Below are 72,089 nucleotides of genomic sequence, written 5' to 3' on the forward strand. Positions count from 1 at the left end.
AACCGAGATGGATTTATTTCCCTTCCTACTTCGGACGTCTTTGGTTAAAATGTAAGTAGGGGTCCAGGAGAAAGCACAACTGAACTACTCAGATTTACCGTTAAATAAGAACACAATCAATGTTGGTGGCACCATGTTGTGTACTTCCTACTAATCCATAGGATCTGTGCATTGTTTGGACAATATAAACTAGGGGCTTGGTACCATAACTGATTCTGGACAACCCCGCAGGATACGTTGGCCTATAGGCCAGCTAGTTCACAGTGCCACCGAAAGCGCACCTAACCTACCATAGAGTGAATGGTTTCAGGCAACCACTGAACATGACAACTCTGACCCCTCATGGATCTTGGAAACAGTGCACAACCTTTTGCTCAGTCACTCGTACTCACTTATTCTCAGACAGTATACAGAGATTACACAGTGGGACGTTTTCAATATTTTTATTGAACCAACGTTATTCTTATAAAGAATACATGTGCTGAAATGATTAACAGAGAGAGCAGATAAAAGTGATTACAGCACCAAAAGCGTGAATAGTAGATATAGTTCTACTATGGTGCTAAAACAATGTATATAAGCTGGCATATAAAACAAGGCAGTAATTGAAAGGTACTTCTACTATGCAAGCCTAACTATAAGTGTACCTAGAGTGTAGGTGTGGAGTCAAGATTCCCCCCAAGGGACGATCTAACCCCAATACCTGGTGGAAGAGAATGAAAGACCCCATCTTGCTCATGAATTGGACACCCCTCACAAGATTTCCAAATTGCTGTGTGGTGAATTCTCAGCATGCAAGAACCTCTGGTGTCAGCTGGAGTGCCTCTTCTGCCAAACTATTGGGATGCTATTCTTTTATAATGTAACGCAGCCTTGAGATGTGCAAATAGATTAGTGATGTTATGGATATGTAGATAGCCCTGTTGCCCCCGTGGATGAAAATAGAGATGACATTGGACATAGTGCGAAAACAGACTTTGTACATGATATTCAGGGCATTGTGATAATGTTGTGCAAAGCTAGATGTGTAATCAAGTTGAGTTTCAAGGAATCTAATTCAACATTGTGGTACACGCCAATATGTGCAAAAGGTTTTGATAATAAAAGAAATAATCTGCTTTGCTTTGCTACATGGGCCTAACTTGGGAATATAACAATACGACTCATCAAGGTGCTGTAAGCGCCATTAGGTATTGGTGCCCGGGCACTTACCGCTGGCCAGTGGCAAGCGCTCAAACTCAAAAATGTACAGTTAAGGAGTCAGCCACCCTGCATGTAAGCTTTGCCTGGTGCCAGTTAATTATTCCGTGTCCTTAATAGGCATTGTGCAAGCACCTTTGTGAACGACATCAGGAGCACTGGTGAAAGGCAGCGCACTGCACATTTTCATGGCACCAGGGTGGAAAGGACTTGCATGAGGAGAGCTATGCTAGAGCTGTGGGATAACCGTGTGCAGTTATGCCAGTTGTGATCGGCACACCAATTACCAAGTGTTTTTTTCTGGTAGTTGGGTGCAAGACACATGATCTGATACAGCGATGTGTGTGTGTTATCAACGTGCAGTCTACATGATAGGTGATCTTCTGCACACCCTATACTGGAGTGCTTTTCTGTTGTATATTGATACAACACCTGCTCTGAGATAGCACTACCACCATCTGCAGTAGGTTATAGTTTCAACCCTTTTTCTAATTTCCAGATACAGTATGGTTGTTTTTAGTTTGTGCTCCTGGGCATATACAGAGATTTGCACACCTGAGTTTGAGTTATAATCTTGCATTTCTACTTCTATGCTATTTTCATTGTTATAGATTTGCACTTAAGTGAAGAGTACATACAGCGAACTACTCACCGTTGGTGGCAGCTTGAACATTACAGTGACTGGTTAGGTTACAGAACATTACAGTGAATAGGAAATGGCATTGCAAAGTAATAATATAACTCCAACTTTCTTTTTATTGCAGTCAGGGGTGCCTGCAATAACTTGGAAAGATTGGGTAGAAATGTTAGAAAATGACATCATAGCCTCAAATGGGCAGAATTGTTCACCACCAATAAAAAAGCATTATTATTAAGTGTGTTGGGAAGTGAGGATCAGCACATTTGTAAGTATTTGCAGTTGGCGCTGATACCTAATGGTCAGTCCATGGATGATATTTATAAAAAGGCACTTAAAAGTTTAGAAAAAAGATTTTCTAAATAAGCAAATTTAGTAATGGTAAATTATACATTTTACACGCAACCTTAAGCTGAACATAAATCTAAAGATTAATTTCTAGCTGGACTTAGGGAGCTATAGGTTAAGTGTCACTTTGGAGCAATGACAGAAGAGTTGTTTCACGATCGACTTATAGTTCAGTGTAAGGAGAAGAAGATACAGGAGAGAATATGAGGTACTGAAGATCCATTGCTTAAGGATGCAGTTGAGGTGGCAAAAGTTATAAAGTAGTCTCAATGATGTATGAAGGAGTTAAGCAAAAGAGAGAAAGGTGGCGAAGTAGTCATCTTAATCACTGATAGACAGAGCTCTGACAGGGATGTCAATGTTGTGTCTAAAAGTGGTGGCACGAGGAGCATCAACCACATTGAGAAAAAAGGTCAAAGAATGTACACGATGTGGAAGTACTTACCATACTTTTGATTTAAAAAATTGTGTTGCAATTAACAAGGATTGCAGGAAATGTGGATGTAAAGGTTATTATGCGCAAATATGTAGAGAAGCCAACAAACCTAATAAAGAGTATAATAAGTCTAGGGTAGGTGTACTAGAGGTGGCAGAAGGTGCTGAATTTGGTGACAGATCGTGGTGGTAGCTCAGTGTAAAAAAGAGAAGGGAGACAAAAGAAGAATGTCAAGACCCACATGTAAATTTGAGGTATGTGGGTCTGAAATAGAATTGATTATAGACTTTGGGTCAATGTATGCAATCATTCCAGAAACAATATCTAGAATGCACTGAACGAATGTAAAGGTGTTACCTAAAGGCATAAACTCGAGATGCTATCAGGGTGAAACCATTGATATCTTTGGATACTTGATAGATACCATACACTTTGGAGCACATCAAATAGATGGCAAGGTGTATGTATCGGTTGATGGTCCTCCCATTTTAGGATGGATGCATGAATATGATCCTAATTTAGTGATTAATCCCAGAGCACCCAATTAAATGAGGGTGGTGAAAGATTTCCAACTAAAAGATATTTTGAAGGGTTGCACAAACAGTATTTGATAAAAACCTTGGATGTTTAAAAGGGCATTTGCATAAAATATTTTTAAGGAGGGTGCTACGCCATAAACAGCACAAACTGAGAAGGTTATCACTGTCGGTGAGAGATGAAGTTAAGAAATTGTTAAATGACATGTCAAAAAATGGAGGTATAATAGAACCTGTGGATACCTCTCCTTGGATTTCTCCAGTGGTAATTCCTCAAAAATCAGACTGTCTTGTAAGGTTTTGTGTGGATCTGAGATCATTAAATCAAGACATTTTAGCTGATACATTTCCACTACCTAACATTAACGAACTGTTAAGGGTGGTAAGTATTTCTCAAAGTATGCTTTGAGAAGTGCTTACCATCAAATTAGGTTACATAAAGACTCTGAAGGCCTTGGTTATGAGGTTTTGGCACACAGCAGTGCCACAAGGAATCTTGCTGTGCTGCCCTGCATCAAAAGAAAAGGTCAGTAATGTACCGTATCTATGAGATACAGCACATTACTGTCCTTTTCCCCTACCCTGGCTCACAATGGGCAGCCATGCACCAAAGCAGCCTACCTTGCCCCATAGTGCAAAGGCTTCTGCATTGTAAAGGCAACTGTTTTTGTGCAGGAAGAGAAACCTTCCTGCACAAAAACAATCACAAGAGGTGTTTTCCTCTTTCTATGTGTGATGCAGAATGCAGCACATGTAGAAAAAGTAAAATACAAGAAGAAACAAGGATATTTCTCCACGTTGTGCCTCCCTAAAGCCACCCCTAGGGTTGCATTAGAATCTGATGCAATCCCAGGTTTACAATTTCTCATGAATCTGGAAATGCTTTAGATGCCATTGGTGTTGCTCAGGAACACCCACAGCAACATGGATGGAACCCCCTTTTCACACAGTATTCTGCATGAAGGAGGGCACATATTTACAAGGCCATGAAAAGCCTCGTAAAGTGACATTGTGTGGCCTTGTAAATTTGCTGAGGTACATTGCACCACTCAAGTGTCATAAAAGTTAATCTACGGTGGTGCAAAAGTGCTGCTACAGGCCTCGTAAATTAGGCTCTAAGTCTTTCAGAGCAGTGATAATAACAGAAGGCACATTACAATTCACTCGTCTGTCATTCTGCTTAGCGTCGACTATGTGTGTGTTTCAGCGTATGATGGCAAAAAAGTTTGAGGGGATGAAAACTTTCCACTATTTTCAGGATGACATATTGGTAGTCGGGGAAACTGTACAACATAATTTCATTTTGAGAGTGGTATTTAAAAAATGGAGTAAGCTGGTTTGACTCTGAGTCAAGAAAAAGGTAAATTTTTTAACAAACCAAATTGAAAATGTAGGGTACACCATATATAATGGAGGAATTAAACACACATCTTGTCTGGTAGAAGCAATTAGATTAGCTCCCTTCCCCAAAAACAAATACCAATTGAGATCAATTTTAGGTCTTATAGAATATTATGCTAAATTTGTAGAGAAATTCTCTAACAAAAGTGAGATTTTAAGAAAATAGATTTGGGTGGGAAGAGGAACAGCAAATATGTTTTAAAAACATTAAGGAGCAGATGTGTGATGCAGGCATTTTGACAGCGTTTGACATTTTAACAACTTTGATACTAAATTAAAGTCAGTGTTCACAGTGGATGTTAGCTCAACTGGGCTAGGAGTTGCTTTATCTCAAGTTCATAGGAAAAAAAGAAAATAACTGTTGCGTTGGTATCATGCACCCTTACTCATTCAGGAATAAATTATTCTGCAATAGAATGTGAGGCTTTAGCTGCTGCTGGGGTGTCAAGTATTTTCATTTATACTTGTGGGTCTTGTGGTTTGTTGTGTGAACCGATCATAAGCCCTTAATCAAAATCCTATCATCTGGTAGAGCAGGTAAAGGATCAGCGAGACTGGCCAGGTTGGCAGCGAGACTACAGGAATTTCAGTACACAGAATTTCTTCAGTGCTGGAGAAATGTGCAGATGAACTGCTCGTCGAGGGAGTCATTGGATGTCACGCGGTAGTAATTTTGAAACAGAAGTAGCGGTAGCATCTGTGCAAGATGTCTGCGTAGTGTGTTAGGAGCCTTCACAATGTTGGAATGTGAAGAGGAAATGGAATCCAATATGGATGTTAAGGAAGTTGTGAAGATGATTCATGTTGGTGCTGCGAGTGAAAGTTCAATATCTATATCGGCCAGACCATTCTTTAAGAGTCTTGATGAGCTATCCATGTGTGATCAAAACGTCAATATGAAGGGCAATCGTTTTGTACCTCCTGAGATTTGAGGTTTATGTTGTTAAACTTAGCACATGAGAGCCATTTAGGTCAATGTTTGACAATAAAAAGACTTAAGAGTGAATTCTGGTGCCCTCATCTAGATACTATGGTCAAAAGGTGGGTAGAAAAGTATTTTCAAAATCCATCTCCGCATCATTACCAGGTGCGCTGGGAGAGATTTGGGTTTATGATATGTATCCCACATGACGATACTCCACCATAATGGTGGGCTGATGGGAATTTTTTCCAACCCAGCATTATCATAGTGGTGACATGTTGGTCTAACGGTTTTTTTGCGTGACACAACACACAAGCAATCATGTGGACCAGGTAACTCTTGTTTGTTTATTCAATAGGCATAGGGGTTTGAGCTACTGTGGTCGTTAAAAATTCCCCTTCGACCCCCCCTCCACCTGCTTTTTTCGTTGGGTAGAAAAGAGCACCATTTGTAAAGAAAGTGAACAAAGATTGAGAGTAGGGAAGCAAATTTGATGGGTGGGGGGGACATTGATGACCCTAGTTAGCCTTGGCACACAGTGTGTTTGGATTTTACAGGTCCCATGACATAATTGCCATTTGAGTTGAGATTTGCAGTTGTGATAGTGGATACATGTTCTAAATGGTTTATATTAGACCTGGCATCCTTTGTGTGGTTTCCCCTGTATTTTTGATGTTGTGCTGGACTTCATTTTTGCTGGTTTATGTACTCTGAGCACTTTACCACTGCTAATAAGTGCTAAAGTGAAAGCGTTTCCTGTGTAATATATGATTCTGATTGGTTATCCATGATTGACATATTTGATTTACTGGTTAGTCCCTAGTAAAGTGTGCTATGTGTGCCCAGGGCATGTAAATTAAATACTACTAAAAGGCCTGCAGCACTGGTTGTGCCACCCACATGAGTAGCCCTGTAAACGTGTCCCAGGCCTGCCATTAGAGTGTCTGTGAGTGCAGTTGTACACTGCCATGGCGACCTGGCAAGTGCACCCCCTTGACAGGCCCAACCTTCCCTTTTACTACATGTAAGGCACCCCTAAAATAGGCCCAATGCACCCCATGGGCAGGGTACAGTGTATGAAAAAGGTAGGACATGTAATGGTGTGTTTTACATGTCCTGATAGTAAAATACTGCCAATTTCATTTTTTCACTATTGCAAGGCCTAGGTCTCCCACAGGATATCATTGGAGTCTGATAATCGATTGGGGACAGCTAGAGATTTGGAGTTTGTGTTCTCTGGGCTCAGAATTTAAAAACGCATCTTTTAGTAAAAATGTGTTTTAAATTGTGTGTTTAAAAATGCCAGTTTTAGAAAGTGAGAAGAGGATGTGATGGAATGCAATTAAACTCGATGTATACAGTTTCGAAAAATCTTCAATGATGCATTTCTGCGTGCAAGCCAGAAGTGTGCTATGTCCGAATAGCACATGAATATGTCATAACTATCTGGTGCGTCGTTACGCACCAGCTTCATGTTGCACTGTCATTCGACTCAAGTGTCAAAAGGTCAAGAAACTAAAATCCAGTGTTCGTCCAGGTAATCCATGTTTATTCAGCATTTTTCAATCAATTTTGAAACAGAGGTAATGTAATTCTGAGGTTCAAATGCCAGAGAAATACCCATCCAGGCCTTTATCCCAAAGCACAACATAATTCGCTTTACATCCTGAGTAACCATGCTGCTATAAAACCCAATGCATTTTGGACAAGGTCCCTTCCTAAGGGGTAACTGTAACATAAAGAAGGCCCATCAGAGTTGTGGAGCATCTAATGCATCATAAATGAACCAGCCTACAACATCAATCATGCACTCTACCCAATAACACCAGTAAGAGACGTGCTTAATAAATAAATAACCATGCTTGGGGAAAAGTTGTGGGCAATATATTAAAAGGGAAGTGAATGTGTGAGAAAAGAGGATGATGGATGCTCAAGTGTTATGTGGATGTGGAATGAATAAATGAATAGTAGGGGTTTGGTGACAATTCCACTACTAATGAAGTTGGTTTTTCAAGAGTTACCAGCAGCTGCAGCCTCTGCAGGTAAGAGCGGTGGGGCAGTGGGGCTGACTAGGGGGGGGGGGGGGGGGGAATTCAAGAGATGACCACAAGGGAAAATTAAACAAATTATTAATTTCCCCTTGTGGTCATCACTCGAAATCCCCCCAGCCGGACTCACCGCTCTTACATCGAAATTAAGAGGCACTCATAATGCGGCCCTTAATGATTTGTCTCCAGGAGTGAAGCCATCCATTTAATCAGCTTTGGGATTCAGCAACCACAACCCTTAGACTCGAAGGCTGCAAATGGCTGACATTTTCAAACTTTAACCATATGAAGAAGTCAATTGAGGGATGAGAATCAATGCCTCATGCTCTTGATAGAAAATGGAAGATGTCCGTGGCTTGCTGCCCAATAACATAAGAAATAAAAACAAGGTTCTGTTTGTCGTAGGCATAATGGGAGATGGATGTTGTGACAGAATGTACACTGCGCTGTCTGTCAAGTTTGCCATTTTAATTTATTAATTCAATTCAAATTCTTTATTTCGGCATAGATGCCATAAAAGGACAATGCATACTTTACATTACATTTCATTAATAAATAAAACATATCACTGCATCAGAAAACATAAGTTAAAAAGTACAATTCAAGTTGGAAGATAGTTGGAGCGGAAACAATACATTCATAAATCATAGAATGGACCATCATGTCAATTCCAAGCGAATCAGTTCTGTTACAATTGATGCCCCATTTTTTTCCTTTGATAAAAGATAGAAAGTAAAAATCTACTGACACTAAATATTATCTGTTGAGATGTATTTGTTGTTAGGATTCTCAGAGCCTGTGAACATGACCTCAAGCCTAAAAGTAGGCATATTGGTTTAATCCATATCTTTCTTGCCTGAGCATAAAGAGGGCAGAAAAGGAGGATGTGTTGCTCGTTTTCGATCTGGTTATGATCACACATAGGACAAATTTCGTCCATTACTGGGGACGATGAATCACGGTTCCTAGCCCAACGAGCCAAAGTAGTTTTAATTAATAAATTTCCATATCTGAACTTTAAAAATAAAGTTTTGGCAAGTGGGGGCTCTATTTCATCCAAAAACATCTCATAAGAGGGTTTATCCTTAAAATTTAGGAATTTTGCAACTAAGGTCCCACTGGTTGTATTACTTACAGTCCTATTTAATATGAAACTCCAAAAGGCCCTTTTTAGAATTAGTTTGGGATTGACGGGTAATTGTTCAGGATTCTCCCAAAAATGTTTCAATCCTATATTACTCAACCAAGTCTTAATGTGCCTTAGCCATGGGGTGGCAGTCTGACTGTCAAGTATCATGATTTCTTTCAGCCCGTCTCTATAATCTCGGAGTTCAGGGACATGCCATAATCTAACCCACAGCATTAAAGGTCGAATCAGGACTTGGTGTTCAGTTCTTTTAAAGTTTAAGTCCAGTTCCAAGGGTACTAGTGGGGTGCCTCTCGGGACCCTTACCAAACTACGCATAAAGTTATTGTCTAGGACACTAAAAGTCTCCCTGACCCAGGACCCCATATTTCTGCACCATAGAGGACTGATGATTGGACCTTGAATTTAAATAATTCCATCACTGGGGACACCGCTTTTCTGGTGCTCAGGCTTTGTTCCCTAAGAATTGGTTTAGCATTCTGGGCAAAGATTAATTTACTTTTATCCATTTGGGCTTTCCAAGTAAAGTTTGAATCCAGAGTCACCCCTAAATATGAAAAATGAGGCACTGATTCCAACTTTACTCCTTTTAATGTTAGACAGCCCTTGTCCGGTTTAATCGGATTTAGGGCCATGCATTTGGTCTTCTTCCCATTGATCTCCAACCCCTTTTGGCTACAATATTCACTAAAGGTGTCTAATAATGTCTGTAAGCCATTTTTCGTTTGGGAAATCAAAATGGTATCATCAGCAAATAGTAAGGATGTCACCTTTTCGCCGTTTATTTTAGGAGAGTCATTTATACATCTCTCTAAGAAGGAGGGAATATCGTTTACGAAAAGGGAGAAGAGCGTAGGAGCCAGGACACAGCCCTGACGGACTCCACGTTCGATGGGTATTTTTTGAGTTAATTCACCATTTGGGCCCCATCTAATTCTCGCAAAATTCCCTACGTGTAACTCTTTAATCTGAACGACAAGATTGTTTGGCATGCCAACTGCACTCAAGGTTTTCCATAGGAGATTGCGAGGCACCAGATCAAATGCTGCCCTTAAATCAACAAAGGCAACATATAAATGGCACCTTTTAATCACCACGTACTTCCAATAGAGGCAGCAGAATCTAAAGATCTGATCTATTGTGCTGACTTTTGATCTGAATCCAGCTTGGAATTTAGTTAGGATTGTATTTTCATCTAGCCAGTTACTCACGCGTAGTAAAATGTGTCGTGAGTAGATTTTCTGTAGAATGTCCATTAGACTTATTGGCTTATAATTACATGGATCCATCCTATCTCCTTTTTTAAAAATTAAAACAATTTCCGCACCCTTCCAGCTTTCAGGGAATTCTAAAGTGCAAGACAATGTATTGCACAAGTAATTAATATAAGCTGCCCATACTCCTAGATCATGCTTGTATAGGTCCCCCGGGATCTTGTCCAAACCTGGGGCTTTCCCAGATTTGATTTGGGTTATTGCCAGCTCTGTTTCCCCTAAAGTAAAAACCAGGTGGTCTGCTGGGGGTTCGTAGTTTGCTACACTCATGTCCATTTGTGGGTCATCATATTTTTTGTATAAATTCGTAAAGTGGGTGACCCAAGTTTGCTCATCCAAGAAAACGTCTTTGACCACCCTACCTACATGGTTCCCATTTTCTACCAGCCTCCAGAAAGCCACATTATCACGCGATCTGGCGGCTAGCAACAAATCGGCCCATTTGTCTTCCTCCCATGCTATCTTTGAGGCCCTTTGGACAGATTTATAATTATTCCTTGCTCTTTTTACATCTATTGGAGATTTGGTCTTTATTGCAATTAATAATTCCCTCTTTGACTCTCTGCAGGTTCTGTCATACCATGGCTTACTGTGGGACAGATTCTGGGTCTTCTGCTGGGTTTTTTTGGGCATTTTGGTGACTAGTAATCTTAGGTCAGCAAAAAAATTCTGGTGTATTGGCAAGAATGACATTTTGGTTTCATCCTCAAACATTGCGGCTAAGTGAGGTCCAAAAGTCCCAGCAAGAAGTGAATATATTTCACTAAGGATGTCACTGTGGTCCAGTATAAATGGCCATTTCAGAGATCTTCTGTTGTTGCTAATATGGATCTCAGAATTATCAACACCACTTTCCTCAGATGTAAGTTGCTGAACCGTGTCGTTAAACAGTGAGCCATCTAACGTCAAGTTTAAGGGGAAGTGATCGCTTTTAAACCGTTCCATTACTTCAAGGTCCAAGAGATGTGGCCAGAGGGGAATAGAATCAATCACAAAATCTAGGTTGTTTTTATAATTGTTCCTGGTAAATGTTGGTTTCTTAGAGCTATCGGATGGTAACCGTCCGTTGCAAGCCCTAAGAGAGTGTTCAGTACATAAATTAATCAGTTGTAGACCCAGTGTTAAACATTTAACTGATTTTACATTCTCCAGGATAGGGATTCTGTTTGCCTGATCTTCCTCATCAAAGATTTCGGTAAGACCCAAAACTGGCTCGAAGTTGCAATTTAAATCGCCAGCCAGGATAACAAAGTCCTCCCTGGGGTCTAATCTCCTCAAGAAACAATCTAATTTTGCAATGGTTGGTGATTCTCCTGAAGAGGGTAGGGGCCTATTATAGACATTTACAAGAAATAAGTTCTTCCCATTGCAAACTGTGGCTTTTAAAGCTAATATATCTACAGAATTTGTGGGTGTCTCCTCAATTTTTACCCTTAAGTTTATTTTCACCCAAATCAAAAGACCCCCTGACGGCCTTCCACTTCTAGAAGGTGTCGCACCAATTCCGTAGGTCTTATAGCCCACCCTATGGGGCGTCTCCACTGCCCAGGTTTCCTGAAAGAAACAGAGGTCAAAGGACTCTATATAGTTTGCCCACTCCGGGTCCCTCAAGTTTTTTACAACTCCAGCTATATTCCAACAGACCATTTTAATCGGCATCTCAAGAGCAAGTGGCCTCTCAGAAAAAGCCCTGGGCGTCTCTTCATAGTTAATGGGAAGCACAGGTTGTATTACCAAGGGCATTACCTCTAGGGATGAGTTATTACACAAAATGGTTGTGGGTAATACCTGCTCTTCTAGAATATTTACATCATGGGATACATTTACATCATGAGGTACAGTTTTACCCAAACAAGAAGACACAGTATTAACCAATACGTCAGGCATATTAACAATGCCCACATCACCAAAACTCGTATCTGGCCCCTCACCCCCCCCCCCCCCGAGTCAAATAACATCAGTCGCAATCATCTAGACCGCTAAAGATGTCAAACCTGTTAAAGGTTTCTAGAGGTGTGAAGGGTTTTAGGTGATCCGTCCTTCCTTTCTGGGAATTGTATGTTTTAGCCGATAGGTAATTCCAACCCATAGAGTCTGGGGCTACCACAGGGCAGGGAACATAATGCATATTGTTTGCATTCTGTAGAAAAGGGGGATACAGAGCATATTGATTGCTCCCAGCATTCTGTGCAGTGAGATGGTTATTTGGCTGGGTTTGGGGTATATGCTGTAATGGTTGATACTGGGGCGGATGGTGTTGAGATGGAAACACCACTGACCTTGGGTAAAAATATGTTAGTGGTTTAGGGATTATTATGTTATTAGAGCTAATTGTCTGCCAGTTCAGTATGAATTGAACAGCATTAGGGTCCCTAAAATTCACCACCACCACGTCACCATCGATGTCTTTAGGTCTACCCCCCAACCATTGAAGACGACGAACATGGGCAATTTCACCATTTATATGATTTGCAATTGGCCTATATATACTCAGCCAATGCATAATCTTGTTTTTTAATTGGGCGAAACCCTCCCTCTTATTATGTCCAAGCACAGGTACCCCTGTTAGGACTACCACATAGGGTACTGCCTCTGGTGGAAGTTCAGGCAGAGGAGTCCTTCTAGGTTTCCCCCAGGTATGTCTGGTTTCCCCCACTTCCCTTATTGGTTTCCCCAAAGGTGGATTGGATATGTTACCAGTGGTTTTATTTGTAACATTTGATGATGGTTGGTCAGAAGTTTTTTGTTGGGGAGGTTTAGGGGGTGGGTCGTGGGTGGTGTTGGACAGTCGCTATCACCGTGTTCCCCATAGATTTGGAGGTAGATGCAGTTGAGGGAGGGATAGAAATAGGAGTAGGAATAGGTTTGGGTGGTTGAGCTGAAGTTGGTATATTTATTGATGCATTGTTTGGAAGCGTATTAGTTACATTGTTTGGACCGGTGTTAATTACAACGTCCTTGCTTTCCAGTGCATGCTCAATTTTACACAGCCTACATTCCACTTCCATCAACCTCTCCAAAATACTTGCTGAGTAAGATTTAATCAAACTCTCTATATCAAGTAATGTCACAGGACCCTTGTTCTCAATTGGTACATTAACAACCACACTAGTGTCCATACTGTCCTCCTTGTCTGTCGGCAGATTTGACAAGGCTGAAGATGACGATGATGAATGGATCCCCTCGGTATCTATTTGTGGAGTACAGGGTTCCTTAACAACATTGTTCGTCTTTTTTCCAAAATCGCAACAGCTCAACTTGGGTTGTAACGGGTCCCCTCTTTTCCGCTGTTTTTTATTCGGTGGTGGACCATAGATTTTTTGGAGGGGTGTCAGTTTTTTGGCCCTATTACGGGGTATTTTCACTGAAGGCAGAACATCTCCCTTGAATGTACTTGGACTATTTGCATGTGAAGTTGAGGATAGCCCATTCGCGTCTGTCTTGGGTAAGATATTTGGTGAGAGCACAACCACATTCGCTTCCAAGGACTGGCTATCCAGTAAGTTAATCGGCTCATTTACTATTAAGTCAGTGTCAGTGTCGATAAAACCAGTGGCGGGAAGTGAGGACAATAAAACTGACCCATTTTTTATGCTTTCCACGGAGCGGCGTCGGTCCGCCCGCCGCTCCGCCAAGACGATCTCCCTTGCAATATCAGAGGATGATTTGGAGAAATAATTGTCCAAGGTTCCATTTAGCAGCACTCCCTGTTTGTCATGCGTGGGCTGGTCTATATTTAAAGATGACATTTATAAAGCTAGTTTGATAAGGCAAATAGGTCAGAGCAGGTAATGGGCAATGACAGAAGCAATCAGTACCTGTAGGACTAAGAGATGTGCCCAGTCCGGTCTCCTCGGTTCTCGGAGGGTCTCAGAGGGTCCGCCCTTAGTCCGGGCTTTGTCCCGGGATATGTCCCGCTCACGCGCAGCAGCACCACTTGTTATGCAGGAAGTTATCCAAAGGGGAGGGGTCACGGGAAGAGGCGGCAGGTGTGCCTGGTGATGCTCGCACAGCCTGGTGGGCCTCGCAGTCCCGTTTTCACCAAACTCCTTGGCGCAGCGTCTCCTCTGAGAGGGCGGCTTTCCCCAAAACACAGTCCGTAGGCAGGACTCACAAGAGCAAAAGGGAGCTTCCAAGCGGCAAAATCCGTTTACACCAAACTCCTCGGCGAGCGGCTCCCGCGTAGCGGGGGCCGCGAGGCGTTTTGAAGGATGGACCCAGAGGGGAGGGGTCACGGGAAGAGGCGGCAGGTGTGCCTGGTGATGCTTGCACAGCCTAGTGGGCCTCGCAGTCCCGTTTTCACCAAACTCCTTGGCGCAGCGTCTCCTCTGAGAGGGCGGCTTTCCCCAAAACACAGTCCGTAGGCAGGACTCACAAGAGCAAAAGGGAGCTTCCAAGCGGCAAAGTCCGTTTACACCAAACTCCTCGGCGAGCGGTTCCCGCGTAGCGGGGGGCGCGAGGCGTTTTGAAGGATGGACCCAGAAGGGAGGGGTCACGGGAAGAGGCGGCAGGTGTGCCTGGTGATGCTCGCACAGCCTGGTGGGCCTCGCAGTCCCGTTTTCACCAAACTCCTTGGCGCAGCGTCTCCTCTGAGAGGGCGGCTTTCCCCAAAACACAGTCCGTAGGCAGGACTCACAAGAGCAAAAGGGAGCTTCCAAGCGGCAAAGTCCGTTTACACCAAACTCCTCCATTAAATTTGAGAATTCTTTCTAGTAAAGACCCAGATGATAAGAAGATACACTGACGAATTCCCTAAACTACTACTGTGGAAGCCGTCATACAGTCTCCTAAATCTTTTTGTGGTGCCTTATGAATTACTCTATCTGATCCTTTGAACGTGAGCATTTAAGTCAAGGGCCTCCGGAATAATTAGGGAACCAGGAATGGCTGTACTCAAAGATTTTGCACTTTGATGTTTGAAACAGAGTAAACTCTGAGAAATGTATTTCGCTATAATGCATAAATTGGTACTGATGTCTCCTTAGGAGTCAGTTTGCTCTTCTTTGGGCCGGTATTATGTCTGGACACCAATACCCCTGTCCATCCGCTCTTGTGTGTCCATGTGTTAGCATCTGCTTCTGTTATTGGGTGTTTGTCAGTAGTAATTTTGTAAGTGTGTTTGTCACCACTTCGCCTTAGGTGCTGAAGAGAGCATGCATAGGGGACGGTGTGCTCACCCACATTTTGTGTGTCTGAGATAATGTGTACATAAACAGCATAGTCCACATAACTGACTAACATATCCACCACTCACATTACTTTCATATTTCACTATACTAATTCAACACTATTCCTTTATGGGTTCCGGAGTAGCATGCTACTCTCCGAAAAAGCAATTTGATGCCTCGTCAGGGGTAGTAAGCGCTATATAAATGCAGTTACAATACAATACAATACCTGCAACGGCCGTGGCTGGTTACCAGAGAGGCAAGAGTTTGCATACCACAGTCTTGAAGACTATGTGCAATCGTAATTCTTGCAGGAGTCTTGCATGTAATGTTATGTAATTCAGTATTGAAAGTACAACAATACCATACTTACTGAATATTTTCTTGAACAGATAGTAAATAATTCTTTGTCATTAGTCATGCCTTTATTGTCATGTTACATTTACGGTTGCTTCTCTAGTTACATTTGGTGATCGGGTGAAGGAAAGCGGATGTGTTTTTATGTAAGCTTTATATAAGTACTTCCAGAATGTAAGGCAGCGAGAGTTACGACCAGGCTCCTGGGAGAGGATTGACGCCAGGTTGCGTGCTCCAATAAATCTTATGATAAAAGTTACATCTGCATGGTGTTCTATCTGATCCTGCTCACAACAGAGTCTCCCACAACAACTCAGTGCAATAACTCCCCACAAAACACACCAGTAAAAAAAACAAAAAAGGCAACTTGATACAAAACAGTAACACAAAAAACACCAGCACACTGACAATGCAACCTACCCACAAAATAAAGATGAACAAGACAGCACCGCTGTGCAGCACAAAAATGATACACTAGCACAATATGAAATAATAAAGTAACACACAAAAAACAAAACAACACATCTGGACACAAATACAGAAACGCATTACAACACACCAACACAATAGTAAACTTTCAAAGCAGCAAAATGAATCACAAAGCAACAGAACAAAAAGAACAAAATCACACCCACTACAAATGAACAACAGATCACATCAACAAAAACACGAAAATGCAAAACAAAACTCAACCTAATAAAGCACAATGTTGTGTTTTTGTGTTGTATTGAGTCAGTGTATTATTGCTTTGTGTGTTTTTGTTTATGTGCTACTTAAAATGCTGGGTTGTGTTACAGAGGTGTATTGTTGAGTTGTGAGTGTGTTGGGGCTTTGTTGTAAAATTTACTGTGCTATAATGTTTTGTGTATTTGTTGTTAAACCTTTGTTAAATTGTTGTGCTGTTGTTTTACGTGGTTTTAGGAATCTACTGCTGTTATGTTGGAGTTATCGTAATAAGGCGCTGTGTTCTCCTGGTGTTGCTGTACGTCAACTGCACTGTGCTTCAATAAGCCCAAATATTCTTACCCCCTCCATAAATCGGCTCTCATATTAGGACGGTAAAAGGTGTTTCCATCAAGCAGTGCCCCGGACACCACCAAGGGCATGTCATAGTGCAGCCAAAATGTTTTGTGATCCGGCCCAGTTAAACAGTTGAAATTGAATATTTAAATTAATGTCCTTCGGCAGGAATTTTTCTATGCCCGATGTTAATCGTCCCCTGAATTTTCATAATTTAAGCTTGGCTGGGAAATCCCATTGTATAAGCTAAAATAGATTTTCCCAAATACACGATACTGCAAATGTGGCCACTGATGCAGTTAATTGAACTTTACAACAGAAAACTAAACTATGTAATGTCAGAAGCAGTTGAACAATTGTCAAGTAAACTGTCAGTCAGTCCAATCTGTTAGTAAAAACCGAGATTCTCATAATTATGGAAATTACGGAAAAAGTGTCTGTCAATCAATCGAAATACCATATAAACTATACAAAAAGAAGTCTCCCTTTAACAGCCACATTCGACAGTGTGCATAAATCTCTAACACCATCAGAACTTAACCCAGACTGCATTGTAACAACGAGTTTCAGTAAATGCGAAAAGGAAAGTATCAGCAAATAGCAAAATATACATTTAAAGATACCCCCTATCAAAATAGGCAAGCACTTTGGCAAAAGTCAAACAGGCAATACAATGACCGTGCTGCATAGAAAGAGGTCTTGGCAGTTGCATTTTATGACATATGAAATTGATTCTTTTTCTGCTAACTGAGATTTGGGAACCTTACATTAATTCGCTTGAATGTTCAATTGTGTTTCTCTAGGTCCAGACACATTAAGCAAGTAAGTGCCAGCTAGTGAATGCAATTATACCTTTGGGTAGAGGTAGATTTACCTGCAATTAACATTTATAACACTGCATATTCTGTGCTTAAAGTTGAATATTATGGCAGTTTTTGGAAGAATATGGCTGTCAAAGGGCTGCAAACACACACAACTGCCACAATACTGTGAAAATAGCTTGTGCTTAATGTCTATGCGTGCTGCATCTTGCATAACTGAAAGGTTAATGTATGCAAGACCCTATGTATCATAATTGCCATGGAGCAACGATAGAAAGATATTTTTCTTTGCACTGCCAGAGCAAAAGCCAGCAGGACGGATCTTTCATAAAGGCAAGTAAGACAGTAGTGCTAATGGGCCACCTAGTGGTGGTGGGAAAGTTCTGAAAAAAGGTAAAAAAATAGCCTTTGGACAATAGAGAACTAGCGTGCCAGAGCTAATTCCATATACACACAATCTGTATTAAGGGTCCGAGGGCATATTTACATGAAATTTAACGCCACAACAGCACGACTTTTTTGACGGTGAAGCGTTTTATTTTTTTATCACCATATTTACAAAGTGACGCTTGAGCCCTTTAGCATCACTTTTCCAGTGCTAGGGTCTATTTTTTTCAACACCAGTTCTGCTAGCTACATTTTCTGGTACTAATGTGCAAGGTAGGCTTTCCGTGAGGTAAACACTAGCAAAATGAAAACTGCCATATGTACAAACTACGGCTAGGTCTCATTAGTGGCAATTTTCTGCCACTAGGAAAAACCTGGTCTTAAAAATGACACTAGTGCACTGATATGAAAGCAGAACAGACCTAAAGCCATTTGGCAAGCTCAACTACACCATGGATCTACTGCTACTGCAGCTAGGAACACCAAGAAGACCACATGCACCACCACACAGGCAGCATAGGAGAAGACATACCACCAGAGCAAAACCCTCATTGACCTCATGGAGCCATTACAGGCTCAGGAGGGAGTCCATAGTCTGCCTTCTGCAGCAGATTGTGGCAAGGCTGCAGACAACATATCAGGGCTGCACCAACATCCCTCGCCAGGCCAAACTACTGGCTCTACTACACATGCTGGTGTCTGGAACTTTTCAACCCACCACAGCCAGAGCGGCAGCAGAACCTCAGGCATCCTTCTCCAGGTTCCTCCCCACCGTCCTCGATGCCATCATAAGCCTCACGCCCCATTACCTTTACTTCCCCAACACAGTGCACCAACCACAGGACATAAAAGCAAGAGTTTTATGCCATTGCTGGATTTAAACATGTGTTGGGGGCAATGGACTGCACTTGTGCAACTTGTGCCTCCTGCCGCTACATCTCATATCTATCGTAACAGGAAGCATACCTAGTCCATAAACATCCAGGCAATCGTGGACCATCTGGGCCTTTTTTATCAAAGTCCTTGCCAAGTAACCTGGCAGTGCACATGACGCATTCATCTTTTGGCCTTCCCCCTTCAAAGAGCATTTCAAGAATGGGATCAATGGGAATGGCCTGCTTGTTGGTAAGTAGATCATAAGCACACAACAGACCACAAGGTACTCAACCATGTAGGAATAAGTTGACACATCAGTCTTGGGTGGAATGAGACAGCGCATACATTGTTGGTGTGGCTCAATATACTTCTTCCATATTAAATGGCAAATGGACACACATTTCCCACAAGTCACACATGTTGACACCGCCTAAGCAACCGCGGCCCACATGTATAAGGCGAATGGACAGATGGAGTATCATCTATCATAAAATCTCTGGTGGAATAACTACCCAAATCATGTCAATGTGGCAATGCTAACTATGTCTGCATGACATTACAAGGCTCATAGGAATGCAGTACAGCAAGTCACAACAAAGTGCATCTCTCATTCACCCTATGTTAAGGAGGTCTACCATGGGCCTTGCGGTGGCCTTTCCTATCCAACAACAATGAAGATCACACACGTTTACAAGCATCCTATGTACAGGGACCCTGGGACAGTGTGCAAGTAATGTGCCTCCCAAGGGGAGGTGAAAAGAGGATACATATTCACATGTCTCGTTCTCATGTCCAATTGAAATGTGTCCAGCATTTCGCATGACACATTGATGGAAGAAATAGCACAGATTGTATGAAATAGCTTCCCGGAATGTGTCCCTTAAAGCATGACATCATGTCTGGATACTAAGCTGACACATGTGCACCATGGTGCAAGGGGGTGTTGGCACTAGTCCCTATTATGTGAGTCTGCACATGTGCACAAACCGTGGATGTGCAGTATGCCAACTGAAAGCCACATTCCATTACTTCATGTTGGATGCAGATTAGCTCAGCCTTTTCACGTCCATTGATGCCCAGTGGCTACAAATGCAAACACAAGGAGATGAAGGATGGAGTGCTAAAAGTTTTCAGACACTCACCCCCAGTCACTGATATGGGTTTAATCCATCATCATTCTTTAGCTCTCTTCGCCACCCCAGTTCATACCCAGCCATATGTAAATAAGTATTGACCCTGTGCCTCATGGGAACAGTCCAGCCCGAACTGCCAAGCCAGGAATTTACTGGCTCGGAAACAAGCATCCTGGGACCAATTTGGGAGTAACACTCCTCATCCGCCAAGCAGCTTGAATTCAGCTGCAAAATTACTACACATGCTAAATGAGGCCCTGTGTGCACAATCAATTGTGTCAAAGACCCTCACATATGTAAACAATAGTTCAGTGTGGCTTCTAAACACATGTTTGAAGCAAGGCAATCCGTGACTCAAGTCTGTAAATCACATGTCAATCCCATGGGCAGGAGGCATGAAGATCTATCTAACCTGGTAAACTGAGAAATATGGGCATGTATGAACTTAACTACATCAACTCAACTACATTACATCACACATCATATACACACATCACGTCCAATGTGCACAACATGTACACATTTTGGTGCAGAAACTACTACAGTAGTCAATCAATATGCCAGACTATGCAGTAAGGTGCACCCTCATGCACAACCTACATCCCTCATGACAGCCAACAATGTAGTTCTCAGATAAATAATGTGACTGTCATGGAGATATGATGCACTGCTTCTTCCTGTCCTGCCCAGACATACAGCCATGGACACTGAATCATGTGGAGGGAATAGCCTACACTGTCACCAAGACTTGTGACAGTATAGTGTATGCAGTCTACCTGTCACACTGTATAGTGCAACATTACCACACATCTAATTACACATGTGCACTGTCACCATAGTGAACTCTGTGCACTGCCATGTGTATACTACCATGGCCCATATTTACATACACACACTATCCTTCTCATGGCTGAACTCATAGACAACTGTTTGCCAAGATTATCAATACAAAATATGTGTGACATAAGTAAGACACATCACTAACTATTTTTACTTGTTGTCCAATCAGACAGGTATTAGTTCAGTATTTGCTATAGTAGCCATACATTGACACAGCAGATTATTGTAAGACATGTGTCTACTCAATGTCAAAGAAACCTCATTAGTGACAAATCATCACCTGCATGGCATTGGTACTCAGCAGAATGAAAGATACTAAGTGAATCCCAGAGGGCAGCACACTTGTATGTATTGCTCTTTGTCAGCTATTGCCAATTTCAACTTGCTTGCATGCCACACAATGTCAAAGCATGTTCATGACAATTTGCAAGGTGTATGAGTCAAGCTGAACACAGACCTGAATGGAAAGTAATGTTGTGTGAACCCTTATCATACTACACCTCCTTTCTTTGCCACAAACAAAGGTTATGATCTTATGCTGTGGGCGATGACTCCTGTTCAGATCCAACAAAAAGAAGCCCAGTGGACCTATAACCATGCCCTATGCTGCACTGGGTCCATCATTGAGCAGACATTTGGAGTACTGAAATCATGCTTCTGCGGCCTTGACATATTTGGGGGCAGAATGTTCTACTCCCCACCTGTAACGACCGGATTTTCGGACCAGATAGAATCAGCTCACAGAACACCACCAATCCAGCCGAAACGTAAGCACCTCCCTCCTCAGGACCTACTTACAAAAGGCACCTGGGTACCTACCTGAGGATGGGGAATTAGCATTATACAAGCTCATATCATCAAAAACACGACTAAATCTATAGGATTACTAGGAATACTCACTGACTATTCCACACCACACTCATACCTTATAGTCTCCCGGCAACATAGGCCCAGACTAGACTACCCTGAGGCAGTTCCGATTACTTACCATTACACACTGACCACAATCAGTGCTCGCTCAAGCCACCATCCTGTGGGTATACACACTGACCACAATCAGTGCTCTCACTATTTCATACATACACAAGCCACAATCCTGTGGGTATACACACTGACCACAATCAGTGCTCTCATTAACACCACTTTCCCTAGCGGCGATCTCATTACACACCGGGTCCCTCCGGTGCTCTCGCAAGCCACAATCTTGTGGGTATACACATTGACCACAGTCAATGCTCTCATTAACGCCGCTACACAACGACGATCACTTTCCTATGAATACCTTCAGCTCTCTCTCTCTATGTTGGGAAGTTTCTCTATATATATCTAATATCTACAGGGGGATGTCTCATATACAATTGTTATATTTTATGTGGTACACAAGAATGGCCAAATTACAATATGCAAAGGTTATTTAACTATATAAGTGCTCCTCTACTTCCTTGCTCAGTTACCATTTACCTGGACGGGAGATGCATCCGTTCACATAGCAGCATCTGACTAGAAGAAAGGTTAACTTTATTATGAATGATAACACTTGCACAGTTGTTCACTAAGAACTGGGGTTCCTTTATTATTATAACATCACAATAACTAGCAATCTACACATAGCCTTAAAAGTAAAGGGGAATAGACACATACACAGATCTGTGGGGTCTCTTTATTATAATGGAAAGCTTTATTACTAACACATAACTGTAGATAGCTAAAAAGGGAACTGGATTATAACAGACTGCACACCGCTGAAAGAAAAAGGATTAATCAGTATAACAATACATTAGGGAATCTAGCCTAGGAAATAAAAGACAAGATTAATGTATATGGGCACTAATATAACAGGACAGATATCACCTGATTAGTATGAAGTCTTGTTCTAGCTGTCATCCGGATTCCTCTCTCGTCTGTGCCTTGGCTCATCTCAGATTCTCCCCTGCACTCTTGGACACACATCTGCGCCGATCACTCTGCACTGGATTCCTCTCCCCCATGAACTGTCTTCACCTTCAAACTTCAGTCTAATGATATAGTTTCTGCCGCTCTGATAACCGTCTGCTTCACTAGCTTCTTCACTTTGTCTGATTGTTCCAGCTCCAATATCCAACTCACTCCAGCTGCTCCCACAGACTAATCCACGATATAACTTCCGTCTCTTCCAAAAGGCATCACTCCAAACTCCAACTGTTAACCGGCTGCTCCAAATGATCACAACTCCTTCTGATAAGTAACTGCTTCTGACTGCTTTCTTCAGCTCCAAAAATCATCTGACTTCTCTCTTCAGCTCCAAACACCATCTGCCTTCTCTCTCCAGCTCCAAACACCATCTGCACTCTACCATTCCAAAACACCAACTGACCGCTCTCTCGAGCTCCAGCAACCAACTGACTTGAACTGTTCCATAAACCAACTCACTGCTCCGCCTCTTCTGCACTTCGCTAATATGGAATGCTGTCTCCTCATGGAAATTTCCAACAGAGAGGTGCCTCCCATCGAATTCCTGTGCCAGCTCCAAGGCTCTCTGCGCAAACGCAGTGACCATCTGCATGTTACGTCTGGGCCCAAGAGACAAACACATTCCTTCGATAAGATCCAGTCTCCACTGGTTTTCCTCTAGCACACAACAGGATTAACTATAAACATCACCTTTACCCTGCAATCTTCTCAGTTAGCAGAGGCAGAAAGCAAAATGGAGTCTCTCTAGTTCTGGGCCTTGTAGGCCCGAAAAGGATTAAATAAACACTTAACTCTATACACAAACACTACCAATAGATAATATAAAGTCAGAACTACAGGATCCACCCTCTACTATAGGTAGGATGATGAAAGGACACATAATTATGTCAAAGCCAATAGGTAATAGATGGATTAGAGTCAGAAATAAGGGATCTATCATCATATAAAGCGGCTATCCTCTAGTTTATGCTTCTAGGTCTGGAAAAAGGCCTGAAAAGGACCAAAACAAGCTAAGAATAGGGATCTAGGATGGTAGCAAGCTTAAAGTCACCATCACTCAGAAATAGAGCCAAAAACCTGGTCAGCACACCACCTAAGGTCTGTAACATCATCTGGATCTTCTGAATTTTGCAAAACATGTGTGTCAGGACCAATATGCCATGGCCAGATGAGATTGGGGATGAGGAAATGCAAGATGATGATGAGGAGGAAAATGAGAAGCCCCAAGAACCTGGAGCATCAGTTGCAGCAATATAGCGGCGGAACAATATTATCGATAATTATTTTTCTGAAGCATGATTGTCCAACATCATACGAAACATTGAAGACAAATTACACTATGTACATCTATGTGTAAATAAAATGTAAGAGCTTTACCACTGTGTAAGCATTTGTACTCCATATTCACACTAAACCACTAAAATTTGGGGGCGTGGCTAGCGCCCGCAGAGGATGGCGGCGTTTTCGTGACTCTCCCGGGAGGCGGCAGCGAGGGACGGCCTGGCTAGACTCCTTCCCTCGTTTTGGAAATCTTGAAGTATGGCAGCAGTTGTGGGAAGCCTTCGGTAGTCGCAGTGAAGCCTTTTCTGGAGCTTTCGAGGCCGAAATAACCTGTTTGCTCGCATCCCGCATTCACCGGAGCCTGGTGAGATAAACTCCGCCATTTTCCAGACCCCGCTGACAGAGCCTCGCTCCTAGCAGCGGTTTGGATATTTCATTCCTGTTACCTGCGGAATTTTATATGCCGCTTTTCTCCGGATTTCGCATTTTCATGACTCTTTATTCATGAATGCGCTTGCTTGTGTGGGCGCAGCTCCTGGCCTGCTATAAAACGCTGTAAGCATTTCTCTGAGGAGACGCGGCCCCCATTTTGTGGGACCCGCTGACGGAGCTCGGCTCCTAGTGGCTTCTTGGTTATACTGTCGGAGGCTGCGCTCTTTGTAAGCTTTACCTCGTATCTAATGCTGCACCTTTGAATTAACGCCACTTTTGCAAAATGTGGCCATATACCTAATATCCTTCGCTGTTTGCCTGCCCAGTGAACAACTCAAGCCTGTCTTTTTCATTTTTCATCGAAATAACCTGCTTCACGGTGCAGTTTCTAGTTTATGCATGTGGAGACTGTTTAAGTATTACTCATCACCTTTTCCAAAATGACTCATGCCTTTGCGGGTTTTCTACCGCTCTTACATTCAAGCTATAACCCCATTGGTTGAATATGCGCTGATTTCAGTTTGATGCCTAATCTCCATATTTACAACTGAACTTTTGGCGCCAAGTTTTTCCTACTTATTCTAGATGGCGTTTTGGGACTTCCACATGTTTCATTGACTCTCAGACTAGCGCATTTTTTTTTAATAATGTTTTTCACTTGATATGTATTGTATTACCCATTGAGCCATGGCTTAATTATAATGTCATTCTGAGTATATATGCATATGTTTTTTCTCACCTCCTTTTTTCTTAAATAAAGGTTGGTTTAGGTGATGTTCATGCGTAGTATACATTACTATTACACTTCGCTGCGTTTTAGTCTATCAACACTATGTGCATAATAGATTTTTGAATTTACTATCTCTGAATAAGTGGCATTTGAATTTTCTCGAATGCATACCTAAGCTATTCTTTTTGTGTTATATTTACTTTTTTCAGCTTCTGTTGTAATTATATATTGTTATATGAGGCGTTACACTTAGCTTTTTATTGCTTTGCATTTGAGCTTCCTTGAGCTATTTATTTCCTTGATGGGCAGGTTATCCAAGGACTTGCATAAATCTTCAGTTGTTTCACGTAACTTCAAGGTCCATACGAGCTCCAGATATCCGTGTCTCACAATGGAGGATTCGCTTGAATCATCATCTAAACATTCACCACCATCATCAAACCAGTCAATCTCTTCTGCTACTAAAGGTGCTGTGAAAAGGTTGAAAAAGGATCCCCCTTCTCCCCCAAAGCAATCTAGCACGGCTACTATGGATATCCTATTGGAAAGATAAGGGTGTTGCGTCCTTTCATAGATGAAACCAGATCCACACTCCAAACGATCACTGAAAAATTACTGAATGTAGATGGTCGTGTTACCCAATTGGAACAGGATGTTTCTTCCTTGAATTCTTCTGTTTCTAAAGTGGATCCATTGTGTGAACAGGTTCTGGACATGCATAAGCAACTCAAAAGTTTAGAAAATTGGAATAGAAGAAATAACCTCCGAATTTATGGTCTTCCGGAAGGAACAGAGGGCTTGGATCCTCTTGTGTTTTTCAAGACTTTCATACCAAAAGTCCTTTCATTACCGGATAGTACCACTCTCAATATACAGAGCGTGCATCGTCTGGGACCTCCTCCAGCTGTGATGTCCAATTCGGCTACCAAGAAACCAAGGGGCGCCATTATCTATTTCCTTGAGTATACTGATTTGCTCAAAATTCTATCAGCTGCAAGAGCAATGATGCGAACTTCATGGTTGGGCAATCCTCTTTTTTTTCTCTCAGGATTATGCCAAGGCTACTGCTGACAGACGCAAGGAGTTTTTGTCCCTACGCCCTCAATTGCGCTCGCTTGGAGCACGATATGGTCTATTCCATCCCTGTCTCTTTAAGGTGACTCTTAACAACAGAACCACCACTTATGAGGACCCTTTGAAGCTGAAAAGTTTTCTCTATTCTCATTGTTCCACTGTGATGGATGTTGCATCTACGTCCCATTTTACCTGATTTTCATTATTGTTGATTCAAGGTTTTGCTCACCTGCATGTATTGCTTTTGAATGTTGGTTTTTAGACAATGTTTTATGTTGCTTACTATTTCAAACTTCTAGTTGTTAATGTTTTTCTTCCGATATTTTGTTTTCATTTCTATAGATCACCGCCCTACGTGTTTTTCCCCCTCCTTTCATACATGGAGTCTGCCGAGTCGTCCGTCCTACCCGCCTTCCCTTACGAGTTTCGAGCCCGTCATTGCTCTATGTGGCCTCCATCTTCTCTCCTTGTACATGTCTTAGATGTTTTGTAAGTCTTGTTTTTCCATTCATATCCTTCTTTTGTACCTTTTGCTTTTCTTACTCTTCTTCTATTCTCATTCCTTTGGCTATGTTATATTTTCAGTATTTTTCGTCTCCCATATCTTTTCCTGGCCCTTTTTCTGTTTTCTTTCTTTCTTTCCTGTTCTCTTCTTTCTCTCATATTATCCATTACTCGCTTTTTTGTATGGTCTAAGTGTTCGTCTCCACTTTATAGATCATTGTCCTACGTGTCTTTCCTTCTCCTCATTTTATTCCTGGAGTTCACTGATTCGTCTCTCCCCTCCGCCTTCCCTTATGAGTTGCGTACCCGCATTATCCTATGTGGCCTTCATCCCTCCCACCTGTACATGTCTTGTATGTTCTGTAAGTCATATTTCTTTCTTTTTTGTTTTTTTCTTCTTCTTCTCCTGTTTCTTTCTTCTTCCCGTCCTCTAAGGTTTACCCTTTATTCATCTTTTTTCACTCTTCTCCTTTTCTCCTGGACGCTCTCCGATTTTCTCTATTCTTCTCTTTCATTTCTCATGCTTCTAGCTCATTCATCATTTCTTCTCTTGTTTTCATTGATTATTTATGAATACAGTTCTTTTCTCTTGTATTACTACATTGAAAGTTCATTTTCTCACATTTTTACTTATTTATATATAAAAAATTGTCGCATTATGTATTGCCCCTCTTTCCACACTTAAACAGTTTTATGTCATTTATTCTTCAAATTTATCATTGATTGCTTAATTTTCAGTCTGGTTTTCATCTTAATATTGAATTGTCTTTACCAGGTAATTATGTATTTTTTCTTGCTTTTTTGAATGCCTTTAAAGATTGTTTCATGGAACGTTAGAAGTTTGCACTCCCCCATAAAGAGGCAGAGAGTTTTGACACACCTAGCCAAACTTAAAGCTGATATTGCCTGTTTAAAAGAATCGCACCTCTCACCTGAGGAATCTATCAATACCTCAATACCTCCCCAACCCAAGAAATTGGGTTGGGGAGGTATTTTTTCCCCAGGTGACGGTAAGCGCAATGGAGTTCTCATTTCATTTCATAAATCCCTTTCCGTCAAATTTGTTGCTGACTCAGCGGATCAATCTGGCAGATGGGTTTTGGTTACGTTTGTTGTAGATAGTACCACAGTTTCCCTTCTCAATATCTATGCCCCAACTACAGGTGATGCTTCTTTTTGGTCTTCCCTATCTCCTCACATTACCCAATATTATGAAGATAATTTCATTTTGGCAGGATATTGCAATGAAGTTTTTGATCCTTTTTTTAGATAGAAATTCTGCTACCACTTACAATCCCCACAAATCACATAAATCTTTCACAGCACTCATACATCAATTTAAACTCATTGACGCCTGGAGGTTGTGTAACCCCACTCTAAGAGAATATTCTTTTTTCTCTCCACTACATCAGACGCAATCTCGACTAGATTATTTCTTTATCTCACATCATCTTTCTCAATCTCTCTTTGCTTCTGACATTGGCTCCATTTTGATATCGGATCATGCACCAGTCTCCATTCATCTCGACATTTTGCAGAAGCCAGCTCTAGACAAAAAATGGCGTTTTAATAATTCTCTCCTTCTTGATTCCGATTTTGTTTCACTCTTTTCTGCCTTTTTTCACGATTTCTTCCTACGTAATGAATCTTCTGAGGTGTCTTTTCCTGTTGTGTGGGATGCCTTTAAGGCATCTGCTAGGGATTTCATTATTGGTTATGTCTCTTGTAAATGTAAGAAAGCTGAGCAAATCACTAAGGAACTCTTCTCTAAGATCAAGAATCTAGAGCACTCATATTTTGCTTCTAAATCTTCTGAATGCCTTACGAGCTCATAGTTACTAAGTTGCAATTTAATAAGGATACCACAAACAATGCTTCCAACTGCTTATTGCGTTCTAGTGCTAAATTTTATGGAGGCCAAAATAAAGCTGGCAAACTATTGGCTAATTATTTGAAAATTAAAAAGAATAAGACTAATATAGATAGTATTTACGATCGGGATTCTGTTTTAAAACACTCAGATGAAGACATCTTAACAGTATTTCTTCAGTTTTACAAATCACTTTATTCCTCAAAAACAACCTCCTCATCACAGGATATTTCTCAATTTCTCTCCGTTATTGATTCTCCTTTCACTACTCCTCCTGACTTTTCTTCATTAGAATCACATATAACTCAAAAAGAACTTCTTGGTGCTTTGAAGGCTCTCAAAAAAGATAAGGCTCCTGGTCCGGATGGATTCACTGTAGAATTTTTTCTTCACTTCTCAGCTTTACTTATTCCAAAATTAACTTCTCTTATTTCTTCTTTTCTTTATTCTGGTTCTTCCTCTGGTTCTTTTTCTGATGCTCTTATTTGCATTCTCCCCAAACCAGGTAAAGATCCGCAGTATTGTAAAAATTATAGACCCATCTCTCTGGTAAATATCGATTATAAAATTTTCTCTAAATCCTTGGCGCTTCGTTTAGAATCCTTCTTACCGGATTTATTAGGGAAGGAGCAGTCTGGTTTCGTTAAGGGTAGATTGCTTTCAGATAATACCAGACTGTTCTTTGACATTCTCTCCAAGACTTCGCACTCCTCTCATTCTATTGCTGCTATTGCCTTGGATGCGGAAAAGGCTTTTGATAGAGTTGAGTGGTCGTATCTTTTCCAAACGTTGAAATGGTTCGGATTTGGTAGACGAATTTCGACCCTCATTTCTCTTTTGTATTCACACCCCAGAGCTGCTATTGCAGCGAATGGTGGCATTTCTTCTTATTTCCCTCTTGCTAGAGGGGTACATCAAGGGTGACCTCTTTCTCCTTTCCTATTTAATCTTGCCCTGGAACCCTTCCTTTTTCGAATCCACCAAAATGCTGCTATAAAGGGCTTTACGTTTCAACAATCCACAACCAAAATGGCTGCTTATGCAGATGACGTTTTTATATTTTTGTCTGAACCCACAACTTCGCTACCTGCTTTTCTTAGTGGAGTCAATTCATTTGCCTCTGTTTCAGGTTACAAATTAAACAAAGATAAGTGTGAAATTTTACCTCTCACCAAATTTACTTATAAATTGGATTTCATCTCTTCCGGCTTTACGTGGAATCCTAATTGCATCAAGTATTTGGGTCTTCACTTCACCCCCACTCTTTCAGGTACGGTTTCTGAATGCCTTAAAAAGTTGACAGATCTTACCACTAAATGGCATCCTTTATATCTTTCTTGGTGGGGTAGGTTGGATATGATCAAGATGATGCTTTCCCTCTTAGTCTTACTTATGATTTCCAACATTCCATTTTCTATTCCTTTATTTCATTTCAAGAAGATTAACTTCATCTTGTCTTCATTTCTATGGGGTCGCAAAAAGGCTCGCATGTCTTTATCTAAGTTAACAAGACCAAAGGCGGAGGGTTGGGTGAATTTCCCAAATTTTTCTTTGGATCATAAATCTTTTTTGTTAAACCAAGCTTCTAGATGGCTTGATGGTTCTCCCAGTTTCTCCCCCTATGGACAACATTAGAATTGGAATATATATCTCCCTTTTCTTTCCTAGAATACCTCTCTTTCTCTCGTTCACCACAATCTATTTCTACTCCGATTCTCAAATATACCTTAAAAATTCTACCACCTCCTTTAATCTTTTCCTTTCATGATCAAACTATATGGCACAACTCATCGATTTTAATAAATAATAAGCCTTTCTTCTGGAAGTCATGGAGAAGTTGTGGTCTTATATGGGTACATCAATTATTTCATCAATCAGGTATTCTCCCATTTTCAGTTGTTGCAGATTCCTTCCATCTCCCTTCTTCCTTCCGTACCAATTATCTCAGATTAACACAAGCACTTCAATCCGCATTTGATTTGCATATCTGGTTATCCTCTACACCAATTCAGGAGTCATCTAGTACATCTCAACTACGCACTTTACTTACTAAAGGAACCAGGGCGTCTAAAATATATTCTTTCTTTCATGCTCCAAAATCACCCCGCATCAAGACAAAGGTAGAGGAGGCATGGGAAGTTGACATGGGCCTTTCATGGCCTGTAGATCTCTGGGATAGACTATGGGTAAAGTTATGGAAATCATCAAGAGCTGCAAACTTTATCCAGACTCTATTTTTCATCTATAATCAACTCCTACTTTCACCGTTAACACTTAGTAAAAGATATCCTGCCCTGTCACACACTTGTTGGTTCCGCTCAGCTCCTCAAGGAGATCTACTACATATGCTTTTCAATTGCACTCTGGTCCGCATGTTTTGGGTTCAGGTATGGTCTCAAATTAACAAAAAAATTCCACTACACATCCGTTTCATATATCCCATATTTTTTTAGGTAGTATATCACCTATCTGGAACCCTTGTAATCGCAATACAAAAATAATTGACTTACTTCTAACAGTGGCTTTTCAGCAATTTACCAAGGCTTGGAAAGATTCCACTAAACTCTCTTATCAGGCTTGGTGGTACGCTGTTTGCTATAATCACAGGTTAGACACAACGTATGTTTACCCACTTGTTTTAGCCCCAAAACAAAAGCAGTTATGGATCCAGTTACTTCATTTTTTCATTCATGTGCTCTTCGTTCTCTGCCTAAATCTCCCTTTCAACAAGAAGTTGCTAAACCTCCTTGAGTTCCTCTTATTGTATTATCTTTTTTCTTTTTCATAATATTTACACAATTGCCCTGTTGGTTCTTATTGTATTTCAAAGTGCTGTATTATTCTTTATTTCCTAGCTGGTATTTTTTTTGTATTTACATTCTATGAATTGTTTTCTCATATCTATTTTTGATTCTCATTCTCATGTGTTTTATTTTTTCTGTATTAATTTCATGTATTCATTTATTTAAATCTATACTACTATAATAAAGAAAGAACTTTCAGCCTTTGAGGCGGGTAAACTCGGGAACCACAGTGCCAATCCACACACCCGATACACCGTTGGAATAGTCAGGGTGTGTAGATGGTTATAGGCTATATAAATTTTAAAAAAAACGTTATTTAAAAAATGTATAGTAAAAAAAAAGTCGTTCTTCTGAAGTAGCGCCGGCCGTGACGTGCGTGCTCACGTCAGGAGCGCGGGGAGGAGCGGCATCCAGGAGCGCGACGAGGAACGGCGGACATGGCGCGGGGGAGGAGCGGTGACGTGAGGAGCAGTGGACAGGCCAGCGGTGGTGCGAGCAGCGGACAGGCTGGAGGAGCGGCGGCTGAGGTAAGGGAGCGGCGGACATGGCACGGGGATGAGCGGTGACGTGAGGAGCAGCGGACAGGCCAGCGGCGGTGCGAGCAGCGGACAGGCGGGAGGAGCGGTGGCTGAGGCAAGGGGACCCATTTCAGGGCAGGCGGGGGACGGGCTGGGCGGGGGCCCGGGCTGCAGGAGAAAAGAGAAGGATCCTGTGTTTTTATGGTGAAACAGCAATCAATAACACACCTCTAGGCCAAAAAGATTAGCTATGATGTAAGCTTTCCCAGCCAATGTACACCCTGTAGAACGTATTGGTCAGCTGTACACCTCTGCAAAGAAGAACAGACATATTTAAAGCAGTATATCAGCAGCGGACAGGCGAGAGGAGCGGCGGCTGAGGTAGGGGGACCCATGTCGGAGCAGGCGGGGGACGGGGCAGGCGGGGGTCGGACCAGGCGGGGGTCGGGGCAGGCGGGGGTCGGGCCGGGCGGGGGCCCGGGCTGCTGGGCAATGTCGGGGCTGGCGGGGGGCGGGGAAGCCTGTTGCTCCCGGACAAGGTCGGGACGGGCTGCTAGTTGTTTATATGACTCTTTTAAAACTTTCAATAAACTTTACTTTGATCTTAAAAAACCACTTAAATTCCACATTTGATCCAATACTATTTTTCTCACAGATCATGTATGTAGCAATGTGTATGAAACAGCATTAGACATCATCTGGTTCAAATGAAATAATGTGCATTCCAACCACCTGTTGCAGATAGTTCTCCACTGCCAACCACCATGACCATGGTGTGGTAACATCGTTAGTGAGCAATGACTGTGTGTGTGTGTCTCTCCTGATGCTTTCTATATGTTATGGCACTTTTTTATGATGACTTTTTGGTGTTCCACATATAATGTGCATTAGAACACACTCCCAAAACAACAGTATACATATGCTACAATAACAAACGTGCCCACCGGTCAAATCCATAAAGTTGCCTCAATTTGCAGTGACAAAATCTACATAACATACTTTGCCAGAGTCACAGTGTTGCATGTGTACACCTACTGCTATGCACAAGCAACACCGTCTTGATGCAGAGTGTAGGTATGGAGTCATTTATGTAGCCTTACTGTCAGCAATATGCTGGTGGACACACCAAGGCATGAATGGTTACCTACCATACTGCAATAACCAGGAATAAGGATCATGGTGGCCACAAATGATGACACTGTCACTGTCCTTTGGGGTATGGCCCTTGGATACGGATGACATTTATGCAAATAATTGAATGGCCATACCTAGTGTGTGCAGTCAATAGCTGCGCACTTTCACATTTCAGCTACAGCCTGATGGGTTACAACATTCCTCCAGTGTGCAACACTGCACCATTTTGATATAGGCTGAGTAGTCGTAGATGTGGTTTCACTGTCCCCATGGCAGTGGTAGTCTCTGGGATCCCTGGAGGCAACTGATACAATGTCAATGGGTGACATTAATAACTTAGCAAGCAGAACACCTCTGGCAAGGTGCACCTTTGTACTACCACAGTGTTTGGGCACTATGACTAGTATGATTCATAAATTGGATGATCACATTCATATGTACACTCAATTACACACATATAACATATGTACAAACAGTGTAGACAGGTCAACACTACCCATCACACGCAAAACTGCACTCACTGTCAATATTTACATGAACTGCACATCCCAAAACGTTACCCCAAAAAATTGTAGACCTCTCATGGGAAAAAAAAATTGCGCTAGACCATTCAGCCTGGAATACTTCTGCCAAACTGTAATTGAAAAATGACTCTTTCTCGCAGACACACGGTTTACTTTTCTTTACCATTGATAGGCCTTTAGTGAAATAGACGCATTGGGCAGTAGTATTAAAAATATCGACGCATAGGCTGAAAACGTGCCGCATCCACCTGGTAAGTGAAGTAATGGATAAAGGGAAGTGATGTACTGGATCCTGCATGCTGCAAACCAGGAACTGTGAAGTTACTTTGACTTTCACAATAACTCACAGTTGTACTGTCTGTGCTTGGGAGTGGTCGTATAATGATTGCGCTGGAGAGTGGTTTTGGAGTATGTGCATTGTGTCTGCTGTCTCTGTAGTGTCCCTTAAGTCCTTTTTGTGTGTTTTTTCTGGTATATTGTTATTGATTGTGTTGTGTGTTGTCGGGTGTTTGTCTCTTGGGGTATATTTGTTATAGTGGTATTAGGGTGTTTTTTGTTGCTGTAGTGGTAGGATTGTTTATTGTGGGTGGGATCCTGCCGGCCCATATCCATAGTCACCCCATGAATGCAGAGAAGTTAGGGGCGTTCCTGTGACTGGTCTGCCATTATCTACTGAACATGATAAAATTTGGGAGCCATGTGATTCAGGGCTATCAGGTTAAAATAAGGAAGCAAAGATGGGAGAGCATATACGAACAGTTGCAGTGCATCTATGGAGAGGACCATGAGATGCAGTGATGAAAACATCGCTGGGCACATGTGGTTGGCAGGGAGTCTGACCTCATATAGTACATGGGCATCGAAGTTGGTGGACTAACTTGTAAGTACACATGATGTATCTGCTCTCTTATGTTTCTCATGTACCCATTGATGATTTGTGGAATAAAGTATGACACACAAGAATGTTTTAGTCTAATTGCTCATGCCCCCATAAAAAAGGGGCAAATGACATGCATATAGTCCTGGCCCAATATGTGCACCAGTGCCATTTGTGACACTTTGTGGCCCACACTATCTTAACTGTTACCATAGGCAACAGAGAAGAGTACCAGGGAAGCATGGTGTTGATGTACATTGTCATAGCCAGTCCAGACAAGTCATGTGATGACAGGGCAGGTAGTGTAGATGTGCTCAGGAGCTGCCTCTTTCTCAGCAGGTATTTATCATGTACAGTTGTGATGGTGCATCACAGAGCGTAGATCATACATAAAGGGGGTCATTTACAAGCCCCTTCAACTGCTGGCATTTCACTTCTAACAACGTCAAAATATATGCAGCAACTACTGTAAAGAAGCACCATAGTGATGTGCCAATGATACTCCTTGGCATATCTCCCCTGAGTTGTCTTTCATCAATGAGGCCTGCAATGGCTTACACTGCTTAGCTCACCTCTTAATGCAGCAGTACACATTACACTGGTCTTGAAAACCATTACCTATTTGTATTGGACAGAGTACCTTGATGCTCACTATGGCTATACTGTGCTTTGCCCTGGCTTGCCTGACTACATACCTCTGACTGCATAGCAAATCCTACATTCTGCATTTGAATGGCCTCATGTAGGGGTTATTGAAACCAGACCCACTCGAGCTGTCTCAACACATGTAACACACGTGGTACATAACTCCAGTATGAGCGTGCCCAAATGTGTGTCAGATGGGAGCCCACTCGAGCGGTACAGCATCCAAGGGTATGCTTGACTGAACAACACACATCTGACAATACCATATGTGTCAATGAGCCAATATGTAAAAATCTGCTTAGGCATGCATGGAATATAAGTATAGAATCTCATGCACTCAGCAGCACTGACACGTACAGTACTCACCTTACTTAGGGGACCAGTATGCATGAATTTAGCTTACTCATTTACTGGTACCTGCTTTTAAGAGGGCCTCCGGATATCATTATCTTACTGGCTGTGGAATGTGAATTGTGTCAGTGCACAGCATCATCCAAGTCAGCTAACATTGTATATTTAGATAGTGATGCGATTCAGCCTATGTTATGCAAAATGGCCCACAGGTGAAAGCATAAGACATTCACATGTATGTTTGTCTCTTACAGCCTCATTAATGTGTGTCATCCAGGTATGTCAAGTTTGTCATCTGAACACTTACTACCTAAGTGCTACATAGTCAATGGCCTTGTATATGTACTGTGCTTTTGTTGCTTATCGAGCATGTGTAGTAAATGACATGATGTGCTTTACTTGGTATGTCTTGTAGCTGGACACCACTCATATACAGATACTGAGTTGGACAATTTGAGGAACCCCAACTTCACCAGTGAGTACCTTCATCTGTGCTATTTAGGTTTCGGCTGCAAAAAAGCTGCGCAAGCAGCTTTTGCGCAGGAGAAATCTAATGAGTTACAGTATGTTGCTCTGGAATCCGCCCTCTGTTTCATTGGCTAGCTCCATAAATGGAGGCTAGCCTTTGGAACAGAGAGGCGTCCGTCATGGCCGGACCAGATTCGGGGGCGTTCCCGAGAATTTTTGGCTTTTGGCTACGTCATGCTACGTCAGCCAAAAGCCGGGAACGCCCCCGAATCTGGTCCGGCCGGGCCATGCTTGCGGCTGTCCTGCCTTCCTCCGTGTCCCTCCTCCCGTCGTCCCCCCTCCCGCTCTCCCCCTCCCGCTCTCCGTGTGGTCCTGCCTTCCTCCGTGTCCCCCCTCCTCATTCTGCATTCTCCATTCTCATTCTCCAGAGGAGCAGCACCCGGAGGTGAGGGGCGTGCAGGGCTGAGGGGTGGAGATGCAGAGAGCGCCAGCTTTGGGGGGGGGGATCAAGGCAGGGGCTGTAAGCTGCTGGAGGGGCTGAGGTTGTCCCTGCAGAGGGGGCGCAGTTCTCGCAGAGCAAGGGATTGTGGGAGATGGAGTCTGATTGGGAGGTGCGTCCCCTCTGGGAGAGTTAGCAGAGGCTGTCTCTGCTCCCCTGAGACAGGCTCCTTCCTGTCTGTGATTTGGGGGGGGCGTCATTCCTGAGCTGTCAGTTTAGCTTCAGGCATGACAGACACCTGTAGCCAGTCCAGGCTTTTTAGCCAGCCGCATAATATACCTATTTGTAAAGCGCACGTCCAGCAGGATGCGTCATGGCGCTAGCTACCTTTAACCTAATTAGTGGTGCTTATTTTTCCCATCAATGAAAATCTGTGGTACCCCCTGACCATGGGGTCTCAGCTGATGCGTCAGTCCACTGAGTCACGTGACCTGTTTTCGCCTCGCATTCACAAATATAGGTGTGGGCTTATAAATCCATCTATGCGCGGGGTTAAGGTGGGGTGTTGGCTGACAAGCTGCGACTGACCCAAGGTGACAAAACACGGGGTGACTTGGCAGTGACGTCACTGCCGGGTGGGGACAGAGACTTTCACTGATGATGGAGGGGGCAGGATACTTCCTTTTAGTGCGAGCAGAGGACATGAACGGGGTCTGACTCATTTGGGAGGTGGGTAGGACGACCAGATCTTTTGACCCAAAAACCGGGACATTTAGCAAAAATTGAGGAAGGACTACAATTTTACACAGGGAAGTGGCAAAGAATAACAGCCCTCATCAACGCAGTAGGGGCACTAGACAAATAAATAAAAGGTAATTTTTAAAATCGGCCTCAGACCCGTTAATAAAAGTGCTTACTTATAACAGCTGCTAACCAGCCCTGTTTTGGAACACCTGAAAAAGTGTCTCACTGTTTTCAGCTGACCCACTTTAAAAACCGGGATATACTGAAATATCTGTTGGAAAGCGGGACCCACCCGGACAAACCGGGACGCCAGGTCACCCTAAAGTTGGGGGCTGCTCTTGCTAGGGTTGTATGTGCTGAAGCTGGGCCCAGATCTGCCCCTGGTGGCGCGGCAGGGGTGGCTGCAGGTGCCACACGGTCCGAACGATGTGACAATTTGAGCAGTCCCAGAATGAACAGTGTTATGAGGCCCGGACTCCCGCTCTGGCCACGAGCTTCTGAGAAAAACTTCGGGCCCTGCACTTACTTTTTCACAAATTAAGCCCCGGGGAGGGTGGGTGAGTGACTGGTGCAGGCGTCGTGGATGGCACGTGGTCTGTTGGTAAAGAGGGGCGCAGTCACTGTTGTGCTTCTGTTTGCGGGCTGGACAGGACGGGGTTGTGAAATCTTGGGGGGCTGAAGGTTCTTACACACGGAAACGCGTGTTCATTATAACACCGTTTTCCGCAAAGGAAATGCGAGGTTTGTAGGAAATTGTGCGTGTGTATTTCTCCTCCCGCCTCTTCACACCACATCCTCAAACTGTCCGCTTCCCCCCGCCTCTGATTTCCTTTCTGATTCATAAATAAATAGACGGGTCAGTCGCTGTGCGTTTGGTTGGGGGGGGGGGGAGGGGAGGCCTCACTCCAGTACATCACACAAACTGTTTCAAGTCCTGAACTGTTTCCCTACAAATCATAGTAATCAGTTAAGTTTGTCTAATTATTTAAATAGGAGCAACTACGACACCCAGAATGCATTTGGCTGATACATTAAAGCCTAGGACTGTAACCTGTGTGACATGGCCTGGAGTTAGTTGGTCACTCTGGTTGCTGTGCATTACCTGCATGAAATGATAAAGTCGATGGTTATCCTGGAAATCTACAGTGGCTTTGGCCTTCATAAACCAATGTTGGGCACCTCTGCTTTTCGCTCTGGCTACTTACTCCCTGCATCAGTGCTAGGCCTTTTAGACCTGGTCTGGAGACACCTCTAGTTAATTCACAAGCCAGATCCAATCAAAAAATACACAATTAAAAAAGTATACCCACCTACAACGTAGAGGGGCTTTGGGTGAGCTCCCTTCATCGCATACTGCTTTCACCCACAAGAGCTTACAGAATGGGGACATGGGTACCACCAAGGTATTCTTCCATTCTTTATGGATCGAGTTTCTGTGTCTTTGCCTATAAGTCTCATTTCTGTTCAGGTTTTGATGGAAAAGCAATTGTTGGCTAAGTATTTTTCAGTGCGTGGTAGATGATAATAACGGGGTGGCTGGCCGTTGCTTTTTCCTCAGAAACCATGGATTAGCAATGTATATGGTTACTCAGAGTGAAAGATTTTGTGTGTTTTTGTGTTAGTCCTAGATTTTTCTGTGAAGAGAGGTAGGGAGAACGTAGCAATACACTCTTAGTCCCCAAATATATTGTTCAAACAGCAAGAAGTGAGATGTGGGCTGCCCTGCCTCTGGGTGGGTGTGGGTGTGGGGCTCTGGGTGTGTGTGTGTGTGTGTGGGGCTCTGGGTGGGTGTGTGTGTGTGTGGGGCTCTGGGTGGGTGTGTGTGTGGGGGGCTCTGGGTGGGTGTGTGTGTGTGTGGGACTCTGGGTGTGTGTGTGTGTATGTGGGGCTCTGGGTGTGTGTGTGTGTGTGTGGGGCTCCGGGTGTGGGTGTGTGTGTGTGGCTCTGGGTGGGTGTGTGTGGGGGGCTCTGGGTGGGTGTGTGTGTGGGGGGTCTGTGTGTGTGTGGGGGTGTCTCTGGGTGTGTGTGTGTCTCTGGGTGTGTGTGTGTCTCTGTGTGTGTCTCTGTGTGTGTGTGGCTCTGTGTGTGTGTGTGGCTCTGTGTGTGTGTGGTAGTAATTGCTGTCTGCTGAGCTCGTCCGTAGGGTACAATAGGTCTCACATTGCGAGAGATTAAGCTAATGGCAATGTAAATGACAAAACCAACACATAATACAGAGTTTGTCATTTACAATGCCAATAGCTCTAACTTTTCCAAAGGCGAAACCATTGCATTGTAAATGCTTGTTTTATATTGCAAGGAGTGAGTGTGTGATGTCAGATGATATGGGATTTGCCAGATTCAATATGCATTCTCATTAGAATTGAACTTTTGATAGGTGAGAAATAGGCCATGGAAAGTTGTGTTGATGTGTTGCAAGTCTATCAGCCGCTGACTACTGTCAAGGAGAACACTTTGCCTATCTGTGCTGAATTCAGAATAATATGTATGTTGATGCAGAGGGGAGTATGATCTCAGTGTCAGCCAATGCTATTGTATGTGCTGGGGGTGGACATTAGAAATTGATGTGGCTGTGAATGCTACAGAATGCATGTGAGTTGCACATGCCATAATATTGGGAGCATTTATTGAGTGGTGTCATGGTCCACTGTGGAGTTACTGCAGGTCAAATAAGAGAAGGTTTATATGCCTCTGTATGATGTGGGGTACATTTTCTGGATCCATTGTTACATGTCATACCTACCAAGCTATCTGCATAGGTAGCAATGTGTCCTGATATGGCTCTTTTCCTTATCAATTACTACACGTTGTGAGGCAAGACATTTGCTGTCAAGATATGACACTTCTGAATGTGGTAAATGCCTACAGCATAAGGCCATTGCAGGATGCCCAGGGTAAACTAATACACAATGAAGGTAAAAATATGTACCATTCCATGGGTACCAAAAATGTATGTTTCCAAGCATACTCCATACTGAAACGGTCCTAATTAGATCTGGCAATGGTGTTGCTATTGCACAGTCTAAAAATTGACCTACCTTTTCAATAAAGCCTGAGGACATCTGAAATGCTAGATAATAGTATAGTCACTCTAGGCTGCAAGATGAATTTAGGGTGTAGGGGATACTACCTTATGTGTAATGTTAATAATGATATTTCATGATGTTGATACCTGTTCGTAGTCAGACTTTGCATCACATATATCTTCATTGTTTCAACAGACAACATGACCAACGATGAGCTGTACAACTTTAAGAAGCATAAGGTGTGCTTCCAACACATCAAAATGGTCGCCAAGGCATACAGGGCCATGAGGAGGTGTCATGATGCAGCAAAAGCCCAGGGGCAGCGGTCTGTCTTTCCTTTGTGACTACCAACCACCACAAGTGGAAGCTCAGCCTGCCATGGACAATCTGCATCAGGGGTCTCACAAACAGCTGTCCCCAGTACCTCAACTAGCAGGCCTTCTCAACCTCTGGCATGAGGAAGGACATGTCAGACCACAAACTTAGAGTGGCAGTCCTTGAAAACAAAGTTGACCATGCCAAATCCCTGATGTGGGACATAAAGCAAGAAGTTTGGCAGGCCAAAAGATAACTTCCACAAGGACCTTTTCTACCGTTCCCGCTGATTGACATGCAAACATTTTTTGTATAAGATTTTAAGGGTTAGTTTAGGTTAGTGTAGGTTTTAGTGATAGTTTAGTGATAGTGGTTTTAGGGGTGGGTTAATTTGTTAGTAGTTAGGGCTACTTTGGGTTGTCAGGGGGTTGGGGGGATTGATGTGTTTGATATGTATGGGAAAAAAACAAAATTAACATTTTGGACAATTTACAAAACAATATTTATGATTGTTTAGGTTTCTTTGTGTAGGTAGTTGATATTTAGGTCTAGTTTCAGTTTTTCTATGTGAAAATGTGACTTAAGGGGGTGGGAGGGTTAATGTTTAACATGGTGTGCTAATTGTACTGAGAAAGCTAAGTTAAGTTAAGGTAGTTTTAAAGAGTAGATAGGCTAGGTTAGTGTAGGTAGGTATTTAGCATAGGTTAGATAGTTATTCATATTTAAGCTTTTATCTTTCCATTAAATCTAAGAGTTTGTACATACTGGTGCATGTCAGGACTTACGTTTTGGGACTGAGCATTTGTGCTCAGGTAATGATTTGTACTTGCATTTGTCTATGCTTGCAGTGTCTGGCAATATGTATGAATGGGTTTTGTTGCTATGGACAAGGATCTGTCAGGCTGCCCATGACTTTACATGATCTTATGATCAGAGATTCTTGAGCAATGGACCTGCCCTTTATGGCTGAATATTGACACAGTGCTCATCTTGTGTTCACATACAAGATCAATGTTTGTGGTGCTAATGTATCATGCCGGGGAGGTATGTTGTGCTCTATGACTTTTTAACATTTAGAAGGTACTGGGACTCATACACTGATGGCTGCCCCGTAACCTCTCACACTTGCAGCCTTTACTTGTTAATCCAATGTTGCATGCTTGCTAATAACCATGGGCAAACCAACACTTGTGGGGTGACTGAACTCACCATTCACATTGACTGCATGACACCAGTTGAACTCAGTGCTCGCAACCTTGAATATGCACTTACTAGTCATCATACAGTTAGTGATTACAACATATGTTACACTCTCACTGCGTAGTATTGTCCCAGACTCTGCAAAAACAAAGATGCTCCTTTGGCTAGTAGTCTGTGTAGTTGCCTCCCAGAATGGCCAATGGGGACCCTTGTCCTGACACACATGTAGTACTTGGTGGTGCATTTATTCACAAGTGTGAATGTTGTGGAAGATCACAACTAAAGTTAATTGGCCAACATCCCCAAATAATTTTTAGAGCCAATGGATGTCCAGACAGAGTCCATGTGGTGAGCATGTCATGGGACTTCTTGAGGTGAGCAGTGCTTCAGTCAGGATGATGACTGCAGTGACATTAGGGAGGATAGGCCACATTGTCAGTCCACAAATGTTCAAAGGGAACAGGGCGAAGTCAAAATGAGGACAGTAACAGCAGATGTTCCCTGGAATGTTGATCAGCACAGTGCTAAGAAAAAACTGGGTATTTGGCACAGATGAATGCTATCGGACACTACAACATTGGAAAGCGGTACCGTCCACATCTTCCGCCTCTGAAGTGTGCCGTGTTTGCAGTGAGGGTTGTTTTGTAGGTGCAGCAGTTGAGGGACACACAGACAGGAGGGTTGGGAGATGTGTATCCTGTGTCTGCAACAGCATTTATCTGTGTCAATACATGAGGCTTCTGGGAGAAGGATCTCCTGGTTTTGCAACACAGCAGCAACTTTGTGGTGGTAGGCTGCCATTGCAGCCATCTGAGAATCCTGCTTTTACTCCATGGTCTCCATGATGGTTCGTATAGCGCCCAGCTCGATGGCCATGATGCTAGTGCCACTTTGGCAGGGAAGTTGCTTATGCCTCTGCATCATGACATCTGCAATGTCAGCCAGGGATTCTGGAGGCCACGGAGCAGAGAGTTGGTGCCTCTGATGGCAGAAGGGTTGTCCCTATCGGAACTGAGGCATACACTGACCCCCCGCCCACACTTGATCTGCGAAATCCCGCTGAACTCCTACCACAGTGCACTGGAAGGTAATGGTTGGGTCCTCAGAGTCCAGGGGCATGGGTATGGTCAAAGGTGGCACCTGTTAGGCGGGGTATGTGGAGACGCTACAATGCTGCTAACCCTTCCTGGGTATGGAGATGGTGTTCCAATGGAGTCCAGGAGGGTGTCATGGTCAATGGTTGGCAGGTTGTCATTATCGCCATCATCACTGTTGTCCGGTACAGGGTGCTGGCGAGAAGGACCGGGTTCATCTTCTGAAATGAGATGGGAAAATGCTGTTGGTAATGTCTTCTACATGTTGACATGGTTTAAAACAGTTGACAAACAAAGAGGCATATTTAATTGAAAATGTCGGAGCGCAGAGCTGCGCCAAATCTGGCACTGCCGCGCTCCAACATTTTCAATACACAGGGAAGTGCGCTATTTAATACAATACAGCACACCCCTGTGTTTTCCCTAGCTTTGGTGATAAAATTAGCTGCCTAGCACCACCACAGGCATCCTTGCACCCATAGAACAAGGGGGCCTGCATTTGATGGAATGATTGTTTATGTCAGGAAGGTGTCCCATCCTGCACATAAACAATCCATATGGCAATGTGTTATTTCTATGTGTGATGCATTCTGCTGCATGCAAAGAAGTAGCAAATCGTAATTATGTTATGATTGTTTATGTGCAGGAAGGGACACCTTCCTGCACATAAACCATCATGAATGTTTTTTTTCTCTTTCCATGGGTGCTGCAGAATCCAGCGCACATAGAAAAAGAAAAAAACTGGTAGAAATAAAAGCATTTCTCCTTGTGCGCCATCCTAAAACCTGCTCTTGCATGGCATTAGTTTTTAACGCTGTCACAGATATACACATCCTTGTAAATCTGGTCAGAATGAAAAAGCAATGGGTGTTGCGGTGGAACACCCACAGCAACACCCATTGCATGCCTCTTTGCTGCAGAGGACTGCGGCAGAAAGGGGAATATTTACAAGGTAGCGTAAAGCCATGCGTTTAACTATTGAAAATGACGCTACGTCACCGGAGCATTAAAAAAATGACATTTTGATGGCGATAGTGGCTTGTAAATATGCCCCAAAGTGCATGACATGATACTTTCAGTTCCTCATTGAGGCGTAGGACAGCTGTTATGCTAGGGTGTGGATTGCAGATAGCATTGTATTTCCATTTCATATGACAGGACCTCAGCATTGTCATCAGTACCACTGTGGGCCTACTCAGAGTGGATGGCCCCGTCCTAGGAGTCAGATTCTAATCACTAATGTTCATGCCATTTCCTAATGACCAGAGTTAGCTATATGCAGGGTGTCAGACATTTCTTTAATCTGATCCATGCATTTGCATGTGTCCATGCTGCATCTAGGTCTTGGCAGACAACTTACTTAGTGATGGTAACTTGATCATACAATGACTTACCAGTGCCTACAACAACTACATCATGCATGGCCATCTCCAATGGGCTGACGTGGCAGGCTGTTATACAGTGACATGTATCAGGCAGCCAGTGTTTCAGGGAATGATGACATGTCCCTACGGAGGGGCATGTTCACATTGTTATGGCATAACACTGCACTGCAAGCATGTTATCTAAGCAACTCTTACTCATTCCACAAACACAGGACAGCACCGTATTCACATGGACCGGGCACACATCATTAGTTTTCCCTTGCGCTGGCACCAATAATGGAAACCAAGGACAAACACAGACAACATGTGCCATTCTGCAAGAGTGCCTGCGTTGGTGCACAGCGGGGCTTTTTGCAGCAGCACAGGAGAGTGCACAGGGGTGGGACATAATTCAGTGCATACAGCCTATCCATGTATTGGCGAAATGATGCATGTTGGCGTTGCAGATATTTTTGCATTGACGCCCTACTCCTTTTCACTTTAACTGTCGCCCATATTTTGCTGGAGGACATAAGTTGTCAAGTCAAGTCAAGTCAAGCAAGCTTTATTCGACGATTTTTCATAAAAGCATATTCCATATATAAAATTACATGTATAAATTTAGGTGAATAAAACCAGTTTTAAAATCAGATTATAGGAATTCATGAAATAAATAAATAAAATCATTCCATTTATAATACAAAATTTGCAAAATATTACTACACAATTAATAACAGAGATACTTGCCCTACGAGGTAGTCTAATATGTTATGCTTTCAGGAGTCGGGCTCTAATCGTCCATGCCCAACCTAGAAATTTTGCCACCGCTATGTACACAAACATATAGGACTGGTACGAATGATTCTAACTGCAATCATTCCTCTCCTTGTTCCCAGTAGCCTACACATAGGCCGTAACCACTTTCGTCTTGGTGCCACATACATTGGGCACTCAAACAGAAGATGGCCAATGGTTTCAGGAACATCTGAGCAGACCGGACAAGCCACCTTGCCCCCACTAGTCCATCTATTGGAGAATGCCCTCACCGGTAAGCTTCCCACTCTTAGCTGGAAGTAGAGCTTGTGGTCAAGGGGCTTTGTAATGACATCCCAGAATCCCTCAAGTTTGGGACAATCCTTGATTTTTAGAAATAGACCTACAAGAGAGTGAGAAGGAGTGGTACTAAAGATCTTTGTAGCCACCATGTTCCAATACAAGATTTTGAGTTCCTTCTTCGGTGGGAATCTGGCATGCAATGGGTCATCTCACAATTCACCCAGGCCTAAATCAATCAAAAGATTCCGGATATGTCCCAACCATTTGACTTTCCGGGAACCATAGCTATTAATCACATCCAACAGCCCCCTGGTGTATATTTCCAGTTCCGGTGTAGTCCAAATCCGCCGCCAATATAGAATTGGGCGCAAGGATGGAATTAGAGCTATTGGTGTTATACCCAGGTCATAAAATAGGGGATTCAATGGGGTACTTTGGGGTAGCTTTATTAGTTTTCGAAAAAATTAATTATCGGAGATAGTCATCCCCTTTAGATTTTCATTTCCCCACATTTCCACACCATACAGAGTAGAACTAACTACCTTGCCATTATAAACTGCTAACACCGGAGTTATTGGTCTAGTCATAGACTTGGAATGCTCTAGGCTCAGTGCTCCTGAGAGCTGACGATGCTTCAGGGTGGCCAGGTCAATCTGCTGCCTCCAGGACAAGTCCTGCTGGATGCAGACGCCCAGATAACTAAATGTCTGTACCCTCTCAAGTGGTCCACTACTCATGTATTCAGTACCCTTATTAGCGTTAGGTACATTAAAAGTCATGTACTTAGATTTAAGAACATTGACTTCCAAACCACGAGCGACACAGAAGTCCTCGAAAATTGTCAAAGCCTTCTGTTGAAACTATGAGACAATCGTCTGCAAACTTTAATATGGGGATTTTACCTCCAGCAAGAATAGGAGCATCAACATTAGAACCAATTAAAATTTTTGCAGCATCATTTATATATAAAGAGAATAACGTTAGAGCCAGGACGCAACCTTGGCGAACACCTGTTTCGACTGGGAACTGAGGTGTAACATTGCCAGGACTACCCCACCTGATCTGAGCAAAGTTCTCCTGGTGAAGCTTTCTTATTAAAGACAAAAGTTCCCCTGGCATACCATATCATCAAGCACTTTTCACAACATTTGGCGAGGGACCAAGTCAAATGCCGCCCTTAGATCTACAAAGGCGGCATAAAGGCTGCCATTACCAATTAGCACGGTCTTCCAGTATAGCATAGTAAAATGCATAACCTGATCGACCGTGCTTACGGAGGTTCTTAAGCCAGCCTGCAAGTGGGACAAGAAACTATGATCCCTTTCCCAAACCTGAACCTTATTTAAGATAAGCCTACCAATGATCTTCTGAGTAGTGTCGATCAAACTAATTGGTCGATAATTTCCAGGCTGGGATTTGTCCCCCTTCTTATAGACTGGAATAATTTCAGCCCCTTTCCATGAGTGGGGGATTGGTGCTCCCCTGGCAACCGCATTTGCCAATAATAATATATATGGGCCCCAAGAATCTTTATCTTGCAGGAATAGATCAGCTGGGATGCCGTCAAATCCTGGCTCTCTACCAGGAACAACGTTATCCAATGCCAGCTGGACATCCCCCAAGGTGAATGGATCCGCCAAAAAGGGGGTAAAAGGCACCTCATCAAGAGAATCTTGGCCTACTGCCATCGCAAACTGGGGTTTGAAATGGGATACCCATTTGTCCTGCGGGACCCAGTTCTGTGGTTTATCGGAATTCCTATCCACACCCACCTTGTAGACAATCCAGAATTTTCGGGGATCTTTATGATATCCTGCTTCTAGCAGGTCTGCCCACCTCTGCTCATCCCACAAACGCTTTGATTTAAAAACAGCAGATTTATATGCTGCCCTAGCTATACGCACATTTTCACTCGAGCCATTTTTAAGGGCTCTACCTAGCTCCAAACGAGCCGGCCTAGAGTCTGCTGAGTACCAGCGTGGACGGTGGGAGTTGCATGAACCACTTTGTTGGGAAGATCAATCGCAGGTCCTTAAAAAAAGCTTCTTGTATCCTGGTTCCACTTTCGATTCCAATAGTTGAACACTCCTCAATCATTGCACCCTTCAAATCACTTGTTGCCTGTTTAAGCTTGCTAGCTATAAAATCTACGTTCTCCTGAATGACTACAACTTTAGACCAGCGAACGTGGCGCATATCATTAGTAATGACAACGTCCACCGGAGAAGTGATAATATTGGTATTGGTATTGGTATTGGTATTTGTAAAGCGCGACTGTCGCTCCGGAAGAAGCATCCTGGCGCTAACTGGAAGGTGTGCAGGAGATAGAATTTAGGCAGGATTAGATGGCGTCCAGCACATACTCGTCTGATAGGCTGAAGATCCATGTTTTTAGTTGTTTCCTGAAGTGGATTTCCTTGGTCAGGGATCTCAGATGCTGGGGCATTGAGTTCCATGCTCTGGAGGATAGGTGGGTGAGTGTTTTACCCCCTTTAGTTTTTAAGTTGAAGTTAGCTAGTTTTAGTAGGTTATTGTTGGAGGATCTCAGAGTCCTCTGGGGGTTGTAGTGGGGATAGCGTCTGATTAGGTATTTGGGGCCAGTGTGGTTAAATGCCCGGAATGCAACAATTAGGATCTTGAAAAGGATCCTTTTGTGCAAGGGCAACCAGTGGAGGGTTCTCAGAGCAGCAGAGGCTGAAGACCTCCTGGGGAGTTTGAGCACCAACCTGGCAGCCGAATGCTGAACGCTCTGCAGTTTTTTGAGTGTGGCTTTTTTCACACCTGCCATTAGACCGTTACAGTAATCTATGCGCGAAAGGATTAGCGCCACAGCTACCGCCTTTCTAGCTTCCATTGGTAGAAAGTCAAAAAAATTTTTGAGGGATTTAATGATTCCGAAGCAGCTTCCTGCCACCTTCCTAACGTGCTGGTCGAAGGATAGGTCAGTATCCAAGGTGACTCCAAGGTTTCTTGCTGTTGTGATGGTCTGGGGGGGGGGGCTGTGGAATCCTCTGGCCACCAAAGATGAGGACAGAAGTTGACATTTTTCCCCATGGGGAGGATTTCTGTCTTACCTGTGTTGCACTTGAGGTGGTTTGTTTCCATCCACAGAATATCAGTCGCCTTTTCCAAAGCGACTGATGATTCCCAATATTTTATTTTTGCCGATAAGGGATTATGATCACTCTCGACTCTATCTATAATTAGCATGTCCTGAAGATACCTCCACAGGCTCAAGCTAACGAGAATGTAATCTATTCTACTGTGCCGGGGGCCGTTCTTGAATGTATTGGCCCCGCTTTTATCACCTGGTGTTCTACCATTGGCAGATCTAACTCCTTTATTTAGGCAGAGAGAGTTAAGCTGAATTGCAGTTTGCGTCCATCTTTTAATAGGGTCTAAGTCCAGTTTAGGAACCCCCCCATACCCTATCTTCTTCATCTGAAAGTTTCCAATTATCATTCACGAGAGGCTCAAAAGTTACATTAAAATCTCCTCCTATAATAATATTAGTATGGAGAAGGTTGTTATCTAAGTGTTCTTCCAGAAGTGTTAGAGTTTCCGAGTTCTTTCCCCCGGTACTTCTGGCATATACATTATATATATAAATAGGGTCTCGCATCACAAACTCCAACGTGAGGGCCTGAAGATCCCTGTGATTAGTGGGTATTATCTTAATAGTTACAGCAAGATCTTGTTTAATCCAGATCGTCAGGCCGCCTGACGATCGACCTTTCCCTTTCTTTTCTGCTAGAGTTCCATAGTTTAGATACCCCGGGAAATACAACTGCTCCAAAGCCCAGGTTTCCTGGAATAAGCATATGTCATGCCGGCTGATAAAAGAAGCCCACTCCGGGGATTCCATTTTCAATCGCAGTCCAGCTATATTCCATGAAAGAACTGAACCAGTGGATACAGGAGAATTTATGGATTTGGAAATTACCTGAGTGGTATCTAATACTTTATTATGTACAATTGTCAACCCTGGGAGCGAGGGTTCTATAAAAGTAAAAATGGGGTCCCTTAAAAATAATGCTTGATCTGGGACTTCATCACTACTTGTCTCCCTGGGTGGTGCATCTCCATTCTGGATCTGAAGTCAATCATTGCTGTCCAGTCCAGAACAGGCTGTGATTGTACTCCTCTCAGTACTTTCTCTAGTCAGTATCCTTCTCTGATAGGGTTGTGATCTCATTTGTATCCGGGAGTTATCTGGGGAACAAGTTCTATATTCTAAGGCCAGCAAACCCTCCACTATCTTCTGGTTTTTTAGAACTACCTCAATGCAATCGTAGCTATCACCTGGTGATGTAATTCTTGTGTTTTTTACAATATCCTCCCTGATGACAGACCTACACCCCCTGATATACCTAATCCAATGGATTGTCTTGTTTGTTAGGGAGTCCAGGGTCTCATAATTTCGTCCCTTAGATATTTTTGGAACATTCACAATGTACACAGCCTGAGTGTGATTTTGATGCTCATTACGGTGAAGATTAAACTAATTAAGGGAACTCAATCTTGATTCTTGCTGGCAATTTTCTTTTATATTCGCGTCTATTCTATCTACAGCCACTGGTATAACATTAGGTTTTGAAGGCATTCTTTTGGGTGGATTTATCAAACTTGTCCCCTTTATATTTGAATTGCCTGTGGATTGCATGATCCCCCTTTCTTTCCTTGTCAATGGACTAAGTATAGGTGGAATAACAGTCGAAGAGGCAGATGTAACATACACCTTCCCTCCGGCCGTGCTTTTGTTCATTAGGCCTGTCGGGCAAGCTTTTGCAGGATTAAGTGAACCTTGCTCAGAATGATTTTTTTGGGTATTAACCGTAACAATCAAAAGATCAACTTTAACTTGCAGTGACTTCACCAAACCACAGAGTTGCTTAATAATTACCCACAAGTGATTAGTTGTTAAGTCGGCGGACATATGTACATTAGGAGCTTGGGTCAATATGTCCCAGCAGTCTTGGATCAAGTCATCTATTCGATCCATGACACAATTGGCTCCAGCATGAGTCATCCGCTTATCCGTTTGCTTGATTGTACATTTTTTAGCTTTTTCCCACCTTTGGTCACTCCTCCTACTGCCTCACCAGAGACTTCAGGCAGTTTCTGTTTCCCCATGCCTCCAGGTAATTAAACCGTACTGATAGGTAAAAAAAGACACAAAGTTCCTCAGTTATGAGTTCAAGGGATTTGGCCCTGCCCTGCCCCTTCCTGCCCCGGACTGTCTCAGACTGTCCGCCCTTAGTCTGGGCTTTGTCCGGCGCCGTCCGCGCGCGTCTCGCGATGCATCCCGCGACGCGGGAGGAGCGGCTTGTTCTTAAGCGCCTCCGGGCACGGAAACCTGACGCTGACGCTGCAACTGGCGACCCCCGGGTTAGAGCAGGGCACGCTGGGTATTGTAGGCTGATTGTTGTTAGGGACGCTCCCCCCTCTCTGCGGCCGCAGGTTCGAGAGCGGCGGCCGGGGAGAGAGTAACGGGCTTCCGCGATGTCCTTGGTCCACACTGGTTAGCGTATATGCCTGCAGTGCCCCCACAGAGTTTTGACCCCACATACGTTGCTTTCACCTAACACACAGTCATATTTTTGTAGATGAAAGGAGTTCAGGTTGTCCCTACCATGGCAGCTTACACATGTGTGGCCTTAGCCTGCATGCCAGGACATCTGCGTTCCATGTAGATTGCTCTAAGCAAGAATGGAAGTGACAATATATTTTTCCCTACGTGTAGGTAGTAGCCAAAGCCCACATATCCACATATGCCCCATCCTCAGGTGTGTTGTTCATCCTGTGAAATACCAAATTATAGTAGGAATATGCAGTCTAGGTTGATGTGCATGGGCCCAGGTATGACAGAAGGGCATCTTTCAAAGACATGTGGTGCAGCACAGAGCATGAAATCATCTAGCTGCGCCCAGCTGTGTTAATATAAAAGTGCAGGGTTGTGCTGTGTTTGGGCAAGCACTACTCATCCCCGTGCTTTCCTTTCTACTGGTGCACATTAAGCTGCCTAGAATGAACACAGGTACCCTTATAACATGGTGCTGGCATTAGGCATGAGCGGAAAATCCGTTCCGCTCACGGATTTCGCGGATTTTCGGTAAATCCGCGATCCGCGAACTCCTGCAAATTTACTGAAAATCCGCGAGATCCGCGAGCGGCGGATTTCGGGGGCAAAAGTTCAAGCATGTTGAACTTTTAACTATTTTAGGATGGCGCCGGCAAGCTGCCAGCGCCATCCTAAAATAGTTACTAAGTTAGCTTCAACAGGAAGCATTAATAGATAAAATAAAGCAAGTGCCCGAGCACCTGCTTTATTTGATCTATTAGTGCTTCCTGATGAAGCTAATTTAGTAACTGTTTTAGGATGGCGCTGGCAGCTTGCCGGCGCCATCCTAAAATAGTTAGTTAGGATGATTGATGTGTGTTTTGTCGAGGCTGGGTAGGTGTGGGTTCTCCCCATATCTATCGTTGAAAATTAGCTATGATGCTTGATGGAGGCCTTTGCATAGTTGACTTTCACTAGCAGAATCACTGTGCAGTTCCTGTGACCACCAGCTTCTCTGATCCGTGCCTGTCCTTTTATACACACAAGAGGCATTTGAACTCGCATATAAGCCCCGTCCGTTTGGCCCCTCCCCACACACTAGTGGTGTGTGCACCGTCTTCGCGCCCTTTACCCACTTGATGGACAGCTCACTCGAGGGACCCCGGCGCTCTTTGGTGTGATGGCTGGTGTGATGGCAAAGTTAATCAGCCCCCCCAAAAATGTGTGTTTTGTCGAGGCTGGGTAGGTGTGCGCTCTCCCCATATCTATCATCAAAAATTGGCTATGATGCTTGATGGAGGCCTTTGCATAATTGACTTTCACGAGCTCAATCCCTGTACAGTTCCTGTGACCACGAGCTTCTCTGATCCGTGCCTGTCCTTTTATACACACAAGATGCATGTGAACTCGCATATAAGCCTCGCCCGTTTGGCCCTGCCCCTCACACTAGCGATGTGCATCATTTTCCCGCCCGGCCATTCCCCACGCAATCCGCAAAATGCGCGAATCCGCAAATTTGCGGATTTTGCGGATTGCGAATTCGCAAAGTTCGCAAATTCGCGAATTGCGAGTTCGCAAAATTCGCCCATGCCTAGCTGGCATGCCTACTTTGGTCTGTGTCTGCTGTATCAGCCCCATGCATGCAGTTCACACAGGAATGCACTGTATCCTGTGGGAACAATACATTGCTGCTCTTTCAATTATGAGTAGGAATAGCCCAACCATCAAGCTAGCTACACTGCCCTATGCCAACAGGTGATTAAAATGCCCATGAGCCTTCAATTGATGTCATGTCTGAGCATAACTGAGCCAGGTGCCTACCGTTTGACCCGCAGACAGTGCAATGGAGCACTGGGACATGGCTACTTGGCCTGTACTAATCTTTCCTTTTTTGGTACTTACCTTCTTATGTAGTTGGTGCTGGTCAGCACTGTCCTGTCCTGCAACTCCAACCACTCACTCCACAGAGATGACAGCATACACCTGCTTCCTGAGTGATCCAGCTCCCCCTGGGGCACTGGACAATAACCTCCGGTCTGCAATGCTGCCTTTTGATTGGCTGCCGGTTTCTCCTTAGTTTTGTACTTGGCATCATACCAGTCCTTCTTACAGTCCATCACTGTCCTCTTGACTTCAGCTACGCAGTTCACCTTGTTCACTATGGATTGCCAAATGGTCTTTTACTTCCCCAATGACACTTTGAAGCTGACGAAGAGCTGGTGTTAGTGCTCCGTCACCTCCATGACCAATATCCTTTTCTTCTCCTGACGGAACTTTTACTTCCTCTTCCTCTTCCCCCTGGACACTGGCTGGCCATCCTGGCAGGAAGTGGGGTTGAGGGGGTTGTTGTCCTGTGCTGTGCTCATTCCTGGCATCTTCATACTGCTTTCAGGTAAGTGTAATATGTGTTTTTCTTCTTAGTGGCGTTTATGTGGGATTTTCTCATGCTAGGTGCGGAAAAGTGACATTCGGCCAGTAAGCATGTATTTTCTAGTCGCTAATTGGCCAAACATCACTTTTTATTCTGTAGCGTCTTTTTTTTATTGACTTGACGCTTGTGTTAGCACCATTTTTTTCTGCCGCTAATCTGTCTTAATGCCATGTAAGGATGAATTGTAAATACTAAGCTAACAAGACATTAGGAATTGTCATATGGCAGTAAAATGTTTTACCCTCAGCTGCATGAAAACAGCGGAGCAACATTTCTTGTAAATCTATCCTCAAGTGTCAGTGCTTCTCAGACATTGCTTGTTGAAAGTGATATTCACATTTTTGATCATTCCAGAAACAGCCATTCCATGTTGAAATTGATCATTGTTGCACATGGTGTTTTCCAATCCATAGAGTGTCCACCAAATGAATGCTTTGATTGCAAAGCATAGATGTTAAAGAGTCCACTCACCACAGTGACGTGTAATGTATCCACAGTGGTGCTAGTTTGAGACAAGGACAGTAATGCACAGTACAAGTAGGTACGTAGCATGCTATCTTTGTGTCCTCCCTTACCCTACCACCGTACCTGTAGTTCGATTCTCTAGGAAGGTAACTTACCCCTTTGGAGCAGTCTAGAGGCTGCTGTGGGAGTAAAAGAGTATGATCCCATGCATGAACAATGTGCGGCTGGCCACGAGAAGCTGCAAGAGCACCAGTCATGAGACAATAAACTGCTGGGAGCCTGACAAGATGGAACCAACATTACATTACAATAATCCATCCATATTCAATGCCTGACATTTTTAGTCTAATAAAATACACATTGTCTATTTTCACAATACAGAACAACCACTCTGATCTGTAAATAAATATTTAAAGTAGTACATCACTGATATCCTACAGCTGCCCACTAACAAGGGTTCCACTCGAAGAGCTGGATCTGGCTGGCTAGATCTCACCAATACATAATTTTAAAAGTAGGAATCTCATATTACATTTTCAGATGTGCCCTCTCAATACTGCTCAAAGCCTTGACATCTAAGCAGAACCCCAAGTTATGCCCTCTGGAGTTAATAATCACCCAACTTTATTTATGTATAGAAAATGGGACACCCATTGTTTCTGTGACACAGCCTTGTAAATAGATGTAGATGCAGCCCCTACACCAGAAACTAAGGCTACAATGTGAAATGCTCTATTTAATTTTGGCCATATGCCCAATCTAGATATAAAGTCAGTACATAATGGATCATCCTGTCTTTTTTAACCTCTCCCCAGAATTACATTTTAAATTTCTTTTGAGTATATATTTGGAGACGCCACCCTCTCTAGTTACCATACCATTGGTTGGGAGTGAGACATTGTATGCAGTACAATGAGGGCAGAGCGGTGGGGCTGGAGTTCTGGACTTTTTGGTTCCGTCCAGAGGTGTCAGGGAACAACACCCAAAGACCCCGGAGTTCCACCTGCCTTGGTGCACAAATGAACAGAAACACGGGCTTCTCGATGGTGGCGTCAAAGACCAAAGGTTTATTACTGCAGGGACACAGAAGTCACAGATACTACACACGGGCAGTAACCAGGAGCCTGTTCAATTTGTACAAAGCGGGTTGCTCCTTATATACTAAATTTTAAGCTGGGGGCGAATTCTTTACATGTAATACATTCCCAAAACCTTTGTGTCTAAAACAATAAATATTTGGCGTTACACAGGAACCGTCGATAATATCTGAGGCCAAACATTGCGAAGAGAGGGGTTCCCACTAGTTTGTCACAATTCCCTGTCAATATTGCATTCAGGACCCGGACCGCCTCATCGTAAAGTTCGTTACCTCCCCCTAATAAAGATTCAGAAAGAAAGAAACAGAGCCAGGTGTGGAAGATAGAAAAGTGGGATAAGGGATGTTTGTGGGTTGTAAATGGGCAAGGCTACCGGCTTCGGCCGCCTAATCATGATCAGGACAATGGACACGAAGACCAGTTTGGCAGGACTGGCCTCGGGCAGAGGAGGTAGCCTTTGTCGAGTCATGCAGCTACAGCGTGATCTGGTTTAAGGTGCACGTGTCATGAAAGAGGTGAATCTCCGGCTAAGGTTACGTGTCCTTAATCGAAATGAAGTGATCAGAGGTTATTGCGTATGTGAGGGCAAGAAACACAAGATGGCGGCCATGATCTAAGATGGATGCCGTGGGTAGATCAGAAATGTGTTTATAAAAGGAGAGCTCTTGCTCGTAGCATAGCGAAAACACCAGGATATACTAAATGGATCATTTGCGGTTCGCTGATACCAATATTATGTATTTCCGACAATATTGAAAACACGGGTTCAAATCGTCACAGAACCTCAGACCCTCCTTTTGCCCTTACATAGGCAATTACTCAGTCTATGTCAGAGTCTAGTTCTATGCTCATCAGGTCAGTGACATGCTGTTGTATCATCATCCTTTCTCGTGTCTTTTCTCCAAACTTAGGTGGCTTTCTGAGACAAGTTGCAGCACAAAGACTACACAGAGCAGGACCACACTGGATAATCAGACAACATGAGAATAGGAACACTAAGATGACACCAATGACCATTAGAACCTTCCATCCCCACGCTGATATCAGAGTCCAAAACCACTCCATGAAGGACCAGTTTCCCTTGTCTACATGTATGGAGTCTGAAATCTTGTGCAACTTAGAGATCGCCTCATAGACTGTTGGAGCATTATTAGGAATAAAGACACAGCAGCTCGATTGGATCATTCTGCATACCCCACCTCGATCTGCAAGTATAACGTCTAGAACCATACGGTTCTGCAACGTCATGAGCCTATCCGCCTGAAGCTCAGCTGTCAGATTGCTAAGGGCACCAGCAGTTTCGGTAATAGTTGATTCAACTACCCGTGTTAGCTGACGTATGTTTCTACTATTAGCCATAGGCCCCCAGAACGGAAGGAAGCCTTTGAAGAAGTCTCCAGCTTCCTGACCAGCGGTATCTTCCTTGCTGAAGACACCTCTCGCTACTCTGGTTTTGTGATAATCAGATGAAGCAGTGTATGTCAGAGGCAACAATCGAGCAATATAACATGATCCTGAAAAGTCGGCAGGCAACCATGTATAAGCTCTGTCTCGACAAATGAAATAGGTACCCCTAGCAGTAAGAAAGGCAGGGGAAAAGTTAGCCGGAAACACGTAAGTCTCTACGCACTCACTCCTCCCTAGCTGAGCTCTCGGATTTCTCCCATTACCTTGCAAACAGACCTGACCTCGGTGAGGTACGACCCAGATTGGAGTTGAGCTTTTACGCTTGCTTTCTACTAAACTAAGGCGATACTCTGAAGTATTCCAACTTAAATATACTCGCAATTCGTCTCTAGGGTAAGATGGAGTATTATTGACGTCCTTGATCATGTCAATAATTCCCTGGACTAAGGCTTTGTTGGCAGAGTTATATTTAGTGGAACGCGGTGGACGTGGAGGATAGGTTTCAAGGGCATAAGCAAAGATGGTTTGGAAGGCCTGAAATGATCCATTATAGCTGTAAGGCAAAACCAGATAAGGAATACCTTTATCCATAGTGTGGGGTATCAAGCCACACACCCAGCAGTCTGTAGTGTTAACTACCAGTTGGTGTTGGTGTAAGAGCTGTACAAAAGTGTTGTTGGTGAATTCTGAGCGTCGGGCTTGCTCATGTTCCGGAAACGAGTGAAAAGAGTGTATAGAAGAAACAGTAGAAATAGCAGGATCAAGGGGAGGTACTGTAGAAACTGGCACAAAAATTAAATTTATACTAAAGACGATTCCACCCATCAATGTTGCTAAAACAATCAAGAATGTAATGGCACATTGCATCAAAAAGCATTTGCTGTGAAGAATTCTATTAAGTCTGTTTCTGCGAACATAAATCACATTCTCTCGTTGCAGCGCAGGAAGCTCCATCTTCTACAATCCGCTCGCGACCACTGATGATGTGTACGTAGATGAAAATGCCTCTATCAGCCCTGGGAGTTCCCAGAACCAACAGAAAGATCGACCTTGTGTCAGACCCCTGCAAATTCAAACTAGGCACACAGCCACGACCCTACGGCTACCCAGACGGCAAGGCAATTTTAAAAACAATAAACAATAGCAAACTTCCTGGCTGAAGGAAAAGGTTCAATATATATCAAAATCACAATATGCAGTTGCCTGCTTTATTTGTCCATTTTATGGCTTCTTAGGTTGTATCTCTGCTTCGCTGGTACTGTCTGATCGGAAAATAGGGTATCACTAGCAGCTGTTGCAGAGTTTAAGTTCGCAGATAGCAAAGTTTCTTCTGATGCTGGAGACAAATGTTCAGTGTTCAAAGGAGTCTTTTCAGGAGGAGAGTCGGATTTTGAAGTGTCAGTAATCAATTCGGCATCGCTGAAAGAGATGAACTTCGGTGTGCTTTCAGATTCGGAGGCACCAATTCCCTTTTTCACCCAGTCGTCGTAAGGGAGCGGCAAAGGGACACGCTTAACATGTGACGCGTGTACCCAGTGCTTGCGTCCAGCTACACGAACTGCTGTCCTCGTTGCCAGTAAGATCTGAAAAGGCCCCACAAATCTCGGCTGAAGATTCTTCGTCCTCGCGAAGTTCTTGATGACAACAAAGTCTCCCGGTTTCAGCTGATGCCCTGGACTCTCCGGACGTTTTGGCAAAGCATCGAAAACCTGTTGATGAATAAGACTCAATTTAGCAGTCAAGTCGTAAAGGTAGTCTATCAACATAGGATATTCTATGGAGCAAAATTCTTTAGGCCTTGGTACACCCCAGATATTTGCCGGGCGACCAAAGACTATTTCGTATGGACTAAGCCCTATTCTAGAATGTACCGTTGCTCTCGTTGATAACAAGGCCAAAGGAAGTGCGTCTGGCCAGGCTAAACCTGTGGATGCTTGTATTTTGGCTATTTTCAGCTTGAGGGTGCCATTGTAACCCTCGACTAAACCAGCAGACTGGGGATGGTTTGCACTGTGAAATTTCTGTTTCAATCCTAGGCCGGCACACACACTCTGCATAACTTTCCCTATAAACTCACTTCCGTTATCTGACCATACAATCCGTGGCATTCCATATCTAGGAAAAAATTCTTTGAGAAGAATTTTGGCAGTTGATAGGGCAGTATTGTCCTTCAATGGATATGCTTCTATCCACCTGGAAAAAGCACAGACTACCACCAGGACATACTTCAAATTATTGCAGCGCTCCATGTGAATGAAGTCTAACTGAATCACTTCAAAGGGGCAGGAAGGAGGAGCGAAATGACCAGCTGGAGTTCCCTTGCCAGGATTATGCATCAAACATACCATACAATTTTTCACCACTCTCTCTGCACACTTACTGATTCCCTCATTCTTCCAGACCGGAGCTAACACCTTACATATCCCTTTGGAACTTATATGCGCTACTCCATGCGCCATCGTCACTACTGCAAGCACATACGCATCGGGCAACATCCAACGCTGCTGTTCTGTCAAATCAATCCAACAACCATTCGAGTCCAACTTGCCCGTACTTTCTCTCCATACACGTTTCTCTTCCTCAGTTGCTTCTTTCTGAATTTCTTTCACACTTTCCATAGTATCCTCACACATTCCAGAGTCAGCAATCCATCTTGCAGACGTAGCAACATACATTCTACTCATCGTGTCTCTAGCTGTCTGTTTAGCAATTTCGTCAGCAAAAGCATTCCCACGACCAACATCATCCGTGATTGCTTTATGAGCACTGCACTTCACAATCGCAACTTCAGTCGGTAAGGTTAGAGATTCCAACAAGTCGTTAACTAGCTGACCATGTTGGATCTTAGTCCCATGGGACGTAATGAAACCTCTTTCTCTCCACAACCGGCCAAAACTATGGGCCACGCCAAATGCGTACTGACTATCTGTAAACACATTCACTCTCTTTCCCTCAGCTAAAACACACGCTCTCGTTAGAGCTATCAATTCTGCAGCTTGGGCAGAATTCTGACTCACTCTTGCAGTCTCCACAATCGTCTTCAAAGTCGTTACTGCGTAAGCAGCAGTCACATCACCATTCTCCAATTTAAAACATGACCCGTCCACATACAGCGTACCATCCGGATCTGATAACGGAGTATCTTTCAAGTCAATGCGTCCTTTTGTCTCTTCCTCCGTTTTGAAACAGCAATCATGTGGCTCGGAATCACTCGACTCTTAATCAGTCGGCAACAATGTTGCTGGATTCAATACATTGCATCTTTTGATCTGGATATGACTCGCTAGTAATGTCAGCTCGTAACCAGATAATCTCGCACTAGTGAGATGTTGTGTCTTCGTTCGGTTCATGAGTGTATCCACTGCATGAGGAACCATGACCACTAGCATGTTATTCATCACCAAACCAGCAGATTGTCGAATGGAAGCTGCAGCTGCCGCTGTAGCTCTCAAACAACTAGGCAACGCTCTGGCTACCGGATCTAATGTTGATGAGAAATACGCACAAGGGCGTTGTTTATCACCAAACTTCTGTGTCAGAACACTTAACGCGCAACCTTCTCTTTCGTGAACGTAGAGCGTGAATGGCTTACTGTAATCAGGTATACCCAATACAGGAGCTGAACACAATGCTGTTCGTAATTCAGTAAAACTCTCTTGGCATTCATCAGACCATGGCACCGGACTCGGAACATTTTTCCCAGTCAAAGCTACCAATGGTTTCGCTAAAAGAGAAAAATTTGGGATCCACTGCCTACAGTAAGAGGTAATACCTAGAAAGGCACGTACTTCTCTCTGTGTGCGTGGAACACTCATCTGCGTAATTGCTTTTATTCTTTCTAGGGTCAACTTCCTTCCCTCCTTTGACAAGAGATGACCTAGGTAGGTCACTTCTTGGCAGCAGTATTGCATTTTGGAAGGTGACACCTTGTGATTCAATTTAGACAAATGATGTAATAGGGAAATTGTAGCTGCTTTGCAAGTTTCCTTGTCATCGGCAGCCACTAGAAGATCGTCTACGTACTGTACTAGGGCAGAACCTGGAGGAAGGACAAAGGAATCTAACTGGCTTTTTAATGCTTGACTGTAAATGGATGGGCTCTCACAATAGCCTTGTGGAGCGCGTTTAAATCTGAAACTACGACCTCCTAGACAGAAGCCGAAAATATCCCTGCTTTCTTCGGCTATCGGAATGCTGAAAAAGGCATTCTTCAGGTCAATAACTGAGAACCATGTGGCTGTGGCAGGAATCAATGTTAACAAGGCAGTAATGTCTGGCACCACAGGAAACTGCGGGACTACAATCTTATTAACTTCTCTAAGGTCTATGACAAACCTGTACACTGGAGGTTTTGTAGGATCAGTTCGCTTCAGAATCGGCAATACAGGACTGTTACAGACATTTCCTCTAGTTTCTTCAACCACACCTTTCTTAATCAAATCTTGCACAATCAATAAAAGTGCACGCTCTCCTTCACTAGATATTTTATATTGGGGGATTCTTGGAAATTTTACATTTGTTTTCAAAGTTACCACATACGGTGGAATTTCTAGGAGACCTACATCATTAGGACCAGTCGCCCAAAGAGAATCAGGGAGTGAATGTAGCTCTGGCGGGAGTGCGTCCATTGATAAGTACATCGGAGAGGTGATATTTTTACCCAATGTAAGCTGTACTCCTTCCGGAGAACAGTACAATGTCGCATATAGTCGTTTTAACAAATCTAAACCAAACAGATTTTCATTACAACCTGTCGTCAAAATCAGGGGTGCTTTCAATTGGCATGGTCCAACAGAAATAGACAAAGGACCAGATATCGGGTTGTAAACAGGGGCGCCTGAAAAACCTACGGAAACATTTGTTGAGCCGGACAAAGGTGCGCCAGGGAGTTTCGCATGAATGATAGAACTTTTTGCGGCACCAGTATCCAACAGAAACGGTTCGACTACACCTGATGTTGCTACTGCGACATAAGGCCCACTCTGATCCACTGGAACTGATACTACTCCCTCTCTCTGTCCATGGCTGTCCTAGTACCCATTTTGCTGAAAATCCTCATCTACTTCATTATAGTCCTCAACAAGGTACTGTTGAGATCTATTTTGCTGAGCAGATTGTCCATTTCGTTGATCAAAGTGATTGGAGGGACGATCATTCGTTTGTGGAGGCATAGCACCTCGTCCTCGACCTCTAGAATTCTGCACAAAACCACCACGACCTCTCTGAGCTGCTGCTGCATTATTTTGCGCTAAGATCGGACATTCATTTTTATAATGACCCTCTTTTTTACAGTACGCACACTGATTCCACTGGTATTGAGGTCTTGATGAGCCATAATCTGTCCTTTGGTACGAACCTTGCTGCGTATTAGTCTGATTCGTACGAGGCGGATACGCCTGCTGCAAAAGAACTTTAGTTTTTAAATCTTTTGTTTTCTTCTCTGATTTTTCCTTTTCCTCTTTATCCCTATTTTCATAGTACTGTGCAGTCGCAAGTATTTGCGCTGTCGTAGATACAGCCCAAGCACTTTCTGAGTCTTTTAATTTATTGCATAATTCGGGTAACAAATTATGCACAAATTTATCGACAAACAGTCTTTGCCCTCCTTCTGTACTCATGTCCTGACCACTATGATCTACAAAAGTCTCTTCAAACCTCGTGAAGAAGTCGGAGACACTTTCGTCTTTCTTCTGCCTGCATGCTGATAACTTGTCCCAATTAACACGCAATGCGGGCATCAAAGTCTTCATTAGATCAATTATTCTACCTGGAAGATTAGCAATTAGGGGTTCGGGTTTTGCACCACCTACTTGCTGACCATCTGCTGCAGTGATAGCTGCCCAATCACCACCTAAAGCAGCTTGATGATCCTCTCTACGAATTTTAGCCCACACTGGTTGCGGAACTACGTTACCAAACAACATATCGATGTCGGCTAAGTTCATTATACAAGCCTCAACTGTCTGTGTTAATTCCTTATAATATCCGGCTGGATTTTTACGTGGATCTGGCAAGGCCTGTTTCACCGCTAACACTTCAGCTCGCTTCCACGGAATGTGTATCCACACTCTTTGGAATTGGGCCGGAGCGGCTACAACACCATTTGGTGCGTCAGCTTGCACAGCTTCGCGCCAAATTGGAGGAACCTCCCTCATTGGATATTGGCGACTTAGCTTCATTTTACCTTTTTCTAAGTCTCTCGGTGAACGAAGAGATGGATCATTCCTAAAACTTAAAATCAGTTCCATCGCTTCTTCTATATTATCACCCACTATCATTCCTGCAGCAAAGTCTTTCTGAACCTTGATTAAATCTTCTAAATTAGATTCAACATCGTCTTCTTCTATCTCCTCACGTAACAACGAGCACATCTCGTCAAAGACGTACCGTTGAGTTGGTTCTTTCCACTGCATAAACGTATCTAGCACATCTCTCGTACTATATCTCCTACTCTTCGAAATCCATCTGAGAGCCGTGGAATCCAAAATTCCCCGTTCCTCAGTACTTGGAAGCTGACTCCGTCTCTGAACAGAGTCAGGAGTAGGAGTCTTAATTAAAGTTTTATATAAAGGAGACAGCATATTAGTAACAGAATCAGTGATTCTTCGACGAACAGAAAGTGGAGTTAGCACACTCGCAGACATAGAGAACGCAGTAGAGGTAGGAATAGATAACGGAACAGTAGGAGTATCGAGGAAAATAGTTTGTGGAGCAGTAGGTACAGAAGTAGGTATAGAGACTGGCAGTGCAGGAAGAGGAGGAGCTGTAGGAACATTCACATTCATCACAGGAGGTACAGGAACTTGATTCTGAGGGACAGGAGCAGGAACACCAGGTTGACCAGCAACCGGCAATTGAACATTCGGGACAAGTGGAGCCGTAGCACCTTGTGCATACGGTGGAGGTGACCTTAACAGATAAGATAGCAGAGGATCGTTTTCGGAATCTTCCAGTATCTCAGCTATTTTCGATGGCAAGGCAGGATAGCACTTGTCAATCGCTAGGTTATGCTCTCTAATTGCTACATCTATGGCTTTCTCACACTCGTTAGCCTGCAACTGTTTAGTTGCTTGCTCTAGAGTTAACTCTTCTTGTTCTTTCTGTTCTTTCTTCAACCTTTTCATTTCTCTCTGTTTGGATTCTTTTCGCCAGTAACGGAAAGAATCAAACATTGCCGGCCGGGCTTTCTTCTTGAACAATTTCGCTTCTAAGTTGTCGAGAATCTCTGGTTCAAAACTACCATGCAGTGGCCAACTAAGGACACCATCCTTCTTACAATAACGGACCCATACCTCATTATAAGATATAGGACCCACGCCATGCTTACAATATAAATCATATAGGGGAGTCCCAATCGGAGGAACCAGACATGAGTCCTCCAATCGTGAGTCACGGTTGCAACCAAAACAAGACAACATTTTCCGACTTACCGTTTTCAGTCCGGAACACAAAACAAACAAAACACGGAACAAATATGTGCACTCGAACCAAGAACTTAGGCCTACCAAAACGAACTGATGTATCGATACCCAAACTAAACCAAATAGATTATCGTAACTAGAACAACCAGTGATAATCTTACAAAACCAAACCAAACCAAGAACCGATCAAGGATTTCAACAATCCTCACAAAAGTAACCAGCTAGCTATCACTAAATACTTAACTGAGTCACTGAAGACGTCACCAAGGAGAAACCCGTCACGTTTCGCTGTACTAAGGACTGCACCTCGGGTCCAAGACAGGGCGACGGTCAAGGCAACGGCCCACTGCAGCCGTCCTGAACGGGAAACCCTCGTGGAAGAGAACTTCGGGCCACTTTTGCGATATGCCGGGATCGATGAAGTGGGGCGCCTCCCTCAGGAATCTTCACACGAAGCTTCTCGAACTCTTCAGGCTTTTGGACCGGTACCGAATGACGTCGCCCCACGTTGGGCGCCAATTGGAGTTCTGGACTTTTTGGTTCCGTCCAGAGGTGTCAGGGAACAACACCCAAAGACCCCGGAGTTCCACCTGCCTTGGTGCACAAATGAACAGAAACACGGGCTTCTCGATGGTGGCGTCAAAGACCAAAGGTTTATTACTGCAGGGACACAGAAGTCACAGATACTACACACGGGCAGTAACCAGGAGCCTGTTCAATTTGTACAAAGCGGGTTGCTCCTTATATACTAAATTTTAAGCTGGGGGCGAATTCTTTACATGTAATACATTCCCAAAACCTTTGTGTCTAAAACAATAAATATTTGGCGTTACACAGGAACCGTCGATAATATCTGAGGCCAAACATTGCGAAGAGAGGGGTTCCCACTAGTTTGTCACAATTCCCTGTCAATATTGCATTCAGGACCCGGACCGCCTCATCGTAAAGTTCGTTACCTCCCCCTAATAAAGATTCAGAAAGAAAGAAACAGAGCCAGGTGTGGAAGATAGAAAAGTGGGATAAGGGATGTTTGTGGGTTGTAAATGGGCAAGGCTACCGGCTTCGGCCGCCTAATCATGATCAGGACAATGGACACGAAGACCAGTTTGGCAGGACTGGCCTCGGGCAGAGGAGGTAGCCTTTGTCGAGTCATGCAGCTACAGCGTGATCTGGTTTAAGGTGCACGTGTCATGAAAGAGGTGAATCTCCGGCTAAGGTTACGTGTCCTTAATCGAAATGAAGTGATCAGAGGTTATTGCGTATGTGAGGGCAAGAAACACAAGATGGCGGCCATGATCTAAGATGGATGCCGTGGGTAGATCAGAAATGTGTTTATAAAAGGAGAGCTCTTGCTCGTAGCATAGCGAAAACACCAGGATATACTAAATGGATCATTTGCGGTTCGCTGATACCAATATTATGTATTTCCGACAATATTGAAAACACGGGTTCAAATCGTCACGGAACCTCAGGGCACTCTGAAGATGACCAGAGCATAAACATGCATTTGCAATGCAATAGGTCTTCAATTCACGCAAGTTTGAGCTATTGGCATTGTAAATGACAATGCCTTTTATTTATGTTTTGGGTTTTAAAACATAAATAAAAGGCATTGTCATTTACAATATGAATACCTTAAACTCCCACAAATTCAAGCCCTATTGCATTGCAATAAAGGGCCTTCTTGACCGCTTGTTAGATTGTAAATATCACAGGAAGAAACTGGCCTGTGACATCTTCAATGTAGTGATATATAGTGCAGTGAAGAAGATGTGTAAGTGTTGTAAATTACACAGATACAAAGTATGAAGTGAGAGTTACATATGATCCAAGCTATAAACATGAAGAAAGTGCTTCCAACACCTTTCGCTCTGTGATTGCACTGTTGCGGCTCAGGAGGAAGAGCGGGAGGTGGGGCTATTTCCTGCCCTGTCTGTGATTTGAGTGTGCAGTGTGGCATTGTGTAACGTCATTGCTATCTTTGGCCTAATAAAAAACACTCCAGCTGTAGTTAGGCCCTGGCTTCACCACCTGGTGGAGGGCCGGTTGTGCTTTATGGCAGGCATGGAGGGAGGGAGGGATGGTCTCGGCTGCAGCTCTGGCCTCGTACAGTGCCCCTGCTGTTACTAGTGAGCTAGAGGTGCTGAGGTGGTGGGATTGGTATTGGCGGTGGTGGGATTGGTGGTGGTGCTATTAGTGGTGGCGGTATTGGTGGTGGTGGTATTGGTATTGGTGGTGGTACTATTGGTGGTGGCGGTATTGGTATTGGTGGCGGTGGTATAGGTGGTAGTAGTATTGTTGGTGGAATTGGTATTGGTAGTGCCATTGCTGGTATTGATGGTGGTGGTATTGGTGGTAGTGGTATTGGTGGTGGTATCAGTGGTGGTGTTATTGGTATTGGAAGTAGTGGCATTGGTATTGGCAGTGGTGGTATTGGTAGTGATATTGGTATTGGCGGTGGTGGTTTTGGAGTTGGTATTGGTGGTGGTATCAGTGGTGGCGTTTTTGGTATTGGAAGTAGTGGCATTGGTATTGGCAGTGGTGGTATTGGTAGTGATATTGATATTGGTGGTGGGGATGGTATTGGTGGTAGTGGTATTGGTAGTGGTGGTATTGGTGGTGGTGATATTGGTGGTAGTATTGATGGTGGTATTGGTGGTGTTGGTGAAAATTGTTGTAGTATTGGTGGTGGTATTGGTGGTGGTATGGGTACTGGTGGTGGTGGTATTGGTGGTGGTAGTACTGCTATTGGTGGTGGTGATGGTTTTGGTGGTGGTGGTAGTGTTGGTGGTATCGGTGATGGTGGTAGTATTGACGGTATTGGTGGTGATGGTATTGGTACTGGTGCTATTGGTGTTGGTGGTATTGGTATTGGTGGTTGTATTGGTATTGGTGGTGGTGGTGGTATTGGAGATGGTGGTATTGGTGGTGATGGTGGTGGTGGTATTGGTGGTGGTGGTATTGGTGGTATTGGTACTAGTGGTTGTGGTATTGATGTTTGTGGTATTGGTACTGGTGCTATTGGTGGTGGTGGTGGTATTGGTATTGGTGGTATTGGTGGTGGTGGTATTGGTGGTGGTGATATTGGTGGCAGTATTGGGGGTGGCCTAGGTGGTCATAGTATTGGTGGTGGTGTTCTTGGAGGTGGTAGTGATGCTGGTGGTGGTATTGGTGGTAGTAGTGGTATTGGTGGTGGTGATGATGGTATTGGTGATGGTGGTTGTCACGATGCTCTGGTGCTCCAACTCTTCGCGGGGGCAGTAGTGACAAATGTCCCAATCACCCCTCCACCGGTACCCTCGCTTCAAGAGCAAGACCACCAGCAGAAGGGAAAGGGGAATTGGACAGAGAAGAGAATACCTTAACTCCGACTGACACCTGTATCTTTGAGAGACTGCGATTACTTCCTGCCATCTACTCTGGAGGTGCCTAATACACAGAAAAGGGAGAGAAAGAGAATATACCACAAATCTTTCTCCACTACGCAGTCTTTTCTTAAAGGTAAACAAAACTTGTCCTACCAGTTCTAGCCAAGGTATTTGCCCCTCTTCTATTATGTTGATAAATATCTGGCTGAGCTTCTTGCTGTGAAGAAATACACAAACATTAGACTCTCTACCTCAAAGAAGCCCTTCTACTCTCTCTCTCTCTGACTGAACTAATACCTGTGAAGCCTTCTGCCAGACGTGGTGTTGGGGGTTCTGTTAGAAGGTTGGAATTCTTTAATGCAGTTCAAGGAATTGTTCCTTCAAGCGTTTTCCGAAGCGCCCAAAAAGGAAATAGGAAGGAAGAATGGGGAGGGAAAAAAGAGGGGAAGCGCAAAGGGGAATGTCCAGGGACAATCCATATGGAAGTTCAAATTAAGGTTCTTGTACACGAAGACTTTAGTTACTAAGAGCGTTAACACCTTACTTGTCGAATTCTGCAACCTCTTCTCCAGAATAGAAGGTTCTACTCCTTGTAGTCGAGTCTTATAGGATACAGGAATTTCTCTGGAACCTGCTATGACGTGCTTGCTGGTTAACCTCTTGCCCCTTCAGAATGTAGGGCAGACTGAACACAGAACCACTGAGAATTCTGTCAAAAACGCTGTTGCCTCTCTGGACTGTGAGAGCGCACTGCGGGAAATTTACTGTTCACAAATAGTCTCGGAGATACTCTGCTTCTATCTCTAAACTCTCTACCATTCCTCACTCCGACTACTCCCGTCATGAATTTCTGACGCGGAGCGGCGGCAAGGAACTGCTACTCAAACGGAATCTTTATTGAAGTGCGCAGTTTGGAGCGCGCGACTTCCCGATACCCACTAGAGGGCGCACCACCCATGTTGCTCTCAACGGGACATTGCGCGGCCATCTTAGGGAGGTGAACTATTTACAAACCTAAGCAGCTTTCTGTTTAATAATCCCGATTCCCCCTGGAATTTCTAAGCTTCCCAGAGGAGCAAGGGAACCAAACATTGGCCCGTGTAAAACGGGGCATAGCTGGGAAGCTAACTAGTTGTCTTGAGGAAACTACAGTGGTTACCCGGTGAATCCTGACAGTACCCCCTCTCAAGGACCGAGTCATCGGTCCTGGTTTGTGTGGAAATCTGGAATGAAAGCGTTTTAGCAGTTGAGGGGCATGGATATTATTAACAGGTTCCCAAGACCTTTCTTCTGGGCCAAACCCCTTCCAATCCACTAAGTATTTCAATTTCCCTTTCTGGTACTTGGAATCTAAAATATCCTTGACTTCATACTCAGTATGTCCTTGAATGTTAAGTGGGTCAGGAGGTTTACTTAATCGCATGGGTGATTGGATCTTTTTCAATAAGGACACATGGAAAACTGGATGCACACCTATCTTGGCCGGTAGTTTTAATCGCACAGTAACTGGTCCTAACACCTTGTCTACAGTATACGGACCCACAAATCTCGGTTGGAACTTTCTGTTGCCCTTCAAATGTAGATTCTGAGTGGACAACCACACCTGATCTCCTTCCTGGTACTGTGGGGATTTTTGTCTATGTGTATCTGAGAATCTTTTGTAGGACGATTTAGCTTTTTCCAGATTTTGCTCTGCCAATTTATGCAAAGAACTCAGATCTGTGAGGGCTCTCTTTGCTGCTGGAACATCTAACTCTTCCTGTGTGACTAAGAAGTTCGGATGCCGGCCAAAGTTTAAATAAAACGGAGAGTAACCAGTAGATGCACTCTTCGCATTATTGCAAGCAAACTCAGCCATCCACAATTTTTCCGACCACTCCCCACCTTGATCTAACAAAATCAGCCTCAGGTACTGCTCTAATTCCTGATTTATCCTTTCTGTCTGCACGTCTGATTCAGGGTCGTAGCTAGTGGACAATCTACTCTCAATCTCCAACCCTTTCAGAAAAGCCCGCCAGAAGTGAGAAATAAATTGGGGGCCACGATCTGATACCACAATCTTGGGGACACCATGAATTTTTACAATATTCTCACTGAAAACTCGAGCCAAATCAACCGCGGTTGGAGTGCCTGACATTGGGATGAAATGACTCATTTTGGTGAAGGTATCTACGATCACCAATATTGTATCAAATCCTTTACTTAACAGCAGCTCTACTATGAGATCCAAGGAAATAGTATGCCATGGATAAGTTGGAGTGGGCAGAGGCTGCAACAAACCCTGTGGAGCCTGCCTACTAGGTTTACTTCGAGCACAAGACTCACAAGACTGAACATATCTCTTGATCTGATCGGACATCCCAGGCCACCAAAAATAACGCTGTACCAACTCTTGGGTCTTAGCAATTCCTTTGTGACCAGCCAGCGGATGATCATGGCAGCTCCGTGATGCCTTTTCCTGAAGGCTGATTGTAGGAAGATATAAAGCTTCTTTAAAATAGGGTAGCTGATACAGACACTGTCTTTCTTCTCCTTGTTGGACCCACTGCTGAATTTCCTCTGTAGTTAAACTCTTACGAACCTCTTCCTGGAAATTATCTAAAGAAAGTGCACACACTATCTTTGCTTCAGGAATGATTGGTTTAGCTTCTACAGTATGTTCGGATTCTTCAGTATGCAATCGGGATAGTGCGTCCGCTTTCCCATTCTTAGGACCTGGTCGATAGGTAATCACGAAATCAAAATCCGCAAAATAAAGAGACCAACGCAGCTGTCGTGGTGTCAAGGTTTTGGCGGTTTTTAAGAACTTTACGTTTTTGTGATCTGAAAAGACTGTAACAGTATGCCGAGCTCCTAGCAAGTAATGTCTCCAATCCTCGAAGACATCTTTCACTGCTAATAACTCTTTCTCAGTGATGGTGTAGTTCACTTCAGCAGAATTCAATTTCCTTGAACGATAAGCCACCGGATGAAGTTGTCCAGTTGCTGGGTGGCGCTGCGAAATAACTCCCCCAATAGCCTGATCCGAAGCATCAGCTTCTACGTAAAAAGGTTCAGCAGGATCTGCATGCAAGAGAATGGGGGCTGATACAAATTTTTTCTTCAGAACCAAAAAAGCTGTATTAGTCTCGGTAGTCCATTCAAATTTTACTCCTTTCTTCAGAAGACCAGTGATGGGAGTAATCAACTGAGAAAATCCCGGAATAAATCATCGATAAAAATTGGCAAAGCCCAGAAATCTTTGAATTTCTTTAACATTCTTGGGTGCCGGCCAGTCCTCCACTGCTTTCACCTTTCCAGGATCCATAGTAACTCCTTGAGGAGAGATAACAAATCCCAAAAACTCCACCTTGGAAGCATGAAATACACACTTTTCCACTTTTACAAAGAGATGATTAGCTTGCAATCGCTCCAAGACCATCCGCACATGCCGAGTGTGTTCCTGAGTGTTTTGAGAGTAAATTAAAATATCATCCAAATAGATGATCGCAATCTTATCAATCAAATCACTCATGATGTCATTGATGAAATGTTGGAACACCGCAGGAGCATTACAAAGACCGAATGGCATGACACAGTATTCAAAAAGACCGAACTTGGTTCGTAAAGCGGTCTTCCATTCATGCCCTTCCTTCATGCGAACCAAGTGATAAGCTCCTCGCAAATCAAGTTTGGTGAAAATTTGAGCTTCTTTTATCTGATCCAGCAAGACAGAAATCAACGGTAACGGGTATCTATTTTTAATGGTGATCTGATTTAGTGCTCGATAATCTATACAGGTTCTCAAACTTCCTTCTTGCTTCTTCGGAATAAAGAACAGCGGCGAAGATACTGGAGACTGGGAAGGTCTAATAAAGCCGTTTGCAAGATATCGATCCAGATATTCCTTTAGATGCTCGTTTTCAGCTTCCGTAAGGGCATAAATCCGGCTACAAGGGAGAACTGCTCCGGGTTCCAAATCAATGGTGCAATCATAAGCACGGTGTGGTGGTAACAAATCTGCTTCCTGTTCACTGAATACTGTCTCTAAATCACAATACTCTGGAGGAATTTCTTCAGTAGTTACCGCTCCAATAGATTGACCTCCAAAAGACAACAGCATAGATTGTGTGGGTTCTTCCACCAGTGTCTTAGGACCATAACAGTGAGATAAGCAAAATTTTGAATGCAGACTGACCGTTCGATTTTCCCTGTCTATGGTCGGATTATGAAGGGCTAACCAAGACAATCCGAGAATCAGTTGGAATTGTGGAGCGTCAATTAAATTAAATTGTAACACCTCACGATGACCATCCACTTGAGTTATTTCTACTTCCTCCCTGTGAATAGTAATGGGACCAGAAGTCAGATTAGTACCATCTACAGCACGTACGGGCTCTGTACGGTCTTTCTCAATTTCTCTAATTCCCATCTGTCTAGCATATCGTATATCACAAAAATTTCCAGTGGCACCAGAGTCCAGCATGATGGCCACCCCTGATATTTGATGTTCACGAAATTGCATAGTCACATGGAGAATCACGTGAGGTGTCATAGTTTGGAGAGTATTCAAAATTAGGTGAGGTTCAGGAGTCGTCTTGTTTTCCTTCACCACCAGAGCGACTCCGCCTACTGATGGTTCACCTTGTTTCCCTTAACGGAGTCTTAGGCCGCTTGATGCACTCCTTGACAAAATGGCCTGAAGCACCACAATATAAGCACAACTTCTTTAACCTCCTTTGTTCCTTTTCTTCTTTGCTCAATGGACCACGCACTGATCCTATCTGCATTGGCTCCGATTCTGAGTTTCCTCCTGATCCTTTCTCAATCTTTGCTCTGTCAAAACGAGGGAAATTCATCTTCTAATCTCTCTTCTTTTCACCCTCACGTTCAGAATTGCGAAAATCCAATTCTAGCACCAAATCCGCTAAAGCTGATAAGTCTGTGGGTCTATTGGGAATTTGAGCCAACGTATCCTTGATTTCATCCCTTAAGCCACGATAGAATAGGGCTGCTCTCTTTTCCTCCGGCCAGCTGGTCTCCAGGATCAATTTGTTAAACTGCGTAAGGTAAGTAATTAGATCTTTAGACCCCTGACGCAGCTCCAACAATTCATTATCGGTGGCCTGAGAAATCCTTCTCCGATCAAAAATTCTGAGAAACTCAGCCTTAAATTTAGTAAAGTCACAAAGCAAAGGATCATCCTCACTAACCAAGGGCATGACCCAATTGGCGGCATCTCCACTCAAATATGATAAAATAAACGCTACTCTAGATTGAGCATCTGGGAAAAGGGTGGGGCGGCACATGAAGTGGAGGGAGCACTGGGTCAAAAAATATTGGGCCTTTTGAGGATCCCCGGAAAACCTTTCTGGGGCCGCCAAAGGAATCAAAGGAGATACGGAATAGA

This window comes from Lissotriton vulgaris, chromosome 4_1 (assembly GCF_964263255.1).
Source record: "Lissotriton vulgaris chromosome 4_1, aLisVul1.2, whole genome shotgun sequence".
NCBI lineage: Eukaryota > Metazoa > Chordata > Amphibia > Caudata > Salamandridae > Lissotriton > Lissotriton vulgaris.